Source organism: Thalassophryne amazonica, chromosome 15 (assembly GCF_902500255.1).
Source record: "Thalassophryne amazonica chromosome 15, fThaAma1.1, whole genome shotgun sequence".
NCBI classification, from domain to species: domain Eukaryota; kingdom Metazoa; phylum Chordata; class Actinopteri; order Batrachoidiformes; family Batrachoididae; genus Thalassophryne; species Thalassophryne amazonica.
This window is the reverse complement of record NC_047117.1, coordinates 46,058,879-46,130,967: the sequence shown is the minus strand read 5'-3', so window position 1 is coordinate 46,130,967 and position 72,089 is coordinate 46,058,879. Positions and strand designations below refer to the sequence as shown.

Genomic DNA, 72,089 nt, shown 5'->3' with positions numbered 1-72,089 from the left:
GCTTAGCTTAGCTTGTGCGGCGCAGGCGGACCGAGGACAATGCTGCAGCTGGGAGATGAAGTCACGCTGTACTCGGTGGTGTTCGTGGTTCCTCCTGGGGACCCGCAGCCCGTTGTGGACCACCGTGCTCACCGTTGCCCTCTACCTTTTCATGGTCACGTTCCGGTTCCCGCAGGTACTGGCCAGCCGAGCCCAGCGGGTTCTGCGTCCAGCCGGCAGCCGGGTGTCGGTGGTCGCTCACCGCGGCGGAGGGCACGACGCGCCGGAGAACACGATAGCAGCAATCCGGGAGGTAAGACCCGTAACCAAGTCCCGGAATGTGTGTCAGTAATTAGACCTTGTTTAGACTGACTTGTCACCATCATAGTGCAGTAGATAACTGAAACAATCATGCAAATGGTGATAAAAGCATCAAATTCGGCAGAAATACACCTTAGACATTCCTCTTTTGAAAGAACCGATTGGCCACTTGAATTTTCAATGGGTGGTCAGGTAGGGGTCAATTCAAGAATTACACAGGGGTCAAAATTAAAAGATGCTCCAATCATATTGAAAACTATACCACATTATTTGCTTGATCATAAAGATTCCAAAAAGGTATAGTTTGGACCATCTGTGACTGAATTCTATGGAGTTATGGGATTGATCCGGTTCCTTATTGATACCTCCTGTGAATTTTCTGTGTACTACAAGTAGGCTTTACAGGTTTTCTAAGTCAAAACATTTTATTGAGTCTTAAAGTAAATAAATATGAATGAATGAATTTATTTGGCACATACACACAAATCCGAAAGAACAAAACATACAAATAACATGAATATTATATAAACAAAGCCTGTGAGTCCAAAAGGGTGAGGGCAGAAGCAAAGCTAATCAACACCCACCCCTGCTAGTACAAGTCCAACAATTATAACAGTCATACTAACATAAACACAAATTCACAACACACTACATATCAACACACAGACATACACTTCAATATTCAGTTACACTTCAATTCATGTATAATTATTTATGTATATTATAAAGCGCCACATCACAACAAATTTGGCCCAAGTCACTTTACTCAAATAAGGACTAACCTTACCGACCCCCAGAGCAAGCACTAGGCAACTGTGGTGAGGAAAAACTCCCTCTTAGGAAGAAACCTCAAGCAGACCAGGCTCTAGGGGGTGACCCTCTGCTTGGGCCATGCCATATATACCTATATACGTACATATATACATCAACATACACATACATACTCATTAACATACATACGGTTTTTTTGGGGGGGATTAGAGACTGCACTCTACTGGTGGTTGGCTCTCACTGCGTTATTGTAGCACTTCCTGTTCCGGAGCACAGTGGTGTTTTGCTGTATCTGTTAGCTGTTTAATACGCGTAGTTAGATTGATCAAGATAACTAGATAACGATTTATTTCACAGTGTAATCTTCACGTGCCTTAACTAAAGCACCCTTTCTGCTGAATCACCTCTAAATTATTTTCACATTCTTCACTTTGTGTTTTTAGGAATCCGCTAGCTTAGCGCAGCTATTGGCTGTTAGCCGGTTTAGCATGGCAGTTTCTCCTGTCTCTCCCGCACTTGTATGCGCTGGTGTGAAATGTTTAGTTATTCCTTGGCCTCCTTTAGCAGTAACGGTACTTATAATAAGTGTAGCTTATTCGTAGCTTTGGAGGCCAGGCTGGGCGAATTGGAGACTCGGCTCCGCACCTTGGAAAATCCTACAGCTGGCCAGGCCCCTGTAGTTGGTAGGACCAAGGTAGCTTAGCCGCCGTTAGCTGTCCCCCAGCAGATCCCGAGCAGCCGGGAAAGCAGGCCGGCTGGGTGACTGTGAGGAAGCATAGTTCTAAACAGAAGCCCCCTGTACACCACCAACCCGTTCACATCTCTAATCGTTTTTCCACACTCGGCGACACCCCTGAGGAACAAACTCTGATTATTGGCAACTCTGTTTTGAGAAGTGTGAAGTTAGCGACACCAGCAACCATAGTCAAATGTCTTCCAGGGGCCAGAGCAGGCGACATTGAAGGAAATTTGAAACTGCTGGCTAAGGCTAAGCGTAAATTTGGTAAGATTGTAATTCATGTCGGCAGTAATGCACCCGGTACTCCAATCGGAGGTCACTAAAAAATATTGAATCGGTGTGTAACTTTGCAAAAACAATGTCGGACTCTGTAGTTTTTCTGGGCCCCTCCCCAATAGGACCGGGAGTGACATATTTAGCCGCATGTTCTCCTTGAATTGCTGGCTGTCTGAGTGGTGTCCAAAAAATGAGTTGGGCTTCATAGATAATTGGCAAAGCTTCTGGGGAATACCTGGTCTTGTTAGGAGAGATGGCATCCATCCCACTTTGGATGGAGCAGCTCTCATCTCTAGAAATCTGGCCAATTTTATTAAACCCTCCAAATCTTGACTATCCAGGGTTGGGACCAGGAAGCAGAGTTGTAGTCTTACACACCTCTCTGCAGCTTCTCTCCACCTGCCATCCCCCCAATACCCCATCCCCGTAGAGACGGTGCCTGCTCCCAGACCACCAATAACCATGGAGTCGACCAAAAAATTATGTTACTGTTTTATCAGGCAGTTCTTGAAAGCATTCTAAGATATGGCATAACCACTTGGTTTGGGAACCTTCCTGTGTCCCTAAGATCAAAATTAAACTACCTTGTTCTCACAGCAATGAAAATCATTGGTTTGAAACAGTATAACAATCCTCAGTCAATTTTTGATCAGTGCGTGATGAAGCAAGCGGACAGAATTCTTTCTGACTCCTCCCATGTTCTGCACACGCAATACGAGTTGCTACCATCGGGCCGGCGTTTCAGAGTCCTCCATTGCAGACTGAATAGATATAGGAACTCTTTTGTTCCTATATCAATCATAGCCCTTAACAAATATCATAATAAACACCGCTAACAATCAGGCACATTAGGAGGTTTTATTATTTGTATGTTTTTTTTTAATTTATTTTTATTCTTTATTATGTATTTATTTATTGTTATGAACTGTGTATGTCTTGTTCTGTATCTTGTATGGGTCATGATTTTTGAGAAGTCCAAGACAAATTTCCCCATGGGGACATTAAAAGTATATATCTATCTATCCTAACCAGCAAAAATCTGTTTAAGCATAAAAATTCAAAAGAAAAAGTAATATAGCACCTTCAACTGCACCACAGACTAAAACAGTTAAATGTGGTCTATTAAACATTAGGTCTCTCTCTTCTAAGTCCCTGTTAGTAAATGATATAATTTGATCAACATATTGATTTATTCTGCTTTACAGAAACCTGGTTACAGCAGGATGAATATGTTAGTTAAATGAGTGAGCAACCCCGAGTCACACTAACTGCCAGAATGCTCAAAGGACGGGCCGAGGAGGAGTAGCAGCAATCTTCCACTCCAGCTTATTAATTAATCAAAGACCCAGACAGAGCTTTAATTCATTTGAAAGCATGACTCTTAGTCTTGTCCATCCAAATTGGAAGTCTCAAAAACCAGTTTTGTCATTATCTACCACCGTCCACCTGTTCGTTACTGTGAGTTTCTTTGTGATTTTTCAGACCTTTTGTCTGACTTAGTGCTTAGCTCAGATAAGATAATTATAGTGGGTGATTTTAACATCCACATAGATGCTGAGAATGACAGCCTCAACACTGCATTTAATCTATTATTAGACTCAGTTGGCTTTGCTCAAAATGTAAATGAGCCCACCCACCACCTTAGCCACACTTTAGATCTTGTTCTGACATATGGCATAGAAATTGAAGACTTAACAGTATTCCCTGAAACCCCTTTTTGTCTGATCATTTCTTAATAACATTTACATTTACTATAATGGACTACCCAGCAGTGGGGAATAAGTTTCATTGCAGTAGAAGTCTTTCTGAAAGCGCTGTAACTAGGTTTAAGGATATGATTCCTTCTTTGTTCTTCATGCCATATACCAACACAGTGCAGAGTAGCTACCTAAACTCTGTGAGTGAGATAGAGTATCTCGTCAATAGCTTTACATCCTCATTGAGCACAACTTTGGATGCTGTAGCTCCTCTGAAAAAGAGAACCTTAAATCAGAAGTGCCTGACTCCGTGGTATAACCCACAAACTCGCAGCTTAAAGCAGATAACCCGTAAGATGGAGAGGAAATCGCGTCTCACTAATTTAGAAGATCTTCATTTAGCCTGGAAAAAGTCTGTTGCTCTATAAAAAAAAAGCCCTCTGTAAAGCTAGGACATCTTACTATTCATCACTAATTGAAAAATAAGAACAACCCCAGGTTTCTTTCAGCACTGTAGCCAGGCTGACAAAGAGTCAGAGTTCTATTGAGCCGAGTATTCCTTTAACTTTAACTAGTAATGACTTCATGACTTTCTTTGCAAATAAAATTTTAACTATTAGAGAAAAATTATTCATAACATCCCAAAGACATATCTTTATGTTCGACTGCTTTCAGTAATGCTGGTATTTGGTTAGACTCTTTCTCTCCGATTGTTCTGAGTTATTTTCATTACTACTTCCTCCAAACCATCAACATGTCTATTAGACCCCATTCCTGTCAGGTTGCTCAAGGAAGCCCCCATTAATTAATGCTTCGATCTTAAATATGATCAATCTATCTTTATTTGTTGGCTATGTACCACAGGCTTTTAAGGTGGCAGTAATTAAACCATTATTTTAAAAGCCATCACTTGACCCAGCTATCTTAGCTAATTATAGGCCAATCTCCAACCTTCCTTTTCTCTCAGAAATTCTTGAAAGGGTAGTTTTAAACAGCTAACTGATCATCTGCAGAGGAATGGTCTATTTGAAGAGTTTCAGTCAGGTTTCAGAATTCATCATAGTACAGAACAGCATATCTGTGGTCAGGTGACACACTGTCTGTGGTCGTGACCTCGGCTGCTTACAAGGGAATCAAAGCACTTTGTTCCCCCGACCCTAGACCCACTGCAGTTATGGCAGAGGTGGTTCAGTCCTGACAGATACCTCTGCTGTACTGTCTCATTGGGCCACCAACTTCGAGCAGTTGTATAAGGCTGATCCTCCTGCTGTGAATCTAGACATTTCTGGCACCAGCGTTCCTATAGCTGATTCTCCAGTCAGTTCTGAACCACCAAATCTAGGTGAGACAGCAAAGGTCGTGAAACAGCTGAGGGCAGGGAAACGTCCAAGGATGTGTACACTCTAACACATTCAACATCCAAATCAATTTTTGGATGTTGAATTCAACTTTACAACTCAACTCAACTTGTAAAGTTGAGTTCAACATCCAAAACTGTAAGCGCTCTTTATGTTAAAGACAGGTAGCAAGTGGACTAACTAAACGCAGCTGCAATGTTTTACAGTATGGCACTAGAACAAAGTTCCTCCAGGCAGGTGGAGATGCTGTTCTCCTGGCATTGCTAACATTTTTGTTTCAACCTTGGAGACAGGTATGGTCCCTACTGATTCCTACTGTGACTTTGCCAGAAAGAGTGTCAGCATCGATTAATAATCTCTGGTCCCCTCCCCTCCTGGGGTAATGATGAGGCGTTTAGCAGGCTGACATCGTTGAATAGGTGGCTGGTGCAATTTTGTAGACAGCAAGGCTTTAGTTTTTTGATAATTGGCCTTCGTTCTAGGGCTGTCGTGGCTTGCTGATGCTGGACGGCCTTCACCCTACTGAGGAAGGTGCTGCCATCTTGTCTGCAAACATAGATAGAGCTCTACAGGGAGGGTAACATTAGGATTTTATAGCAGGCCTGAGCAGGTGATTAGAGACCCTGCAAGGTTTATGACAAACGTGGGTGTGGAATCCATTAGCTTAGCATGAAAATTAGCGCCGAAAATCCATAATAGTGATAGTGCAGTTTATCTGCCAGGGAGGAAATTCAACAAATTGAGACTGTGGCCTGCTTCCGTAGACGTGTCCATAAAAACCATAGAGAGATATGTTTTGCAAACTTAATACCCATTACTACATGGATGATGTTGAAATTGAGGATGGCCCTTTTGGCTGTTCCAGCAATATCAAAGGTTTGGTGTCTACTACCTACAAATTGCGTGGAATGTCTCAAACCTAAACCTACTTCCAGGAATCTTATACATGCCACTCTGGAATCACCCCTAAACCCAAACAGTCCAAACGTCAACCCTACTGAGGTCCTTAGTCTGGGTCTCATTAACACACGATCACTGTCCTCAAAATCATGGTTGATTAATGATCTAATTATGGATCATCATTTAGATATGATTGGGTTATGTGAAACCTGGTTTAAACCTACAGCTGTCCTCCCCTTAAATGAGGCCTGCCCACCGGCGTACACATTTAGTCACGTCCCTCGTGATGCGAAGCAAGGCGGGGGTATTGCTCTTATTTATGAATCTAGGTTTAACTTATTAGCTGTTGGGGGTCGCAAATATAACTCATCTGAACATCTGATTCTCCGCTCTGCCCACGATGCTACGTATTGTCAAGGTCAGAAGAATAAAAATCAGCCGTATTACTTGTCACTGTATAGGCCCCTTGGCCCATACTCTGGATTCTAAGATGAATTTGGTGCATTCATCTCTAACTTGTCAATGAGTGCAGATAACATTCTGATTATGGTGAGTTTAACATTCATATAAATAAGCCTTCTGATCCCTTCTGCAAATCATTTATGGAAATTGTGGACGCATTAGGATTTCAGCAATGCATTCAGGACTCGACGCACATTAGTGGAAATACCCTGGATTTGGTTCTCACACGTGGTATTGCTGTCACGAATATTGACATCATGCCTCTTGCTTCGGTGGTCTCTGATCACTCACTTATTAGGTTTACAGTTTCACTGCTGTTTAGTGGAACAACCATATATATCACTACAGCGATGCATCAACTCCTCAATAAGCCTGAACTTGAAGCTAGACTGCCTGATATCTTAGCTTCACGTTTGGCAAATGCCCAATCAGTAGACAGTCTTGTGGATACTTTAAACTCATTGCTCAAAACTACACTCGATATGATTGCGCCACCTTTGTTAAAACCACGCCCCCCCAAAACACAGTCACCTTGGTTCAATGATTACTTGCGTGACCTCAAGCATAAGGCTAGAGGTCTAGAACAGAAATGGTGCAGTTCAAAATTAGAAGTATTCCCCTTGCGTAGCGTGATGCTATCTTAGACTATAAGCATGCACTACTGGCCACAAAGCGGACCTATTACTCTAATTTGATGAACAAAAACAAGCATAACTCAAAGTTCTTGTTCGACACGGTGGCAACACTTATACATGGACAACCACCTGCAATTTCCTGGATTACTTTGAGAAGAAATAGAAGACATTAAGTTGAGCATATCCCAGCATGCCTTAACCCAGCCACTACACCCTGCTATTGAGGTGGGTGCCATTACTGAGGTATTACCTAGATTTACAGAATTTGATAGTATCTCACTAGATGTGCTGACAAAACTCGTAACATCTACAAAAAGCACAACCTGCTTATTTGATCCTATACCAACAAAACTGTTTAAGGATCTGTGGCCCACTTTTGGGCCGACTGTGCTGGAAATTATTAATCTCTCATTAACCTCTGGATCTGTTCCTAAATATTTCAAATCTGCAGTGATTAAACCATTACTTAAAAAGTCTAATCTTGATCCTAGTGTATTGAAAAACTATAGGTCGATATCAAATCTACCATTTTGCTCTAAAATTCTGGAAAAAGTGGTTTCACAGCAGCTCGTGGACCACCTTAGTGAGAATAATCTTTTTGAGCCACTGCAGTCTGCTTTTAGAAAATGTCATTCCACAGAGACAGCTCTCACTAAAGTGGTGAATGATTTTCTGCTTTCAGTGGATTCAGACACCACTATACAGTTCTGGTGCTGTTAGATCTCAGTGCTGCATTTGATACTATGGATCATCATATTCTATTCGATAGGCTGGAGAATCATTTGGGATTACTGGGAGTGCCCTTGCATGTTTGACGTCATACCTAACCAGTCGTTCTCTGTGTTTTGTACAACCCCAATTCCAATGAAGTTGGGACGTTGTGTAAAATGTAAATGTAAATAAAAACAGAATACAATGATTTGCAAATACTCTTCAATATCAATAATAATCCTCTTCCTATATTCAATTGAATACACCACAAAGACAAGATATTTAATGTTCAAACTGATAAACTTTATTGTTTTGTGCAAATAGTTGCTCATTTTGAAATGGATACCTGGAACATGTTTCAAAAAAGCTGGGACAGTGGTATGTTTACCTTTGTGTTACATCACCTTTCCTTCTAAGAACACTCAATAAGCATTTGGGAACTGAGGACACTAATTGTGAGTGTCTGATTGGGTATAAAAGGAGCATCCCCAAAAGGCTCAGCCATTAACAAGCAAAGATGGGCGAGGATCACCACTTTGTGAATAACTGCAATGAAAAAATAGTCAACAGTGTAAGAACAATGTTTATCACGTTCATTGCAAGGAATTTAAGGATTCCATCATCTACAGTCCATAATATAATCAGAAAATTCAGAGAATCTGGAGAACTTTCTACACATAAGCAGCAAGGCCAAAAACCAACATTGAATGCCCGTGACTTTTGATCCCTCAGGCGGCACTGCATAAAAACCGACATCATTGTGTAAAGGATCTTACCACGTGGGCTCAGGAACACTTCAGAAAACCACTGTCAGTTAACAGTTAACCGTTGTCTCTACAAGTGCAAGTTAAAACTCCACCGTGTAAAGCGAACATCACCGGCTGACAGCTACCAAGGTAGTAGTCTGCCCACTGGTGCCTGCATCAGGGCCAGCCCAGAAGGAGACACCTGGCTCCTCAGCAGAGCCATCTCTGGGCTCCAGGTGGGCGCGGGGCAACCTGATCTATGTGTTTTGTTTTCCAGGTCAGTGGGCTGGTGCTGCGGTGTACCACAGGTGGCTGAGGTGATCTGCCCAGCTCCCGAAGACGTCACCGACAGATCACCAGTCCCGGCCCCAGATGACGTTGCAGAGGAGCAATCGCCTCCACTCCTGAAGACGTCACTGAGGGGTTGCTAGTCCTGGCACCTGATGGCGTCACTGTGTGGCCGACCGCTTCAGTCCTGGCAGATGTCACTGCTCCACTGAAGTCTGCAAACTCCGGTGCATGTGGTGCTTGTGCTCTGAGAGAGCCATTTGCCACAGCACCAGAGGTGGCGTCCGCCTTGCGTCTTGAAGACGTCACTACAGGGCTCTCCACTCCCACTTGCAAAGACATTGCAGAAGGCCTGTCCGCCCTCGCTGTCCATCCCCACCTCTGATACGCTGACAAACTCCTTTGGGCCTTTGGCCGCCCTGCTGACTCTGTTGTGAACTCCGGGGACCATGCGACCGCACTCTAGCTTCCACGAGGACTCCTACCGGCCAAACAGCCAATCGCCTGTTTTCTGGGTGGTTCTCTCTGGTTTGTCGGCTTCCTATCGTAACACACCAGGCAGGGAAAAAAGAGGGAGGCCAAATAGGAGGTCTATGGATGTGGTGAGGGAGGACATGCAGGTCGTTGGTGTAACAGAGGAAGACAGAAGACAGGGTGAGATGGAAACGACTGATCTGCTGTGGTGACCCCAAACGGGAGCGGCTGAGAGAGGAAGATTATGGCTGACAAAATAACGCATACATTTGCCTTAATTAATTACAGCACCATTTTGTTTAGATGTCACTGACTTGGTCTGTAGATAAAGTGTTTTTGAAGGCAAAACTGGGTTAGATGTCTGTTCCTTTGAATACTTTTTTTTTGCACGGATTAGAAAGCAACATCAGACCAGAAGTATTTAATTTTTTTTAAATCGCAGCAAGAAAATCATGCAATACAGTGCAGCCACAGCGCACAGGTCAGTTTATGTGGTTAAAATAGCCTTGTTAATGTTTTCTCCTGCTGAACGAGACATGAAGGTAAAGCACACATTAAATACTTTTCATACCAAAGTTAACTTGCTTTAATAACTGTCACTGTTTATCTCAAATGTGGTGTCTGTTCATTTACCAACACGTTTGACTTTAACAATCGTTAACAGCCACACCGAGCAGACATGCTTAAAACTGTTTAAAAATGTTTGTTTCGTGATGCTTTTATCCAGATTTTAATGTTCAATGGAATATTACAATAAAATGGTCTTGGAGCCAATAGGATAACTGTTTAAAGTTGTCATATTGTGCAAAATCACCTTTTACATAACATCTTCAAAGCTCCACAATTCTATGAGTGTGTTTACAGATGTTGAATATTAATTACAGACACACACATACACACAAATCTATACAGCGCTTTTCCCATCTGAAATTCACTAAGAGCCCTTGGGCAAGGTCCTTAATACCCAGTTGCTCCCAGTTTGGATAAGTGGGTTAATTTTTTGTAGGGACACTTCACTTTAACATTTTGATTGTGAAGGTTCCAGGATGTAACTTTCTTCCACTGCTTTCTACCTATAATTTATGTAGCTAGAGGAAAAATCTTCCATTGTGCTGCCATCTAATGAAAGTATTGCTGTATGAGTTAATCAGCTAACAACAAATTGATATGATTGTCTTGCTTAATGTACAAGGTCTGTTAGTAAAACTATCTGACCTTTTTATTTTTGCAAAACTATATGGATTTGAATCACGTGTGATTGCATCAGCCAAGCCTTGACATTCGTGCACATGTGTGAGTTTTTTTCACGCCTGTCAGTTGCATCATTCACCTGTGAGCATGCTTTGAGTGAGCAGTGGTCCAGCCCCCTCGTCAGATTGTTATTGTGAGGAAAATGTCTGAAGGATTTGGAGCTTTGCTGCATCAAATTTTTCTAGAAACTGAAAGACAGCCAGGTGGGAAACATTCGGAAGATTCAGACAGCTTTCAGGGACGATTCTGTGGGGATCACACAGATTAAGGAAGTGTTACAACCAGTTTAAAGACGGCGCACAATGATGGAGGGCGCGCCGCGCTCTGAGCGGCGATCGACAGGCTGAAATGACCAGATCATTTCCAAACTGAACGCTGTGTTGATCCAGGACGTCATCTCACTACTACAGAAATGGCAGAAGAGGTGGAACATACCACTTTTTAGGCACATTCCACTGTTTACAGGAGTTTTTGTCATGGAAAGAGGAGCGGAGGAATTCGCCACGGAGCCGCTAATGGCACAGGACAAAGCACCTCCGTGTTTGTCTCACAGGACATGTTGTAACATGCCCAGCTCTTGCACCATTCGGAAGATTCAGATGGCTTTTGGTGGCTTTTCAGTTGTGTGACTATCCGAGAAATTGTGGACGAGCTGGACATGCCACAACATGTCCTGTGAGGCTTCATCACGGCGTTGCTTTTTGTCCCACGCCATGAGCGGCTCCTTCCCGACGCGCAAATTCCTCCGCACGTCTTTTCTTGACAAAAACTCCTGTAACAGTGGAATGTGCCGAAAAAGTGGTATGCCCACCTCTTCTGCCATTTCTGTAGTAGTCAGATGACGTTCCGCATCAACACAGCGTTCAGTTTGGAAATGATCTGGTCGTTTCAGCCTGTCGATCGCCGCTCGGAGCGCAGCGCACCCTCCACCATTGTGCGTGGTCTTTAAACCGGTTGTAACACTCCTTAATCTGTGTGATCCCCATAGAATCGTCCCTGAAAGCCGTCTGAATCTTCCGAATGGTTTCCACCTGGCTGTCTCTCAGAGTTTCTGGAAAAATTTGATGCAGCAAAGCTCCAAATCGTTCAGACATTTTCCTCACAATAAAAACCCGACGAGGGGGGTGGACCACTGCTCACTCAAAGCGTGCTCACAGGCGAATGACGCAACCGACAGGCGTGAAAAAACTCACGCATGTGCATGAAGGTTCAAGCTTGGCTGATGCAAGTGCACATGATTCAAATCCATATAGTTTTTTGCAAAAAATAAAAAGGTCGGATAGTTTTCTAACAGACCTCGTATTTACTGAATGGGTTGCCTTAACCATTATCCCAAAAAATTACCCGTCCTGAGAATTTTTTTCAGGAGCCACAACTGGGCAGAACAGTGCATAGTTATTCACCATTTCATTATTATTATTTATTTTTTAAATACAGTGGAAACTTGGTTTCAGAACTTAATTGGTTCCTAAATGTTGTTCTTAACCAAAACCAATTTTCCCATAAAAAACAATGTAAAATGGATTAATCTGTTCCTGGCCCCAAAAATAACACTGTGTTTTTACCTTTTAACAGCATTCCATGCATAAAAGGCAGAAAAAAATACAAAGAATATGCAGAGTATTAGTATTAGTATCTTATACAAACACGGTACAATAATTATAATAAATAGAAAATTAATTTTACTTTATGTATAGTATGTATAGAAGAGACTTCATTGTGTACGTGAAGGGGGTTGGGTATTACTGTCCGTTAGGACGTTCCACCACACAACAAGCCAGATTATTCCAGGTGTTTTTCATAAAATACTCCAAACTACACTGATCAGAGGTCTCTGTTGCAGTGAAACTCTGGTCAGATTTAATGTTGTAACTTCACCCATTTGCTCCACTTAATTACTGGGATTACTGGATTTAATGTCTACAACAAAGTAAACCGTTAGGAGAACCACTGTGCAGCCTCCAAAAACATGATTTCATAAACACCCAAACACAAAACAAAAATAACCCTTAACCTTCTTCTTTTGAGTTTATTGGCAGATTGCAACCCAACACAGTGCATTACCGCCACATACTGTGGTGGAAGTGTTCCTGCACCAAGACTGTTCAAAAAGTGATGCATTTTTCATTCCAAAATATGCTCGTGAAATAATTCTGTTCATAAAGAGAGCCCTTCTAAAACTGAGGTTCCACATTACTGTGGATGGAACAATGGTTGAGTATTTAAAATAGGAGATTGTTTTTGTTGGGGTTTTTTAATTACATTTGCCAGTACATCAGTAGGTTCATGGGTGTGTCCTGGTACGCAGCCATGATGTCCCACAGAGTTCTATGTGCATCTGTTTGTGTCGTAGACATTGTGAAAAAAAAAAAGTGTGTCACAATAAATGTGCTTTGGTGCTCAGCGAATAATAGCACAGAACCAATAACGCACAGATATTTATTGCTAAAGAAACAAGCATAAAATAAACTTCAATGCTTTAAATAGATCCAACATTTACAATTATTTTGTTTTAATTATTTGTGATGAGGAGGTGGCAGCCTCTCTGCTGCTGGAACAGCAGTCTATCAAGACCAATAAGTTAACGCCCACAGTTTCAAATGTGCAAAACACATCCTTCTGACTAAGATAAACCATGTTGCACGTGCAAAGCTCACCTATTTGCGTGTTTCCTCCTACAATTTTGTGCACTCAGGTGGACAAACCCCAAATTGCATATTCATGAAGCAAATGAGGTTAAATGGCTAATACACACTAATTTCCACATTTGAAAGGCACAATGCACTTTTTTGAGAGTGCTGTGGTGTTTGCATACATTTTAACAAACACAAACCTTTAGTAAACCAGGCCCACAATGTGTTGCTGCATATAAAATATGGTAAATTCCCTATAGTTGTATGCTTTGGTCACTTTCTCCCACAGATAGGCCATCATGTACAAAATTCACCAGTACTGTAATAGTGAAGAAATCATTTTCAGCAACAACTACATCTATATTGTGCTGACTTACATAAAATTTCAATGTAAATGTGACCACTTTTTTATAGATGTAACAAGACTAACAAAACAAAAACAGACCAAACTTTCTGTTTTCTAGTTTGTCTTTCAAAATGCGGCACATTTCAATCTACCAGTGATCTACAATTTATAGGTTTGGACCGAAAAGTTTGGAACAGTTTATAAATGTCTGTAAAATTATCTGCAGGCGAAGTGTTGTGTGGGCCGCTGAAGAGGAGGTACTGCTGGCCCACCACCACCAGAGGGCGCTGCCATCTCACAGGAGCAGCCGGGGTGACAGCTGTCACCTACGACAGCTGTTACCAATCATCTGATCCGCAGCGGTATATCTGCAAGACGTCATCTCCACTTCTCTGCCGAGATATCGCTCTACCAAGGAGGTAACGATCTCAGCTGACTGTGTTGATTCTCTGACAGGAATATCTATTGCTTGTGTGTGTTGGACAGCAGATATTCTGTTTCTTTTTTCGACGAGGTGGAGGTGGCATTCCCACCATACGTGTTGCTGGGTGCACACGCACCCACATCTAACTGTTTTTGTTCCTCGCCAGCAGTACCAGATCCGACAAGCGGAGGCAGTGGCCACCTGGGTGTTCGGGACTTGGCGGCTCCAGTATTCCCGGGGTTCGGTGGCGGAGGAAATCGTGTGGTTCCGGTTCTGCTTTAGACGGACGTCTCTTATCTTTGAGCCTGCTCACACGTCACCCTTGTAATTGACTGACTGTTAAATTTCACATTCGCCGTGTTGGTTGTGTTTTTTCACAACAGTAAAGTGTTGTTATTTGACTTCCTTCATTGTCCGTTCATTTGCGCCCCTGTTGTGGGTCCGTGTTCCTACACTTTCACAACACGAAGAATGATTTAAGAAAAATTGGACATGGTATTGACACAAGTGTGAAAATGATTGGAGAAAAAATAAAAAACAACTGTAATGTCACTCCACTGTCAACAACAGGTTAAGGTGCAATACAGGAAGATGTAGACAGTTCTCCTATCATTTCTGTGTTTGCATCACAGCATTTTTAAAAGCCCTTGTAATTAAGAAATAAATAAAAAGACAATATAATTTTATAATCTTTAAGGTTAGGACCTGGGTATACAGAAGCTGTTGATTAATCATATTATATATAATGTGTAATGTTATCCCTGCGACCCTCAATTGGACTAAGCAGTTGAAGGTAGGTGTGTGTGTGTGTGTGTGTGTAATATGTTAAATTACACTGTTAACACAAAATTCTTAAGTTACTAAAAGAGGTTTAGTGTACATTTGGTAGTCAAACAAAAACATACCACAACTTCATAAATAAGGAGACACTTTAGGTTCCACTAGTTTACCTCTATTTGAGTTGCTCAGTTTGTTTTTTATTTAATGTACTTGGGGCGGTTTTGTGTACATTTTGAACACATTGCTTGGACTGTTGTGACACCTAGTGGTGGAAACCCATACTGCAGTACACAATTTGAAAAATCATTCTGACAATCCAAGAATCAGTTGGAACTTTTTATTCAGTGATGGAATGGAAATAACATAAAATGTAACATTCATATGCCTCTCTCAAATTATTATTGTTAACTACAGATGCACCAATTAATCTATTAATTAATTAAATGCCAAGTCTTTTGGTAATCTATATATAATTTTGAATTTTTTTTGTTTTGTTTTTTATATCAAAAGTCTCTGGTTTCAGCTTCTTCAGTGTGAATATGTTCTGTTTTCTTTATTCCTTTCTGATAGTAAACTGAATATGTTTGACTTCTCAACAAAAGAATGCATTTCAACACATCTCATCTTTGGCTTATTTGATGAGAACTTCCTGGACTCATCAAAAGTAACCCTTCTACTGGCATTAGCTGGACTTGATGTGGTTGACTGAATATACTGTGGCTCATGAGTTTCTGATGAAGAAAATGAACAATCCCCCTGTGAAGATGGAACATGGACAATAGCTAACATCCTTAGCATATTCAAGGATGTACTCCAAACTATGCCAACTGTTCTCAGTCTACACCCTTTCCTAATTTTAAGAGCTTCCATGGCAATGTGTGAAAACTAATTTTCCATGCTCTGAAAACATGTTTTCAGAGCATCAGCGCAGTACGCAGTAAGGTTCTGTTATTAACCTACAAAATTATTCATGGACTAGCGCCTCCCTACTTTAGCTGACATAATTAAACACTCTGTAGAGAATTTCAAGTCCAGACTTAAGACGCACTTATTTTCCCTTTCGTATGGCTAGCATACTGACATAGTACGTTACTATGCTTTCTACCCTTTTAAATTAATTTTATTAATAACAGAGCGGGTCATGGCCTCAACTTTATCTAAAGTCTGGGTCTTTTACTGAAGCTTAGAGTTAGTGGCCAGCGAACACCTTAGTACTTAGTGCTGACAGATTATACTTGTATTTGTTGTGTTTCTGCTGCCTAATTCTGTTTTTTCTCTCCATCTGAAGTGCGGCTCCATCCAGACATGGGAATGGGTGCTTTCTTCTGCAGGCCTCCCGTCCTGTGCACCTGCATGGACTCCTAAAGTTTCCCAGGACTTTCTGTGTGTTCGTATTGTCAGTTGTGTCTGTAGCATGGCCCAAGCAGAGGGTCACCCCTTTGAGTCTGGTCTGCTTGAGGTTTCTTCCTCAAATTATCAGAGGGAGTTTTTCCTTACCACTGTCGCCTGTGTGCTTGCTCTAGGGGTTGATAAGGTTAGACCTTACTTGTGTGAAGCACCCTGAGGCAACTTTGTTGTGATTTGGCCCTATATAAATTAAATAAATTGAAATTATGATTGAATTGAATTATGCTTCATAGACGCAAAGCCCAGGTGATCCAGCTTGCTTTTGAAAAGGACCTCAGTCACAAGTGTAAGTCAGAGTGGAAGGATGCGTTGATGAGCTTCAGCTTGGCGAAACGGCGCCTGTCGCTGTATCAACACAGGAGGACTGGAGAGAACTGCCTCTACGCAAAGTAGGTTCAAAGTTTGTGTGTGTGCGGTTGTGTGTGTCATGGAAATAATTGCTTTAAAATGCATCCACCGATGCTTTTTCAGAGATGCATCTGCTTGTGTTACATCTAATATGTTGTAGACCTATTGTTGTGTTTGCAGCAGCACAAATACTTGTGGGTCATTCTGGTACAGAATGGAAGCTGGTTTGCATTGGAACGGCAACTTTTTACATTAGCTACAGGAACAACGTTCTGGTGTTACAGCTCATTCGCTCTCAATGCAGAAGTTCTTAAGTAGTGTGAGCGCCCTCTAGTGTCACACTTCAGATACCACACTTATCGCTGGTTTAAGTGGTTTGTGGATATTAACAACATTGTTCCTATGTAATTCATTGCTATAAATTATATACACCTGGTCTGGTCACATTTGTTGTTATGTTTAATGTGATGATTAGGGTGTGTCAATGCTGCGTGAATACAGTGTAGGATTATCAAAAAATATGTAGCATATGTAGGCTACTGTATGCTAAAATTGTGCCCCCTGTGGATTTCATATGTCCCCCCCAAGACTGCTCCAACTGTCACCATCACTAAATGAAACATCTCAACTTAAACTTGTCAGATTTCAATGTGATACTGATGTTCCTGGTGTGGCAGCATCACATTTAAAATAGAAAAAAATTTTACCAGATCATGGTTATTTGTCAGCCACAGCCACTAATCCTTGTCCCTCACTTTAGAGTTCATCATCTTCTTCAGTGTCCATGATATCCCTGTTATTTTTGAAGCGCATTAGGCTGACAAACCATAGTTATTGTGGGTGAATCACTCAAAAAAAAAAAAAAAACGGCACCTTCTGTGCCCACCATTGCTGTCATCTCTACCGGAAACTCTTGCATGCCAATTTTTGCAACAAAAATTATGGTGCATTGTGTGAAAACTGTGGTGCATTTATGTAAATGCAAAGCCACTAGATGTTTGCATTTTCACAACTGCTACCTTCGAATACAGACTCACCCGAAACATCTTTGGAAGTGTTGATAAATTTATCCAGAGATCCTTGCAGTGGCTTATGAAATTCTTATTTCTGTTAAATTTTACTCCTCTTTTCAACACCTGAAAGGTGTTTGTGAGTGAGCTTTCTCTCTTGTACCAGCAGCAATGATCCTTTTCAGTCTTTGACATGACCAGAAAAACTTTCTCACAATATGCTAATATTTTTAGATGCACTTTGAAGTGTGCCAGTTATCAAAGCCCATAAGAATTTGGACAAACTCTAGGAAACATATCACCACTTTTACAGCCAATTTTCTTTTGCCAAGTTATGGGATGGATACAACCAATTCCTTGAAATAGCCATTCAAAATAAATACTCTCTCTCTATATATATCTATATCTATATATATATATATATATATATATATATATATATATATATATATATACTCAACAATATAAACGCAACACTTTGGTTTTGCTCCCATTTTGTATGAGATGAACTCAAAGATCTAAAACTTTTTCCACATAGACAATATCACCATTTCCCTCAAATATTGTTCTCAAACCAGTCTAAATCTGTGATAGTGTGCACTTCTCCTTTGCTGAGATAATCGATCCCACGTCACAGGTGTGCCATATCAAGATGCTGATTAGACACCATGATTAGTGCACAGGTGTGCCTTAGACTGCCCACAATAAAAGGCCACTCTGAAAGGTGCAGTTTTATCACACAGCACAATGCCACAGATGTCGCAAGATTTGAGGGAGCGTGCAATTGGCATGCTGACAGCAGAAATGTCAACCAGAGCTGTTGCTTGTCTATTGAATGTTCATTTCTCTACCATAAGCCGTCTCCAAAGGCGTTTCAGAGAATTTGGCAGTACATCCAACCAGCCTCACAACCGCAGACCACGTGTAACCACACCAGCCCAGGACCTCCACATCCAGCATATTCACCTCCAAGATCGTCTGAGACCAGCCACTCGGACAGCTACTGAATCAATTGGTTTGCATAACCAAAGAATTTCTGCACAAACTGTCAGAAACTGTCTCAGGGAAGCTCATCTGCATGCTCGTCGTCCTCATCGGGGTCTCGACCTGACTACAGTTCGTCGTCGTAACTGACTTGAGTGGGTAAATGCTCACATTCGCTGGCGTTTGGCACATTGGAGAGGTGTTCTCTTCACGGATGAATCCCGGTTCACACTGTCCAGGGCAGATGGCAGACAGCGTGTGTGGCGTCATGTAGGTGAGCGGTTTTCTGATGTCAATGTTGTGGGTCGAGTGGCCCATGGTGGCGGTGGGGTTATGGTATGGGCAGGCGTCTGTTATGGACGAAGAACACAAGTGCATTTTATTGATGGCATTTTGAATGCACAGAGATACCGTGACGAGATCCTGAGGCCCATTGTTGTGCCATACATCCAAGAACATCACCTCATGTTGCAGCAGGATAATGCACGGCCCCATGTTGCAAGGATCTGTACACAATTCTTGGAAGCTGAAAATGTCCCAGTTCTTGCATGGCCGGCATACTCATCGGACATGTCACCCATTGAGCATGTTTGGGATGCTCTGGACCGCCGTATACGACAGCGTGTACCAGTTCCTGCCAATATCCAGCAACTTCGCACAGCCATTGAAGAGGAGTGGACCAAAACAGGCCACAATTGACAACCTGATCAACTCTATGCGAAGGAGATGTGTTGCACTGCATGAGGCAAATGGTGGTCACACCAGATACTGACTGGTATCCCCCCCTATAAAACAAAACTACACCTTTCAGAGTGGCCTTTTATTGTGGGCAGTCTAAGGCACACCTGTGCACTAATCATGGTGTCTAATCAGCATCCTGATATGGCACACCTGTGAGGTGGGATGGATTATCTCAGCAAAGGAGAAGTGCTCACTATCACAGATTTAGACTGGTTTGTGAACAATATTTGAGGGAAATGGTGATATTGTGTATGTAGAAAAAGTTTTAGATCTTTGAGTTCATCTCATACAAAATGGGAGCAAAACCAAAAGTGTTGCGTTTATATTTTTGTTGAGTATATATATATATATATATATATATATATATATACAGCATTGAGCCACAGAGTTTATGTTGTTCTGTTACACTGAATTTAACTGATTTATTTATTTTTCTAAAATAAATAAAAGTAACCGAGGTCCGTAGACATTCTCAGCCATCCAGGTCATTGTTCAGGCCCAGAAATACTCCCGTTTTCAAATTCCACTGAACTAACTATTCATTGCCCATTTTTCACATCACACAGCTAACAGGAATCATAGATACTGTAAGTAATTCCAGTCACATGTTGTCGATGACTACAACCTCCACCAACACTGTGACATTAAACTCATCTCAGCATTCAGTATTGTTTTTCCATATACAAATATGTGGAATTTGAAGTATTTCCCACCACATATTCATAAAGTTTGACTGCCAAACACTTTTTCAAAACCCTGTTTGTCCACCACATGGCCAAAGTAAGTGGAAAAAAACAACGTCTTTGCACTGCTGTATCTCTTCAGCTTCAATATCTTCTCCCCTACGTTGTCCCCCGTATCCGCAATGGTCATAATATCTGACACTGGCAGATATACATCATGTCGTTTGCCCCAGAATGTGAGGAGAGACACTTTTAGCGTCGTCTGTGATGGATCCAAGTACATCATTCCGATGACTCTCCTAATTAAGTTACTGGCAGTGTACAACATTATACCAGCGAAACCTGCGATTCCTGTTGCATAGCTCACAAGGAAGGAGGACACTTCTCCCTGGAGGTAAAGAAAGTACACTGGCGGTAAGATGACGACAGTCACAGCAGTCTGGAGGAGTTTAAGCCTCGACACACCTCTGAGGACCTTGATGTATGGCAGTCTGTAAATCATGGTATACTTCTTTGCAGACAAATCCGAGTACCTGCCCAGCGCAGTGATTCGAAGAGAAAAGTGTCCATGGAAGCTCTGTGGGATGACTGAATGTCCAGACAACCTCTGGCTTGTGGGTACACGTGCCCCTCTGGTACAGGACAGTATCTGGGAAGGTAGCCCAGATTTGACCACTGATCGTAGCTGTGGAGAAACAATACAATATTAAGTTCAGTTTGACACAAACAACATCCAAACAGGGTTGACAAATTGGAATTGACACATTGGAAAATTGACTCGAAGGCAATTATTTATAATGTATATATTGTAATGGATGGTTAAACAGCTGCATTTTCATTCCTTCTGAGTTAGATAATGTATCTGTAAAATTGTTTATTATAGATGTAACATCTCATCATAATCATTCAAATGCCCTGCGCGCAGTGACACACAGTGTTTTCAAATAGACTGTGCAACATTCACAATTAGTTCATGGAATTAATACGTGCCAGAAGTTTTGAACATTTCAAAATTTTCTTTGCGCAGTTTACGATAAGTTTACTCACTGGCATTGCATACCAGTGCAGGAATCAAATTCGTGCAAGTGTCAAGGAACCTAAACAAGGGCAGCACGGTGGCTTAGTGATTAGCCCTGTTACCCCACAGCAAGAAGGTCATGGGATTGATTTCCACCTGTGGCCTTTCTGTGTGGAGTTTGCATGTGCTCCCTGTATTTGTAAGAGTTCCTTCTCTGTGCTCTGGTTTCCTCCCACATGCAAAGACATGCAGGTTAGGTGGACTGGAAACTTTAAATTGACCGTAGGAGTGTGTGAATGTGTTTATCTATATGTGGCCCTGTGACGGGCTGGCATCCTTGTCCAGGGTGTACCACACCTCACCACCCTGTGACTGCTGGCATAGGCTCCAGGCCTCTGTGACCCTTAATTGTAAAGTGGGTACAGAAAATGGATGGATGATCACTAACAGTTTAACTCATCCCCATAGCAAAATCATTTTTTGCTTTCATTTCGCTTCAAAACCGTGTACAAATCAGTTATCAGATGATAAAAATGGACACTCACCATGACAAACATGGGATCAACAGGTTATATCTCTAAAAAAAACAAATCAAAGAATCGAGAACCAGGTCTGTCGCAGTCAGTGTTTCAGGGTTTAGCTCACGGTTTAGCCGCTATGCTAATACAAGTTGACACTTTGACCCGGATCGGTTTTGTAACGGCGTTTCGCAGATATGAGGAAGTCGTCGTTGCCTTTGCTGTGCTTGTTCTGTTTTCGAGTCACCACTGACAGTCAGAACTGGAGGTTCTGATTTTACGTGCAAAAAGTGCTGGAATAAATTTGACTTTGTTATGCAGACGTGCAGCTAACACTAGCTTAGCTTAGCTTAGCTTAGCTTAGCTTAGCTTAGCTTAGCTTGGCGGCTGCAGGCGGACCGAGGACAATGCTGCAGCTGGGAGATGAAGTCACGCTGTACTCGGTGGTGTTCGTGGTTCTCCTCCTGGGGACCCGCAGCCCGTTGTGGACCACCGTGCTCACCGTTGCCCTCTACCTTTTCATGGTCACGTTCCGGTTCCCGCAGGTACTGGCCAGCCGAGCCCAGCGGGTTCTGCGTCCAGCCGGCAGCCGGGTGTCGGTGGTCGCTCACCGCGGCGGAGGGCACGACGCGCCGGAGAACACGATAGCAGCAATCCGGGAGGTAAGACCCGTAACCAAGTCCCGGAATGTGTGTCAGTAATTAGACCTTGTTTAGACTGACTTGTCACCATCATAGTGCAGTAGATAACTGAAACAATCATGCAAATGGTGATAAAAGCATCAAATTCGGCAGAAATACACCTTAGACATTCCTCTTTTGAAAGAACCGATTGGCCACTTGAATTTTCAATGGGTGGTCAGGTAGGGGTCAATTCAAGAATTACACAGGGGTCAAAATTAAAAGATGCTCCAATCATATTGAAAACTATACCACATTATTTGCTTGATCATAAAGATTCCAAAAAGGTATAGTTTGGACCATCTGTGACTGAATTCTATGGAGTTATGGGATTGATCCGGTTCCTTATTGATACCTCCTGTGAATTTTCTGTGTACTACAAGTAGGCTTTACAGGTTTTCTAAGTCAAAAACATTTTATTGAGTCTTAAAGTAAATAAATATGAATGAATGAATTTATTTGGCACATACACACAAATCCGAAAGAACAAAAACATACAAATAACATGAATATTATATAAACAAAGCCTGTGAGTCCAAAAGGGTGAGGGCAGAAGCAAAGCTAATCAACACCCACCCCTGCTAGTACAAGTCCAACAATTATAACAGTCATACTAACATAAACACAAATTCACAACACACTACATATCAACACACAGACATACACTTCAATATTCAGTTACACTTCAATTCATGTATAATTATATTATGTATATATATAAAGCGCCACATCACAACAAATTTGGCCCAAGTCACTTTACTCAAATAAGGACTAACCTTACCGACCCCCAGAGCAAGCACTAGGCAACTGTGGTGAGGAAAAACTCCCTCTTAGGAAGAAACCTCAAGCAGACCAGGCTCTAGGGGGTGACCCTCTGCTTGGGCCATGCCATATATACCTATATACGTACATATATACATCAACATACACATACATACTCATTAACATACATACGGTTTTTTTGGGGGGGATTAGAGACTGCACTCTACTGGTGGTTGGCTCTCACTGCGTTATTGTAGCACTTCCTGTTCCGGAGCACAGTGGTGTTTTGCTGTATCTGTTAGCTGTTTAATACGCGTAGTTAGATTGATCAAGATAACTAGATAACGATTTATTTCACAGTGTAATCTTCACGTGCCTTAACTAAAGCACCCTTTCTGCTGAATCACCTCTAAATTATTTTCACATTCTTCACTTTGTGTTTTTAGGAATCCGCTAGCTTAGCGCAGCTATTGGCTCTTAGCCGGTTTAGCATGGCAGTTTCTCCTGTCTCTCCCGCACTTGTATGCGCTGGTGTGAAATGTTTAGTTATTCCTTGGCCTCCTTTAGCAGTAACGGTACTTATAATAAGTGTAGCTTATTCGTAGCTTTGGAGGCCAGGCTGGGCGAATTGGAGACTCGGCTCCGCACCTTGGAAAATCCTACAGCTGGCCAGGCCCCTGTAGTTGGTAGGACCAAGGTAGCTTAGCCGCCGTTAGCTGTCCCCCAGCAGATCCCGAGCAGCCGGGAAAGCAGGCCGGCTGGGTGACTGTGAGGAAGAAGCATAGTTCTAAACAGAAGCCCCCTGTACACCACCAACCCGTTCACATCTCTAATCGTTTTTCCACACTCGGCGACACACCCGCTGAGGAACAAACTCTGATTATTGGCAACTCTGTTTTGAGAAGTGTGAAGTTAGCGACACCAGCAACCATAGTCAAATGTCTTCCAGGGGCCAGAGCAGGCGACATTGAAGGAAATTTGAAACTGCTGGCTAAGGCTAAGCGTAAATTTGGTAAGATTGTAATTCATGTCGGCAGTAATGACACCCGGTTACTCCAATCGGAGGTCACTAAAATTAATATTGAATCGGTGTGTAACTTTGCAAAAACAATGTCGGACTCTGTAGTTTTTTCTGGGCCCCTCCCCAATAGGACCGGGAGTGACATATTTAGCCGCATGTTCTCCTTGAATTGCTGGCTGTCTGAGTGGTGTCCAAAAAATGAGTTGGGCTTCATAGATAATTGGCAAAGCTTCTGGGGAATACCTGGTCTTGTTAGGAGAGATGGCATCCATCCCACTTTGGATGGAGCAGCTCTCATCTCTAGAAATCTGGCCAATTTTATTAAACCCTCCAAATCTTGACTATCCAGGGTTGGGACCAGGAAGCAGAGTTGTAGTCTTACACACCTCTCTGCAGCTTCTCTCCACCTGCCATCCCCCCAATACCCCATCCCCGTAGAGACGGTGCCTGCTCCCAGACCACCAATAACCATGGAGTCGACCAAAAAATTATGTTACTGTTTTATCAGGCAGTTCTTGAAAGCATTCTAAGATATGGCATAACCACTTGGTTTGGGAACCTTCCTGTGTCCCTAAGATCAAAATTAAACTACCTTGTTCTCACAGCAATGAAAATCATTGGTTTGAAACAGTATAACAATCCTCAGTCAATTTTTGATCAGTGCGTGATGAAGCAAGCGGACAGAATTCTTTCTGACTCCTCCCATGTTCTGCACACGCAATACGAGTTGCTACCATCGGGCCGGCGTTTCAGAGTCCTCCATTGCAGACTGAATAGATATAGGAACTCTTTTGTTCCTATATCAATCATAGCCCTTAACAAATATCATAATAAACACCGCTAACAATCAGGCACATTAGGAGGTTTTATTATTTGTATGTTTTTTTTTAATTTATTTTTATTCTTTATTATGTATTTATTTATTTATTGTTATGAACTGTGTATGTCTTGTTCTGTATCTTTGTATGGGTCATGATTTTTGAGAAGTCCAAGACAAATTTCCCCATGGGGACATTAAAAGTATATATCTATCTATCTATCTAACCAGCAAAAATCTGTTTAAGCATAAAAATTCAAAAAGAAAAAGTAATATAGCACCTTCAACTGCACCACAGACTAAAACAGTTAAATGTGGTCTATTAAACATTAGGTCTCTCTCTTCTAAGTCCCTGTTAGTAAATGATATAATAATTGATCAACATATTGATTTATTCTGCTTTACAGAAACCTGGTTACAGCAGGATGAATATGTTAGTTTAAATGAGTGAGCAACCCCGAGTCACACTAACTGCCAGAATGCTCAAAGGACGGGCCGAGGAGGAGTAGCAGCAATCTTCCACTCCAGCTTATTAATTAATCAAAGACCCAGACAGAGCTTTAATTCATTTGAAAGCATGACTCTTAGTCTTGTCCATCCAAATTGGAAGTCTCAAAAACCAGTTTTGTCATTATCTACCGTCCACCTGTTCGTTACTGTGAGTTTCTTTGTGATTTTTCAGACCTTTTGTCTGACTTAGTGCTTAGCTCAGATAAGATAATTATAGTGGGTGATTTTAACATCCACATAGATGCTGAGAATGACAGCCTCAACACTGCATTTAATCTATTATTAGACTCAGTTGGCTTTGCTCAAAATGTAAATGAGCCCACCCACCACCTTAGCCACACTTTAGATCTTGTTCTGACATATGGCATAGAAATTGAAGACTTAACAGTATTCCCTGAAAACCCCTTTTTGTCTGATCATTTCTTAATAACATTTACATTTACTATAATGGACTACCCAGCAGTGGGGAATAAGTTTCATTGCAGTAGAAGTCTTTCTGAAAGCGCTGTAACTAGGTTTAAGGATATGATTCCTTCTTTATGTTCTTCAATGCCATATACCAACACAGTGCAGAGTAGCTACCTAAACTCTGTGAGTGAGATAGAGTATCTCGTCAATAGCTTTACATCCTCATTGAGCACAACTTTGGATGCTGTAGCTCCTCTGAAAAAGAGAACCTTAAATCAGAAGTGCCTGACTCCGTGGTATAACCCACAAACTCGCAGCTTAAAGCAGATAACCCGTAAGATGGAGAGGAAATCGCGTCTCACTAATTTAGAAGATCTTCATTTAGCCTGGAAAAAGTCTGTTGCTCTATAAAAAAAAAGCCCTCTGTAAAGCTAGGACATCTTACTATTCATCACTAATTGAAGAAAATAAGAACAACCCCAGGTTTCTTTTCAGCACTGTAGCCAGGCTGACAAAGAGTCAGAGTTCTATTGAGCCGAGTATTCCTTTAACTTTAACTAGTAATGACTTCATGACTTTCTTTGCAAATAAAATTTTAACTATTAGAGAAAAAATTATTCATAACATCCCAAAGACATATCTTTATGTTCGACTGCTTTCAGTAATGCTGGTATTTGGTTAGACTCTTTCTCTCCGATTGTTCTGAGTTATTTTCATTACGTACTTCCTCCAAACCATCAACATGTCTATTAGACCCCATTCCTGTCAGGTTGCTCAAGGAAGCCCAGCCATTAATTAATGCTTCGATCTTAAATATGATCAATCTATCTTTATTTGTTGGCTATGTACCACAGGCTTTTAAGGTGGCAGTAATTAAACCATTATTTTAAAAGCCATCACTTGACCCAGCTATCTTAGCTAATTATAGGCCAATCTCCAACCTTCCTTTTCTCTCAGAAATTCTTGAAAGGGTAGTTGTAAAACAGCTAACTGATCATCTGCAGAGGAATGGTCTATTTGAAGAGTTTCAGTCAGGTTTCAGAATTCATCATAGTACAGAAACAGCATTAGTGAAGGTTACAAATGATCTTCTTATGGCCTCAGACAGTGGACTCATCTCTGTGCTTGTCCTGTTAGACCTCAGTGCAGCTTTTGATACTGTTGAACATAAAATTTTATTACAGAGATTGGAGCATGCCATAGGTATTAAAGGCACTGCGCTGCAGTGGTTTGAATCATATTTATCTAATAGATTACAATTTGTTCATGTAAATGGGGAGTCTTCTTCAGGGACTATGGTTAATTATGGAGTTCCACAAGGTTCTGTGCTAGGACCGATTTTATTCACTTTATACATGCTTCCCTTAGGCAGTATTATTAGAAAGCATTGCTTAAATTTTCATTGTTACGCAGATGATACCCAGCTTTATCTATCCATGAAGCCAGAGGACACACACAAATTAGTTAACCTGCAGGAATGTCTTTCAGACATAAAGACATGGGTGACATCTAATTTCCTGCTTTTAAATTCAGATAAAACTGAAGTTATTGTACTTGGCCCCACAAATCTTAGAAACATGGTGTCTAACCAGATCCTTACTCTGGATGGCATTACCCTGACCTCCAGTAATACTGTGAGAAATCTTGGAGTCATTTTTGATCAGCATATGTCCTTCAATGCACATATTAAGCAAATATGTAGGACTGCTTTTTTGCATTTGCGCAATATCTCTAAAATTAGAAAGGTCTTGTCTCAGAGTGATGCTGAAAAGCTAATTCATGCATTTATTTCTTCTAGGCTGGACTACTGTAATTCATTATTATCAGGTTGTCCTAAAAGTTCCCTAAAAAGCCTTCAGTTAATTCAAAATGCTGCAGCTAGAGTATTGACAGGGACTAGAAGGAGAGAGCATATTTCACCTATATTGGCTTCTCTTCATTAGCTCCCTTTTAATTCCAGAATAGAATTTTAAATTCTTCTTCTTACTTATAAGGTTTTGAATAATCAGGTCCCATCTTATCTTAGGGACCTCATAGTACCATATCACCCCAATAGAGTGCTTCGCTCTCAGACTGCAGGCTTACTTGTAGTTCCTAGGGTTTGTAAGAGTAGAATGGGAGGCAGAGCCTTCATTTTCAGGCTCCTCTCCTGTGGAACCAGCTCCCAATTCGGATTAGGGAGACAAACACCCTGTCTACTTTTAAGATTAAGCTTAAAACTTTCCTTTTTGAAAAAGCTTATAGTTAGGGCTGGATCAGGTGACCCTGAACCATCCCTTAGTTATGCTGCTATAGACTTAGACTGCTGGGGGGTTTCCCATGATGCACCCAGTGTATCTTTTTATTCACCTCATTTTGCTCTGTATGCACCACTCTGCTTTTAGTCATTGGTGATTTATCTCTGCTCTCTTCCACAGCATGTTTTTTTCCTGATTCTCTCCCCTCAGCCCCAACCAGTCCCAGCAGAAGACTGCCCCTCCCTGAGCCTGGTTTTGCTGGAGGTTTCTTCCTGTTAAAAGGGAGTTTTCCTTCCCACTGTCGCCAAGTGCTTGCTCACAGGGGGTCGTTTTGACCGTTGGGGTTTTTCTGTAATTATTGTATGGCCTTGCCTTACAATATAAAGCGCCTTGGGGCAACTGTTTGTTGTGATTTGGCGCTATATAAATAAAATACATTTATACACACTCACATATATACCTATATACATACAAACTAACACACAAATATATATGTATGTATATATGTATATATGTATGTATATATGTATGTATGTATGTGTGTATATGTATGTATGTGTGTATATGTATGTATGTGTGTATGTATATATATGTATGTATGTGTGTATGTATATATATGTATGTGTGTGTATGTATATATATGTATGTGTGTATGTATATATATGTATGTGTGTGTGTGTACGTGCGCGTGTGTGTGTGTACGCGCGTGTGTGTGTGTACGCGCGTGTGTGTGTGTATGCGCGTGTGTGTATGCGTGTGTGTGTGTATGCGCGTGTGTGTGTGTGTGTGTGTATATGTGTGTGTATACACACACACATATACCTACACATACATATACATACGAGGTCTATTAGAAAAGTATCCGACCTTATTATTTTTTTTCAAAAACCATATGGATTTGAATCATGTGTGATTACGTCAGACAAGCTTGAACCCTCGTGCGCATGCGTGAGTTTTTCCACGCCTGTCGGTTGTGTCATTCGCCTGTGAGCAGGCTTTGAGTGAGGAGGGGTCCACCCCCTCGGCGGATTTTCATTGTCAGGAAATGGCGGAATGGTTTGTGCTTTTTTCCATCAGAATTTTTTCAGAAACTGTTAGAGACTGGCAGCTGGAGACCATTCGAAAAATTGATCTGGCATTCGGTGAAAATTTTACGGGCTTCACAGAGAATAAGGACTGTTACTACAGCTTTAAGGACGCTCGGCGCGCCCCGCTCCGTGCTACCATTGAGAGCCACAAACCACCGGATCATTTCTAAACGGATGGCTCTGTGGATCTGAGACCGTTGTGTGCACTTTCTCTGGTTATCACAAGAGCTTGACATCAGCCATTTTCCGGCAGATTTCACTTTTAATAAGAGATTTTGTCATGGAAAGCCGAGCGGAGGCTTTGTGCGTCACGACCGATTTGCTGATGGAGTGAGACAAAGGAACACCTCCGTTTTGGTCTCACATGACTGTAACAGTGGAATGTGCCATTCATTTCCAAACTAGACACCGTGTTTTATCCGGAACGTCGTCTGACTAGCACAGGAATTGTGAAAAGACGTGAACATCAGCACTTTTTCGGCACATTGAGACAGACATGCGGAGGAATTCCGCGCGTCGCAGCGGTGCCGCATGGCGCAAAGCAGTGCCGTGATGAAGCCTCACAGGACATGGTCTGGCATGTCCAGGCACATCCACAATTTCTCGGATAATCACTCGATGGAAAAACCACCGACAGCTGTCTGAACGCCATCTCAAAGCCGTCCTTTGAGGTGTTCCTTTGTCTCGCTCCATCAGCAAATCGGTCGTGATGCGCGAAGCCTCCGCTCGGCTTTCCATGACAAAATCTCTTGTTAAAAGTGAAATCTGCGGGACTTCCGGGATGGGCGGCGCCGTGTAAAGACACGTTTTGTCGGGCTCCGCAGGGGAACTCCTTGTTTTTGACTATTACCCTTTGAAATAACGCAACATAACTATACTTTAGTGGAGTGACTTATACTAGTCTTTTATCTGCCCACCTCTGCGATGCCGCCTAAAAAAATCGCCTAACACCACCAGGAAAGCACAAGACATGAGAGCTACAGCTAGCACTAGCCCGGCTGATGCTAGTGCAACTTGTGCAGAGCCACCAGCGACTTCTGAGACTAACAAACAAGTTTTGGAAGCAATCCAAGCGCTGAAGCAACAACTGCTGGATAAGATAGAAGAAAAAGCCAATGAGACTCAGACGGAGGTGCGTAACGCCATCGGGCGAATTAATCAGAGGCTAGATGAGGCCGAGAGCCGCACAACACAGCTGGAACTAAATGTCGGGGCTCAGTCGGACTCTATTGCTACTTTGGAGAAAGACATGGCTCAAGTGAAGGAGTTCACCGCAGTCAAATCTAAATGTGAGGAGCTAGAGGCACGTTCATGCCGCTGCAATGTCCGGATTACTGGGATAAGAGAGGGCAGAGAGGATGGGCAACTCCCCTCCAGGTACGTGGCGGACATGCTGAAAGCTGCGCTTGGTCTGGAGAAGCCTCCGTGTTTGGACAGAGCGCACCGTACCCTCCGCACCAAACCACAAGACGACCAGCCACCACGAGCTTTTGTTGTAAAGTGTCATTACTTTACTGAAAAAGAGGCACTTTTGAAGAAGGCAGTTGAGGCGCGGGGGATAACAACTACTGAGGGAGACCGCATCCGCATCCTGCCTGATTACACGCAGGCTGTGAGTAAACAACGCACAGAGTTTACGGAGGTGAGAAACATGCTCCGGGGCTGCGCTGAAGTTCGCTATGGGCTGAGATATCCGGCGACGCTGAGAGTTTCCACGGCGCATGGGAAAGAACACACGTTCAAAGATCCCATGCGTGCTAAGGATTTTGTCCTGAGAGAAATAATGAAGGGATAAACCCGGAGGACATTATGCTCGTACTTCCCGTGCCAGTCACGTTTGGAGCAGTGTTTGGATCAGCTGAACTGTCAGATGAAGACTTCTACTGGAACCAGGTAAAGCATTAAGGAGGACTTTTACCATTTTATGTTCGTTTTATCAATCAATCAATCAACTTTTTTCTTATATAGCGCCAAATCACAACAAACAGTTGCCCCAAGGCGCTCCATATTGTAAGGCAAGGCCATACAATAATTATGAAAAACCCAAACGGTCAAAACGACCCCCTATGAGCAAGCACTTGGCCACAGTGGGAAGGAAAAACTCCCTTTTAACAGGAAGAAACCTCCAGCAGTCCTTTTACTGGACTGATTTAAGTTTAAGAGTGGGCAGAAGGAACGCTTTGATTTTGTTATTTTAAGTGAGTGTGTATGTATATACGTGTGTGTGCAGGTGTGCGGGCACATGTATATATAGACATATATTATCTTGTTTGCATTATTTACTACAAGGTGGGTTGCATTATAATCAATATGTTAAATATTGTTTCCTGTGGGGGCCACCATGGTAAGCAGTGGAGACCAGGAAGCACATAAGTCCCCTTTTGGGACCAGGTTTTCTTTTTCTTATTTTTTCTTGTTTTTCGAGATGTTCTCCCCGTGCTTTGTGTGTGTTTTTGTTTATCCACTTTTATGGGCTGTTACTCTTTCATCCACTTTACTACCATCCTTATTATATTTTATGAATGGCAGGTAGCCCCACTACACTGGTGAGCTGGAATGTTCGTGGTTTAAATAGTCCCATTAAGCGCAATAAAATATTTTCCCATTTAAATAAATTACGCAGCCAGATAGTTTATCTACAAGAAACCAAATTGGCCAATAAAGACCACTCAAGACTTCTCAGGGGTGGTTTTACACAGTGTTTTCATTCAGATTTCAAGAGTAAGAGTAGAGGAACAGCTATTTTAATACACAGGGAGGTGCAGTATACAGAGACTAGGACAAGAAGGGATAAGAATGGTCGCTTAGGGGACTTTGTACAACAGGCCAGTCGTCCTTGCCAATGTTTATGGCCCTAACTGGAATAATGCAAATTTTTTTACAACTCTATTCTCCAATTTGCCTGACTTAGATTCTCATGGCTTAATACTGGCGGGCAATCTGAATTGTGTTTTGAATTCGGCTCTGGACTGGTCTAGCTCCAAAGTGTCAATGTTAAGTAAATCAGCCCTGTGTGGCAACAATTTCGTCAAAGCTTATGGGTTGGTGGACCCATGGCAGTTTAAAAATCCTACATCCAAACAATTCTCCTTTTTTTTTCTCCTGTACACCAAAGTTACTCGAGAATTGATTATTTTTTGATTGATCAGAAGCTGCTGCCTCTGGCCACCTGTACAGATTATGACAGTATAGTCATTTCAGACCACGCACCAGTAATTCTACAGCTGAATTTTCCAGAAAATATCACTTGTTCCCTTCCGTGGCAGCTAAATATCAGGCATCTATCTGATGAAAGGTTTGTGGAATTTATCAGTAGTCAAATTGACCTTTTCCTGGAATTGAATCTGACCCATGGGATAAGTTATTCTACTATTTGGGAAACTTTGAAAGCCTATTTGAGAGGGCAGGTGATATCTTATACGGCAGCAGAGAAAAAGAAGCGGATGAAGCGAGCGTCGGAAATACTAGTTGACATAAAGGAACTGGATCAGCAGCATTCAGCATCGCCCTCTGTTGAATTATATCAGAAGAGAGTCTTGCTTCAGACCGAATATGACTCTATTATGAATTTTAAAGCAATTGATCTCCATCTGAGGTCCCGGCTCACCTATTATGAGCATGGCGACCGCGCCAACAAGTTATTATCCCACCAAATTAAACAAACAACCACAGCAGGCTCTATTTCTGCAATAAAAAATGAACACGGACATGTATTAACAGACCAACAGGACATAAATAACAAGTTCCGACTGTTCTATGAGAAGCTGTATGCTTCTGAAGCTACTGATCCAACTCAAGTTGAAAATTTTTTGAGCAACCTACCTTTTCCCACCTTAGAAGATAATGACAAAAATGTATTGGAATCTGACATCACTCAGTCAGAAATAAGCAGTGCCATTACAAAGATTAAATCCGGTAAGGCCCCTGGCCCAGATGGATATCCAGTTGAATTTTTTAAATTATTTGCAACCAAACTGGTCCCACTGTTATCAAAAGTTTTCAAAGAGATTTATGACAGGAAGGCTCTGCCTGCAACAATGACACACGCTACAATCTCATTACTGCTAAAAAAAAAAAGCAAAAGATCCATTGCTGTGTGAATCCTACTGCCCAATTAGTCTCCTGAATTGCGACTATAAGATTTTAGCAAAAGTACTGGCTGGCAGACTTGACAAAGTTCTTCCAAAGTTGATACACCCAGACCAAACAGGGTTCATTTCAGGGAGACAGATATCTAGTAACTTGCGTCGGGTATACAATGTGATCTATCAGCGTAATGACTTTGAGCCTGAAATAGTAATTTCTTTAGATGCGCAAAAAGCATTTGATTGAGTGGAATATAACTTTTTGTTTGCAACACTTGAAAAATTTGGATTCGGCCCTACTTTTTTGCTCCTGGATTAGCATTTTGTATGCAATGCCACAAGCAGCAATATGCACAAACAAGGTTTTATCTAGTTTTTTTCCCTCTATCTCGTGGGGCCAGACAAGGTTGTCCGCTTAGCCCCTTATTATTCAATATTGCTATCGAACGTTTGGCAGTACGACTGAGAGATGATGTACAGCTAGTTGGAATACAGAGAGGAGGACAAACTGTATGCTGACGATCTCCTCCTCTTTCCTTCAGATCCGTTCACTACTATTCCCTGTGCTCTTAAAATCTTCAGTTCATTTGGTCAGGTGTCAGGTTACAAGTTGAATTTATCTAAAAGCGTCCTTTTTACAATAAATAAGAAAGCGCAGCAGCTGGATTTCCAGAGTTTCCCCTTTAAGGTGTGTAAAAACCACTTTAATTACCTGGGGGTCAGCGTTACTTACAACTACGAGTCGTTGTTTACCAAAAACTTTACAGGCGCGCTGGATAAAGCTAAACAGGATATGGATAAATGGTCCAAACTCCTGCTGTTGTTAGTTGGAAGGGTCAACCTAGTAAAAATGGTAATTCTGCCAGACTTCTTTATTTATTCCAGACTGTACTGGTTTTCATTCCCAAAGCTTATTTTAAAGAATTTAATAGATACTTGTCCGGGTTTCTTTGGAATAGAAATATACCCCGAATTAGGAGAGAGTTTTTAGAAAGACCGAGAGACGATGGTGGGCTTGCTTTACCAAATTTTCTTTATTACTGTTGGGCCATGAACATTCAGAAACTGTTATTCTGGCTTGCAGATGCTTCAGATATGGAGGTTCCAGTCTGGGTCTCTATGGAGAAGCGTTCTTGTAACCCAGCTTCACTTGGCTCTTTATTGTGTAGTTCGCTGCCTCTGAGTAAACATCACTGGACAAATAATTTGATAGTCAAGGGCTCATTGAGAATTTGGTTCCAATTTCGTACTCATTTTGGATTTAGAGGTGCCATAGCTGCAACTCCTATTCAGTCTAATGTTAACTTCCCCCCTTCTCTGATTGACCCATCTTTTCAGTTGTGGCATAGGAAGGGTCTGTCCTGTGTAAAGAATCTTTTTAAGGATGGCGAATTGGCCTCATTTGAACAGTTGAAAAAGGACTTTGACTTATTACAATCAGACTTTTTTTTAGATATTTACAGATTCGCAGTTTTGTAAAAACAACTTTCTCCTTGACTCTTCCACAAAAAAACTGGTTGGATGAATGTTTAGAGTTGGATCCATGTGATAAAGGTCTAGTGTCAATTTTGTATAGTAAAATTCAAGGTGCGGCATCCCCAACAGAGCATCTGAGGAACAAAGGGGAGGAGGAATTAGGTGAACAATTCACCGATCGGGCTTGGCAATCGGCAATCACCAGAATCCACACCTCATCGATTTGTGTCAGACATAGTTTAATACTGTTCAAGATATTACACAGACTACACATATCTCCAAGTAAACTCTCCAAATTATATCCAGGTTCTGACTCATCCTGTGTAAGGTGTGGATATGGCCCGGCAAGTCTTAGTCATATGTTTTTGTTGTGTCCTAAACTTCAGAATTTCTGGCAAGAACTATTTGGAACATTCTCCTCTCTATGTAATTAGCCTGTCGGTCTGAATTGCATGATGGCTCTGTTTGGGGTTGCTCCACCGAATGTAACTGACAGCCCAGCAGGCTAGTGCGATTGCTTTTATAACTTTACTCGCAAGACGCCTGATTCTGCTCAGTTGGAAAAAAGCAACTCCGCCCTCTCACAAACTCCTGCTGGAAGATGTTATGTCTCATTTAAAACTGGAGCATTTAAGGTACACCATGAACTTATAATAAAATCTGGCAACCTTTTGTAATTTTTTTTAAAAGCTCAGTTTAGAGTTTAGCCCCTAACCTTACAATCTGATTGGTTTTGCTTTAATTATTATTGTGATGTTTCTTTGTTGTTTTGATTATTTGTATTATCATTATTTATTTATTTGTCTGCCCTAATGTGGTCTGAATTTGTTCTCCCTAATGTCTCTTTGTTTTTTTTTGTACTTGAAAGCACCAGTGTTTGTTTCTACTGTTCTCTTGTTCTTGTATGCTGTTTAAATTTTGATACAATAAAAAGAATTTAATAATAAAAGTGAAATCTGCCGGAAAATGGCTGATGTCCAGCTCTTGTCATAACCAGAGAAAGTGCACACGACGGTCTCGGATCCACAGAGCCATCCATTTAGAAATGATCCGGTGGTTTGTGGCTTTCGATGGCGGCACGGAGCGCGGCGCGCTGAGCGTCCTTAAAGCTGTAGTAACAGTCCTTATTCTCTGTGAAGCCCGTAAAATTTTCACCGAAAGCCAGATAAATTTTTCGAATGGTTTACAGCTGCCAGTCTCTAACAGTTTCTGAAAAAATTCTGATGGGGAAAAAAAGCCCAAATCATTCCGCCATTTCCTGACAATGAAAATCAGCCGAGGGGGCAGGACCACTCCTCACTCAAAGCCTGCTCACAGGCGAATGACGCAACCGACAGGTGTGGAAAAACTCATGCATGCGCACGAGAGTTCAAGCTTTCTTGACGCAATCACACGTGATTCAAATCCATATGGTTTTTGAAAAAATAATAAGGTCAGATACTTTTCTAATAGACCTCGTATATACACACACACACATTTTACATACACACATGCACCTACATAAATATACTTACACCTACATACATTCAAATATACACATACATACCCATTTCTAATTTAAACAGTCCCTATAAATCAAATCATATTATCTTTATGATACCTAGACATGATGTTCTTTTTGAGTAGTTTCTTGAATCGTACTAAGTACCACACATTCTAATCTCTGACCATTCGTTCCATTTCTTCACCCCAACCACAGACACACAAAAACCCTTTACATTTGTTCTTACTAATGGTTTTATACAAAGTGCACAACCTCTTAAACTATAACTGGGTTCCCTCAATCTGAACAGATTCTGGACACGTCTCAGAAAGGCTTGGTTTTTTGCACGAAACAAAGTTTGAATTGTGATATAATCGACCCAATCTCTGAATTTTACTAAATTTAAGGACACAAATAGGGAATGAGTTGGATCACAATGATGTTTATTGCAGATAACTCGTATGGCTCATTTTTGCAAAAGAAATATTGGATTGATGTTTGATTTGTAAGTGTTTCCCCACGACTCAACACAATGTGCCATATATGGTACCATCATGGAATGATATAAAGTAAGTAACCCTTCTTGTGGCAGTGCATCTTTGGCTTTATACAGAATGGCAATAGTTTTTGACAATTTCGATTTGACATAATTTATATGTGATTTCCAGCTAAGTTTGTTATCAATTACAACACCTAAAAATTTGTTCTCTTTTACTAGCTCAATTTCCTTGTTGTTTATGGTTACATTTTTACATTTGGATGCCTGTTTATTTCCAAATATAATACATTTGGTTTTCCCAAGGTGGAGTGACAACTTATTAGCATCAAACCAAGCCTTAAACTTTTCCAGTTCTTTCTCCACCATGTCCAGAAGCTGTTCAAGATTATCACCACTGCAAAACACAGTGGTGTCATCCACAAAAAGGACACGTCAGTGCTCTCCACACCCAATTTATATCATTTATATACAATATAAACAACAAAGGACCCAACACTGAACTCTGCGGCACCCCACATGTGACTTCCCTGAGCTCAGAGTTTGTATTATTAAATTGAACATACTGAAATCTGCCATGTAAATAACTAGTTATCCATTCATATGCCAGACCTCTGATACCATATTTCTGCAGTTTAGTTAATAATATTCCATGGTTAATCGTGTCAAACGCTTTCTGCAAATAAAATAAAAAAACACCTACTGTGTATTGTTTATTGTCAATTGCAGTTGCTATATTTTCCACAAAGTCCATCAAAGCCTGTGATGTAGTTCGAAACTTTCTGAATCCGTGTTGTTCTTCACTTATGTCCTGCTTCAGTAAATAATCATTCAATCTTTTAGCAAATATTTCATCCAAAATTTTGGAAAATTGTGGCAGGAGTGATATGGGTCTATAATTAGAAAAGGTGTGTTTGTCACCAGTTTTAAACAGTGGTATTACTTTGGCTATTTTCATTTGAGAGGGAAATTTACCAGTACTAAGAGTCATATTGCAAATGTAACTGAACGGTTTTACAATCAACATTTTTTTTAATAAAGCCATATCCAAATTATTGAAATCAGTCCATTTCTTACTTTTTGAACCATGAACCAGATCAAGTATTTCCCTTTCATCGGTACCACCAATAAACATTGAAACAGACTTGTTAAATGTTGAATTATTTACCCAGAAGTTATTAGTCAATGAATCAATTACGAAGTATTCGTTAAAGTGGTCAGCAATGGACTTGTTGTTATTAATATGAAAAAATGAAGGATAATCTCTAGTAGTTCTATTCTTATTTATTATTTCATTTCAAATGTTCCATGTATTTTTGATGTTATTTCTACTTTTGACAAGTAACTCACTGTAATATCTTTTCTTACTGAGTCTCATGATGTTGGTTAACTTATTCTTATATGTTTTATATTTACTTTCAGCTTCCTTAGTTTGTAGATTTATGAATTGTTTATACAGTAAGTTTTTCTTTTTACATGCCCTCTGAAGTCCCTTAGTTATCCATGGTTTATTGCTGTATTGACTTTTGTATACTTTGTCAACAAGAGGACAGTGTTTGTCATATAGCCTGGAAATAATGGAAATAAAAGCATCATATGACCTGTCAACATCAACAACAAAAACATCTGACCAGTTCTGACTTGATAAATCTTCCCTTAAATTTTCAGTTGATTCAGGTGTTACTTTTCTACTCATGATTTTAGTATTACTTTGACACTTATAACAGCCCTCCAATGCAAAAACTGAGAAAACAGGCAAATGATCAGTAATATCACTGACCAGTAGTCCTGCACTAAGATTACCGGATACAGCGTTGCTTAAAATATTGTTGATAAGAGTTGTTGAGTCCATAGTTATTCTGCTAGGATGAATGATGGTTGGAAACAGTCCCAAACAGTACAAGGTGTATATAAATGAGGTGATTTGTGGATGATTGTGAGGATTTAAAAAATCTATATTGAAATCTCCACAGACAAATAAGGGTTTATTTCTGTTAATTTTGTTATGAAATTTGAATATGAAATTGGTCACTGGATGTCGGGTTTAGAATACTGTATCTTTGATAAGAGGAAGAGACAACCAGGCAATAAAACAAGTGAGAGATGGAATTCAATTTTAAGCTCGCGAGGAGTGCAGTCAGGCTGTACACCAAAGCTACACTAAAGTCTGGCCTGCGCTCCCGCTCTTTTTATTTAGGACTTCCCTACATACATGGGCGGTACAGCTCCTAAGGGGAAGAGTGATAGCGCGTGAGCTGTTGCCGCAGAACCGCTAATTGCACAATACATTCAGGACGTTCAGAACCTTTTTAATCTTGGGCTCGATTAAGATGTGTTTAAGACATCTAACGATTAATCACACTTCTTCTGACACAAGGACTAATGTATCATAATCACACTGTGGTTGGAACATTCAATTCTCTATTCTTTATCTCACTGCTCCGCTTACGGCTGCATCCTGCCTGGGTCATCTTCACATGTCCTGAAAAAGAGCTTAGCGTGCACACAGAGATACCACAACTTGCAGAAACACGTCATGTCACATATCTTAAGTAACCTTCACCCATCACATCAGTACAATACACTTTATCAGAGCAGAGAGAACTACATTCTACCAGAGCAGAGAACACAAAACATGCATGATAAAAATAAAAGTGTATCTACAGAATAACTCCAACACTGGATCCTTGATCTCTGGACAGAAATAGAAATAACCAAAATCTGTAGTTTTTGTCAAAATAATTTCCTTTCAGACATTAATGGCATGAAAGTCTCTCCATACGTCTGAGCTGAACTCAGACGGCTGCTGGAGTCTGCAAGTCTGCAGCCATACAGTCTTGGGTGCGCTGCACATCAGCGCAGGACATCTTATTTTGGGAGGAAAAAAATATTTTGATCGATTGCAGTGTATTGTTTGTATTACAACATTTGGAAAGAGGTGTCATTTGATTTAAGACGATTCGCTTTGAAGTTCGGAACGGACTCTAATCTCAGTAGAGAGCAGCGCAGCATTTGGAGTAACGGAACGGAGGACGATTCTTGTTTCTTTCTCGCAGTAAGACAGGAGTCCCAGTTTGTCACTTTAATCCTCACAAACGTAACTCACGATTGACATATTTTAATGGCTTTGAGAGGGGTAAAGAAGCGGAGTTGCCGCTTCTAAAGAGGAGCGAAGCAATGAACCAACGAAGCAGCGGATCAAAGCACTGCTTCCGTTCAAGGTTCAAAGCAGAGCCGCGCTGCAGAAATGGTTGATTACAGACCCGCTGCAGGGTCTGTAATCAGCGCAGAGAAACGATCATTTTCCTGACAAACACCCTCAAAAATAACTCTCAAATCAACAGTCACAACAATCCAGACCAAACAACCATTTGTGGTTTTGTATTCTGAACCATACTGGGGGGTTAATGGCATTTATACTACAGAAATAGTGAGTAATTCAAACTTGAAATTAAATAATCTAATATCATTGGTCTACAGACAAAATGTTTCCAAAATAAATTTTGTCAAACTTTGTTTGTTTCCAATTCATGTTTTTGGAAGTGGAAGGAAGCCAGAACCTGCACAAACATGTAGAAGACATGGAAACGCAACACAGAAAGGACTAGGTGGGAAGCAATTCCAGGACCTTCTCGCTGTGAGGTAACAGTGCTAACAACTAAGCCACTGTGATGACCAGCTCAAAACGTCTCTCGAAAAAGTAAAACCAAAATAACTGACGCCCACAGTGAGGTTAAACTAAGAGTTTTCACAGATAATTATCTTTGAATGTTAGGATGACAGACTAACTGTCTTTAAAACAGGTGTTTCCTGCTTTAGGCTCATAAGAATGGTGCAACAGGTGTGGAACTGGACTTGGAGTTCTCAGCAGATGGTATCCCAATACTGATGCATGATGAGACTGTGGACCGAACCACTAATGGGTCGGGTTCACTCACCCAGTTGAGTGTCTCCGATTTAAGGAAACTGGATGCAGCTGCTAAACATCGGCTCAGGTAAGAAGAAAAATATATTTTGGATGCAACGTGCAATAAAATTAATTGGAAGCATAAGCAAATTAGAGCACATGAGCATGGCTTTCAGGTTGGTTTTGAGTATGTGGGGGTAGACTAAAGCAGCACGTCTCCTTAAAGCCAACCAAAGGACATTTGTTGAGGTAATTCCACATCCCTGGTAGGGTTGGCAGTAATACAGTAATGCCATATACCAGGGTATTTCAAAACAGCAAATGTATCCTTTTCAATATGATCATTAAAAAATGTGCTGTACACTGTTTACAATAAATGTCTGAAGAGTGTGTGTCAATGTGCAGCAGCAGCACCGCTGCCTGTCTTTGAAGATGCAATAAAAGTAATGACAGAACTCTGTGTGTGACACAATTTATCAATCTCAGGCATATATGAATTGAATCAAGCGCAGTAATCATTAATTGAGTGCAGAAATTCCACCCTTCCCCCCACACCCACTACAGACTGCTCTGATGATAAACTGCACATGCAGCTCAAGTCAGTTTTCACCCCACACCAATGAAATCCTTCCCTGCTGACGCAGAATCAGAAAGCATCTGTCTTGTATTTTAATTTTAGCTGAAACCGCGGCTCTGGTCCATTCAGATGTGCCGTGAGCGGCACACAGCTAAAAGACAGAGATGATCTATAGACAGTCATTTTGTGATGTCTGGGAGTTCAGTCTGGGAGTCTGGTAAAGGCTTGGGGATTCTTAAGTTCCCCGATTGTGGACTAAGGGGCTTAAGAAGGGCTTATGTAACACCCCAATATCACATTTAATTCACATCTCGAGTACCTTCCACGAATATTTGCTTAAATATAGCCCGTGATCCACTGACTAAGGATCTATAACTCTTAAGTTCATAAGTTGTGGACTAAGGTACTTAAGAAAGGGCCAAAGTGCATAACCTACCTAATTGGCATATTTCTAATTTAGTTAACATCTCAAGTACCTCAGTGAAACTTTGCTCAAGTGCAGTCTTAGACCCCCTCAGCAAGAATCTGTGATTCTTAAGATCATCAGTTGTGGACTTGGGTACTTAAGAAAGGGCTAAAGAGGCTAATCAGGTCCAAAGGGCATCTATGCAATATGCTCTTTGGACCAACTCCAGAATCAGTGTTCCTTTTTAATTGTCCATTTTGTCGAAGATAGAAAACAAAGGAAGAACCAGAGACACTTTTAAGGGGCTTCAAGCACAGCAAGTCACAAGAAATACAATCTTGCTCCTGGATTTCACAGTGGTTAACATAGGTATTACTATGAACAAAAACAAGAACTAAGATAGAAATATCAATTTAATTAACATCTTTAGTACATCAGTGAAACTTTGCTCAAATGCAGTCTTGGACCCTCTCACACAAAAACGTCTTACTGCATTACTGATGTGAAAATAAATGTATAAAGCGACAAAGGTTGCCTCTGACCCAGAATATGTGAGCAGAGAATGATGAGTATTTCTTCTCATTACTCATGTAGCTGTTCTCTCCCCCTGCAGCCAAGCAGAAAAGTTGGGACAGTATGGAAAATGCAAATACATAAACAAACAGTGACTCTTACTTTTATTTCATTGCAGACCATATGAACCCAACATATTTCATATTTTGTATGGTCAGCTTTATGTAATTTTTTAATACACATCGATGCCGTGTGATAGAATGGTGTCCTGTCCAGGGTGTACCCCACCTCACTCCCTGTGACTGCTGGGATAGACTTCAAACCCCCATGACCCTTAATTGGAGTAAGCAGGTATAGAAAATGGATGGATGGAATAGACATCTATTATTACATTTAAGGCATGTAGCACATTCGAACACTGTAGCATTTACCACTTTGTAATGTTGCCATTGCTTCTCACAATGCTTAAAAGATGTTTTGGCATTGAGGACAGAAGTGATGAAGCATAATTTTGTCCCATTCTTCCTGTAAAATCATCTTAAGGTGTGCAATAGTACAGGGTCGCTGTCGTTGCATTTTTTTTGTTTGTTTCAAAATTCTTCACATATTCTTTATTTGGGGCAGGACTGCAGGCAGGGCAGTCCAGTACCTGCTTCTTCCACAGCCATGCCTTTGTAATTTCAATATACTTGTCTGTATGAATGCTGCCATCAATGTTGAGGGAGAAACATGCAAACCTCTTCCAATCTTTGTTTGAGTAACATTGTTTTTAAAGCATTTTAAAACTTTTCTTGTGCATTTGTTGATGAACTGGAGATCCTCTGCCCATCTTTACTCCTCATAAACTCATGATTACAATCACCTGTTCCAACTTATTTGTTTTTAATGCTTTGCAGGCCTGAAATCTAGGAATGGATGTATATTAACAAATGAAATAAAATGACATTGACTACACAAAACATAAAAAAAATCTTTGTGTCCCAAAGATGAATAAAAAGTCTGCGGATCACACAGGTTTCTCTTATTGTGTCCCTGTTCTGTGGAATGATCTCCCTGCGTCAATAAAGCATTCAGATTCTGTAGAGACTTTCAAGTCCAGACTTAAGACGCACTTATTTTCCCTTTCTTATGGCTAGCATACTGGCATAGTATGTTACTATGCTTTTTACTCTTTTAATTAATTTTATCATGAAACAGAGCGGGCTGCGGCCTCAACTTTATTTGAATTCTGGGTCTTTTAGTGAAGCTTAGGCCTAGTGGCCTCTCTGTCTGTCTGTCTCTCTCTCTCTCTGTCTGTGTTTGAGGTGTTCCATGCAGAGATGGGTGTGGTGTCTGTTTCTGCAGCCTTCCTGTCCTGTGCACCAGCAACATTTCCTGTATATTCATTTTGTGAATTGTTTTTGTAAATTGTGTTGGTAGCATGTCCCACAGAATGGGTCACCCCTTTGAGTCTCGTTTGCTTGAGGTTTCTTCCTCAAATCATCAGAGGGCGTTTTTCCTTACCACTGTTGCCTGTGTGCTTGCTCTGGGGATTGGTAAGGTTAGACCTTACATGTGTGAAGTACCTTGAGGCAACTTTGTTGTGATTTGGTGCTATATAAATGAAAATAAATTGAATCTTTGGTTCATACTGTCTGCAGTGATATAGAACAGCAGTTCTCAAGCCTGGTCCTGAAGTACCATTTAACCTAAACTGTGTCCATCTGTCCCTGCTCTGCCACAAGCTGATTAGCTCATTCAGGTGTGCTCAGCCAGTCGAGTAACAGACACCTGAATGAGCTAATCAGCTTGTGGCAAAGCAGGGACAAATGGAAAATATGTAGGTTTGGTGCTACTGGAGGACAGGGTTGAGAACCATTGATACAGAAGTCATAGTAAATGTATAAATCACTGCTACTACTTTTTCTGATTTGGGATTGAATTTGATGTAATTGTATGAATCACTACTACTACTTTTTCCTGATTTGGGATTGTACTTTCTCCATAATCATTGTGATTTACTATGATTCTCCAGAGACACGTTTGCCGGAGAGAAGGTCCCAACTCTGAAGGAGGCAGTGGAGGAATGCATCAGGCTGCAGCTCACCATCTACTTTGATGTCAAAGGCCATCCAGATGAGGTGCAACAACCAAAACATCATTCAGTTACAGTGACCAAACTAGTATCCATCCATAGTGATGATGATGATACAATAATAATAATTTTATTTACAAGGGTTGGCTGAAAAGTTCTGCCTCCAACACAGTTTTTTCAATAACAAGCAAGATATCGAAGTGAAACTGGTTCGAGAACAGTTCTTTAATTGTTGACTATTGTTATATAATACAGTTTTCACCTGCAGTTCCAGGCACACACAGAATTGCATTGTGCATGACACGCATGCACAGTAATTGGTTTAAAAAAATGGGGACATGCATGGGCATGTATTTGAGCAACATGCTGTTATTGACTTTCTCACAGCAGAGGGTTGTACACCTGTGGACATTCAACAATGAATGTGTGCTGTATATGGTAATGCCTACATGGATGTCAGGATGGTCAGGAGGTAAGCAAGGAATTTGTAGGGTAAAAATCCAGCCACAATGACATGACCAGGCCTGTAGGGGGCACACCATGCTAGTCATAGATGCACAACATCTTGTGTGGGTAGACAAGCTGATTCGTGCCAGTCGCTGTGTCAAGCAGAAAGACATCGCAAAGTGTCATCGCAAAGGATTTCAAAAGAGGAGGTCCATCACATTGCCCATGATTTACTTGGTTATAGAAAAGTGTGCACACAATGGCTCCCACGGATACTGATGTTTGAAATGAAACTGAACCGAAAATAGGATGGGCACAGGAAGGTGATGCTTTTCTTTGCTGGATTGTTACTGGTGGTGAGTCCTGGGTACATCATTGACTCAGAAAACAGGTAGCAGTCATTGGAATGCAGACATAAGGACTCACCTTGCCTGAAAAAACTCAAAACAGGAAAAGTCTTGATGACCATTTTTGGGACTGCAATGGCATAGTCCTCAGAATGTTTGGAACACGACAACACTGTCAACTCTGACTGATATCTGGACACTTTGCAGAAGCTGCGTGCCCTTTTGAAGCCAGTTTGTCTTAGAAAAGATGAAATTCTTCAGCTTGACAATGTTTGTCCACACGAGTCTGTGCGGACGAACATTGCTGCAGATCAAATTTTACAAACACTTTCCACACCTGCTGTACAGTCTGGATCTCGCACCCTCTGACTTTTCTTTTTTCCCAAGCTGAAAGAACACCTAAAGGAACACTAATGATGCAAACAGGGGTTTTTCACTGGTGCTGTGGCAAACGCCCAATTTCTTCATTGACTCCATACAAAAACTTATGCAGTGTTGGGGGAAGTGTGTGGAAAGGGAAGGTGAGAATGTGGAAAAATAATGGCACTGCTTGATGGAGAACATTCCATGCTTTAAGCAAGTGGTTCATGTGAATATCTTGCTTGCTGTTCAAATAATCAACCAGGTGCCAGAACCTGCAGCCGACCCTTGTACAGTGGGGCAAAAAGTATTTAGTCAGTCCCTGATTGTGCAAGTTCTCCTACTTAGAAAGATGAGAGGTCTATAATTTTCAACATAGATACACTTCAACTGTGAGAGACAAAATGAGAAAAAAAAATCCAGGAAATCACATTGTAGGATTTTTAAAGAATTTATTTGTAAATTATGGTGGAAAATAAGTATTTGGTCAATAATAAAAGTTCAGCTCAATACTTTGTAACATAATCTTTGTTGGCAATGACAGAGGTCAAACGTTTCCTGTAGGTCTTCACCAGGTTTGCACACACTGTAGCTGGTATTTTGTTCCATTCCTCCATGCAGATCTCCTCTAGAGCAGTGATGTTTTGGGGCTGTCGCTGGGCAATACAGATTTTCAACTCCCTCAACACATTTTCTATGGGGTTGAGGTCTGGAGACTGGCTTGGCCACTCCAAGACCTTGAAATGCTTTTTACGGAGCCACTCCTTTGTTGCCCGAGCGGTGTGTTTGGGATCATTGTCATGCTGGAAGACGCAGCCATGTTGCATCTTCAATGCTCTCACTGATGGAAGGAGGTTTTGGCTTAAAATCTCACAATACATGGCCCTGTTCTTTCTTCCCTTAACACGGATCAGTCGTCCTGTCCCCTTTGCAGACAAACAGCCCCAAAGCATGATGTTTCCACCCCCATGCTTCACAGTAGATATGGTGGTCTTGGGATGCAACTCAGCAGTCTTCTTCCTTCAAACATGATGAGTTGAGTTTTCACCAAAATGTTCTATTTTGGTTTCATCTGACCACATGATATTCTCCCAATCCTCTTCTGGATCATCCATTTGCTCTCTGGAAAACTTCAGACGGGTCTGGACATGTAGTGGCTTAAGCAGGGGGACATGCTTGGCACTGCAGAATTTGAGTCCCTCTCTGCATAGTGTGTAGCCTTTGTTACTTTGGTCCCAGTTCTCTGCAGGTCATTCATCAGGTCCCTCCATGTAGTTCTGGGATTTTTGTTCACCGTTCTCATGATCATTTTGACCCCACGTGATGAGATCTTGTGTGGAGCCCCAGATCGAGGGAGATTATCAGTGGTCTTGTATGTCTTCCATTTTCTTACAGTTGCTCCCACAGTTGATTTATTCACACCAACCTGCTTGACTATTATAGATTCACTCTTCCCAGCCTGGTGCACATCTACAATTTTCTTCCTGGTATCCTTCGACAGCTCTTCAGTCTTGGCCATGGTTGAGTTTGAAATCTGACTGTTTGAGGCTGTGGATAGGTGTCTTTTATACAGATAACGAGTACCAACAGATGCCATTAATACAGGTAAGGAGAGCTTCTTAAGGAAGAAGTTACATCCCTAAATTTCCTAAATCCTAATTCCTAAATCCTAATTCCTAAATTCCTTGCAATTGAATGTTAAGAAACGTTGTTAAACTGGACTATTTTTTTCATGCAGTTGTTCACAAAGTGGTGATCCTCGCCCCATCTTTGCTTGTGAACAGCCGAGCCTTTTGGGCAAGCTCCTTTTATACCCAATCATGACACACACAATTAGTGTGCTCGGTTCCCAAACGCTTATTGAGTGTTAGAAGGAAAGGTGGTGTAACACAGTGGGAAACATACCACTGTCCCAGCTTTTTTTGAAACATGTTGCAGGCATCCATTTCAAAATGAGCAAATATTTGAACAAAAACAAAAAAGTTTATCAGTTTGAACATTAAATATCTTGTCTTTGTGGTGTATTCAATTGAATATAGGTTGAAGAGGATTTGTAAATCATTGTATTCTGTTTTTATTTACATTTCACATAACGTCCCAACTTCATTGGAATTGGGGTTGTAACAGTTTAAACCCACATCCAGTGCTCCTGACCTTACTTTCTTTCCGGTATGTGTCTTGTACATACAGTAGAGTTCAGAATAATAGTAGTGCTATGTGACTAAAGATTAATCCTGGTTTTGAGTATATTTCTTATTGTTACATGGGAAACAAGGTACTAGTAGAGTCTCACAAATCCAACAAGACCAAGCATTCATGATATGCACACTCTTAAGGCTATGAAATTGGGCTATTAGTAAAAAAAAAAAAAAAAAGCAGAAAAGGGGGTGTTCACAATAATAGTAGCATTGACGCTACAAACTCAAAACTATTATGTTCAAACTGCTTTTTTCAGCAATCCTGTGAATCACTAAACTAGTATTTAGTTGTATAACCAGAGTTTTTCATGATTTCTTCACATCTGCGAGGCATTAATTTTGTTGGTTTGGAACAAAGATTTTGCTTGTTTACTAGTGTGCTTGGGGTCATTGTCTTGTTGAAACACCCATTTCAAGGGCATGTCCTCTTCAGCATAAGGCAGCATGACCTCTTCAAGTATTTTGACATATCCAAACTGATCCATGATACCTGGTTTGCGATATATAGGCCCAACACCATAGTAGGAGAAACATGCCCATATCATGATGCTTGCACCACCATGCTTCACTGTCTTCACTGTGAACTGTGGCTTGAATTCAGAGTTTGGGGGTCGTCTCACAAACTGTCTGCGGCCCTTGGACCCAAAAAGAACAATTTTCTCTTTAGGCCAGTTGATGTGTTCTTTGGCAAATTGTAACCTCTTCTGCACGTCTTTTATTTAACAGAGGGACTTTGTGGGGGATTCTTGCAAATAAATTAGCTTCACACAGGCGTCTTCTAACTGTCACAGCACTTACAGATAACTCCAGACTGTCTTTGATCATCCTGGAGCTGATCAATGGTTGATCATTTGCCATTCTGGTTATTCTTCTATCCATTTTGATGGTTGCTTTCCATTTTCTTCCACACGTCTGTTTTTTTTTTTTTTTTTTTTTTTCCATTTTAAAGCATTGGAGATCATTGTAGATGAACAGCCTATAATTTTTTGCACCTGCGTATAAGTTTTCCCCTCTCCAATCAACTTTTTAATCAAACTATGCTGTTCTTCTGAACAATGTCTTGAACATCCCATTTTCCTCAGGCTTTCAAAGAGAAAAGCATGTTCAACAGGTGCTGGCTTCATCCTTAAATAGGGGACACCTGATTCACACCTGTTTGTTCCACAAAATTGATGAACTCACTGACTGAATTCCACAATGCTATTATTGTGAACACCCCCTTTTCTACTTTTTTTTTTTTTACTAATAGCCCAATTTCATAGCCTTAAGAGTGTGCATATCATGAATGCTTGGTCTTATTGGATTTGTGAGACTCTACTGGTACCTTGTTTCCCATGTAACAATAAGAAATATACTCAAAACCTGGATTAATCTTTTTAGTCACATAGCACTACTATTATTCTGAACACTACTGTACAACACCAATATTCATTCATTGCTAAATGATTTCAGAATGCCTATTCTACTTTGTTCTGAGATTTGCTACAAACCAGCCCTCATCTTGTACAAAACCAAAGTTTTTCCTGCTCACACAGAAGTCTTTGATACAATTTATGTTTCAGTACATGCAGTTGTAATATATAATGTGTTAAGTAAAGTTGCTGTTTAATTTGACCTGTAACTTTTTGTGTCAGCTACCTGCAAGAGGCAGCGATATTCTTATTGCATTACAGCTCCACAGTGGTGTGTTTACTCTGCTGTAACTGACAAGTGGTCAGACCGGAACAGATAAACATTAACCTTCAAAACTTATGTTCCATTACAGGCAGCTGCAGCCTTGAAAGACCTGTTTAAAAAGCATCCAGTTTTGTATAACAGCAGCATCGTGTGCTCCTTTGAGCCCAAAGTCATCTACAGGGTGAGAAACACTTTCAGCTGTCTAAGGATTTTATAAGTCAGTATTTTCAACAACAGTATACTCCAAATGAAACCAGATTACCTGTGTAGCTGAGTGCCAAACTGATGTCGAAGACATTTTGACCATATTAAAATAGTATTGTGATTGACCTTGTGATACAGCTTCCTGATGAAGTGGTATAGAGGAGGATTTTTTTTTTTTTCACCAAAACATCAAATCTAGGCTTACATCTCAGATGTACCTTCTGGCAAAATGTAGCTGAACTTTCAGGTATTTTTAAGAAAATCCTCCTCTATGCCACTTCCTCATGAAGCTGTATAACTGGTGATACAAAATGCAAAATATGCACTATGCACAATTTCTCCAATCACAGCCACAGAAGCTTATAACGTCTTCTGGGTTGTATGGTTGCCTTTGTGACTTTCCTCACTCTTCTCCTTCTTGCACAGTCACTCCATTTTTGAGAAGTCTACACCATCCAGATTTACCATAGAGTGCCATATTGTTTGTATTTCTTCAAAATTGTTGTAAATAAAGTCCAAGACATATTTCGTGACTTGGAAATGTTCATGTATCCCCTGACTTGTCTAAAGAAAACTGGCAATAAAACTGATTATTTACAGGTATTCTACCAAAGCACTTACTTATGCAAACCATTATCTTGGCTTTTATATTTTTGTTTAATTTATATGAAGTTGTAGAGATTTGCTTTCAGTTTGAGTTTAAGGAAGATCATTTTAGAAATTTTCATTTTTTTTGTATTTTTTGAATTTGAAACTTGAATTTCATAAATTAAAATGTGTGAAATACCAAGTGTTCCAATACTTTCGGAGGGCACTGAATGTAACTACAACTTTATTTTTTTCCAAAAACATATTGAGGGGTGCAGACTGTTGGCGAGTTTCCCAAATTGCCAACCATCTTATATGTGTGTGACTGGTGTTTAAGACATTATCTATGAAATAAGTCCTTTCTTACTGAAATTACATAATTTGAGACAGCCATGATAAGAGTTAGTTTTTGCAGTGTAAAAACACACTGGTAATGATGGGATAAATATTTTCACCTGCATGCCTGTCATTATTCGTAATCTTTCTGTTTCAATCTCACCCAGATGAGACAGATTGACCCTGAAGTGGTTACAGCTTTGACCCACAGGCCGTGGAGCATAAGCCATTATGGAGATGGTGTCCCGCGTTTTTCGTCACGATGGAAACACTTTTGGACGGTGCTAATGGATGTAGTGTTGGACTGGGCGCATCATCACGTGCTGTGGAAGCTCTGTGGCATCTCTGCCTTCCTGATACAAAAAAACTTTGTCTCACAGTAAGTTTCAAGAACTGACACAAAATTTCAGGGGTTGGGCAAATCTGATTTTGAGAGGCTAACCACTGGACCAACACAGAAATCTTTTTTGTTTTCTCCCATTGATATATTGCTACAGTTTTGTTCTGCCATATGGTATTGATGCATGGTACGTCAGTATTTGACAGTTACGGTCTTTTCCGTTGGCTCAGGGTGCCAGTAGGTTTTAAATTTTATTGGCCAACCTCAAGATTTCACTGGCTAATCTGCAAAAGGTTGGTGGTAATTATTATTATTATTTTAAAGTATCAAAGACCTGAACACTTGTCAATTATGTTCAACTGCTCAGTGCTTTGCATGTGAAGTGGCACCATCTTAATGCATTTAGGCATATAGACATCAGGGCTGTGAAAACTCCGCGGATCCGCGGGATTCCGCGGATTTCATCATGGGCGGGGGGGGGCGGTGTTGTACTCTTTAATCGTGATCGTTACCGAGTTTTTAAAATGCTTATCACAAAGCGTTCTTTTTTTTTTTCTTTTTTTTTTTTTTTTAAACGACATCATGCAAGTTTTATAAGTCCGCGGACACTGATCTATGTGTTATAGATACAAATCAGTTTCCTCGGATCCGCGGAGGAGAAATGCCACTCAAAGCCTGGCTGTAAAGCGGGACTGGTTGGTTGCTGCGGTGACACTGTGTGGCTCCTGTGCGAAACTTGGATAAACGTAGCATGTGGACATCGCAAATAGGGCTGTCACTAACGATTATTTTCATTGTGGATTAGTTGGCGATTATTTTTTCGATTAATCGACTAATCAAATGATTACTTTTCTTGCTAAAAATGCATCAAGCTGCTGTGCACATTAGAATTGACCTTTTAAGTCCACTTAATGGACCTTAATCAAAATACTTATGATAATTTCAGATAAACAAAACACACATTTAACTTAAAAGTGTAAAATAAAACGTTTGAGGAATGGAAAGAGGAGGACAGCTGATGAGAAGAACAGCAAAAGCAACGGCGTAAAGATTTAACATTGGACGAACTGGACAAGATTGAAGACGGGAAGGAAGAAGAGAACAGTTCTATCCTTGCGGGCGGCCGAGCGCTCCACATCAAAACAGCGAGCGTAGTTTCTGGACCTGTTTGCCAGAGTTTGTCACAGCGCAGCACAGCGGGGGGGGGGGGGGGGGGGGGGGGGTGAGAGTGGCCTGCTGCGGCGCGAGCCCGCAGACTGTAAGCGCATCAGAGACAAAACATAAAATAGTCCCAAATACTCACACATTTTTATCAAGTTCTGTTAACTTAAATATTTGTGTGTTAGCTCACTGTGTGGGACCATGGTATAAGCAGATTAAACAACTCAAAACCGTGCATTATACTTCGCATCGTGGTGTTTCAGACTCCGCGTTGTGCATTCAATCCTTACATATATCAATACACTATAACTGTTGGGTAGCTAAACATGCTAGATTTCCTTGTGTTGTTTGGGGTGGATTCGGCTGCCCCGGGATGTTTGCATTTCAGGTGCTCGTGTATGACTGTAGTGCTGCCATGATATGCTAGCATGACTTTGCACAGTCTGCATGTAAGTGACTTGGCAGCTTTGTTTTCTGTGAAATACTCCCATGCTTTGGATTGTTTCGGTCTTGCTCTAAATTTCTCTGTTAACTCCGCTTTGGCTTCTTGCTGTTGCTGCTCCGCCATTGTTTATCCGAGTGTGTTGTAGCAGAGTCGGCGTAGGAAAAAAAAAAATCACTTGGCTACTGTATCCGCTTCTCCCTTGAGGAAACACCACCCCCCACCCCCCCCAAGTTTCTGTTGCAGTTAGCGCTTCCACAAAACACGTCGCCGGACCAAAATGATACAGTTTTTGAATGGTAAAACATGATTGGGCGATTTGTCGACAATGAAAATACGTGTCGACAAATTTTTTTCATTGTCGACATTATCGATAATGTCGACTAATCGTGACAGCCCTAATCACAAACTTTTAGAACTTTCAAGTTTTTAAAAGAAGAATTTTGCAGCATGTCTGTGTCACGGAGCAACATCAGACAGAGCGAAGATGGCGAGAAAGACAGTTTGAAAAAGTCTGATAAGGACAAGAATCTGTGGAATTGTTGCTGGCTTCATGAACACACCTGAAAGATGAACGGGAAAAGCAAACTGGTAAGAATTTTTTTTTCTCTCTCTGGAAAATAAACATTGTGCTTTTCAAACAGGATTTTGAACAGATGCAGAAAAGATTCTTTTTTTTTCTTTCATTAAAAAAAGACATTGTGGCTTTGAATGAATTTAGGCTACATGAATTTACACAACAATGTAAATTAGTTTTTATTAATGCAGACTTTTTTCATGGGAAAAAAAGGCACTGGCTTTGAGTGGATTTACAGGAATTTACACAAGAATGTGTGGCTTTTTTACTATAAGGTATGTTATTGATATTTTACCCTGATTTTTAAAATATTCTACAAGCTTTAGCTGCGTTTTTGAAATGCTGTAACAGTCTTTTCAGTCTTCATGAATTTCATGTAATTTTAATTGTTCTGAGTTAATGCATAATTTGGTTTACAATTAAAAGGAAAATCATTCCAGGTCCTACTTCCACATCATATTCTGTTATTTCGACATGATCATTGACGGTTCAAATGAAAGGTTGAATCTAGGATCATTTAAATATCTGCTAATTTTGAGATTTGTTATTCTAGGAGATGTTGAAAATGTATCAGTAGATGAAAATTTAATTTGGTTTCTGGGGCCCCACAAGGCCCCAGACCCCAGCTCCTGGGGAGCTGCACCCCCCAGACCCCCTGCAAATTTTCCTCAGATTTTACAATTTTCATTTCACAGCCCTGAGACATGATAAAGAGGTTCTGCTGAAGTTCAACCTAAGCGTCAGGATTGAGAAGAAAAGTGATTTAAGTGACTTTGAATATGCTTGGTTCCAGTGAGCAGTTGTTCTTGTAGAGAAAATGTCTTGTTGACACCAGAGGTCAGAGAACATTGGCCACACTGGACTGAGGTGATGCACTGGAACCAGGAATGCAAATAGCCAATTCTTATAACCAAGTTATGCAGAAAGGCCTCTCTGAAATATATTATATGGAATTACACATGGCTGTTTTGGACTTATAGGTGAATTGTTTTTGGAAAACTGCTTTTAATGCTGGCACACTAAAAGTTTATGGTTTGTCGATATTATATAACACTTTGTAATGGCAGCAAAGCTGTTGGACTTTATAAACAGTTTGTATCATTTTATCTGGACACAGTTTGAGTGCTGGTATTGGGCTGGATTTGGGAGTGGGGTTGTTGGACAGGATTTATATGGCTATTTTGCTAGTTTTGTCACAGACATCTGGCAACTTTGCCAGTGTACAGTACACAGTGTACCGCACAGTGTTTCACGGCATAGAGGTGGAGTTTTGTTTTAACTGATGCTAACATGATAGTGATGTGTTGAAAATAACTTTTTAAATAAAACCAGTAATCTTAGTCCAGTTAAAACATTGAATCTGCCAAACTGTTAACTCTCAACTCAACCTTTATTTCTAAAGCACATTTAAAACAACAGCAGTCGACCAAAGTGCTGTACATAATTTAAAAATGGGCACTAAGTTACCCCCAATTGTAAATAAATTAATTAAAAATAACAATAAAATTACAACAGGCAGTAAAACAGATAAAAGACAAAGTAAAATAAAGAGTAAAAAGTAGTAGGAAATAATTTAATTTTATTTACATAGCGCCAAATCACAACAAAACTGCCTCAGGTGCAACATATAAGTAAGGTCTAAACTTACCAACCCCTATAGCAAGCGCACAGCCAACAGTGGTAAGGAAAAACTTTCTCCGATGATACTGAGGAAGAAACCAAAAGCAGACTAGATTCAAAGGGGTGACCCTGTGCTTGGGCCATGCTACCGAAAGACTACACATAAGGTAAATTTGTCAGCATTAAGCAACAGGAAAAACAGAAGAAATACTAAGGTGAAATAGATGTAATTGCTCATTTAGGAAATGCCAGAGAAAAGAAATAGGTTTTTAAAGAGGCTTTAAAATTCTCTAGGGACAGGGATGATCTAATATTAAAGGAGAGACTTTTCAGCAAAGGAGAAGTGCTCACTATCACAGATTTAGACTGGTTTGTGAACAATATTTGAGGGAAATGGTGATACTGTGTATGTGGAAAAAGTTTTAGATCTTTGAGTTCATCTCATACAAAATGGGAGCAAAACCAAAAGTGTTGCGTTTATATTTTTGTTGAGTGTATTTACCATGCATTTTTCTCCCATCTGTTTCACACTATTGCACGGCACCATTAACTTATTGTAAAAATGCATCCATGATGCAACAAAGCTAAATCCAGCAGCCACGGTGTTCGCAGGGACAACTTTACTGGCTCTGAAAGCTCTGTCAGATGAAAATTTGGGAAGTTTGGTGTCATGTTTTTTTCGCCAGATTTATGAAAGACGTGTTTCCACACACCCTGCTGAGCTCCTCAGGTTTTAGCTCTGCTCAGCTGTGTCGGCAGCTGCCTGCTGGCCAGCATGAACTGCTGGGTCCAGCTGCCCTCAGATTCCTGCTCCAAGAAGAAATTCTTCTCTTATTTTAAATAAAATTTCAAAAAAATAAATAAAATGACATCGATCTATTTAGGGGCAGCTCAGTGGATCAGTGGTTAGTACTGTTGCCTCACAGCAAGAAAGTCATGGGATCAACCACCTGTGGCCTTTCTGTGGGGAGTTTAGATGTTATCCTCGTGTTTGTGTGAGTTCCCTCCGTGTGTACCAGCTTCCTCTCACAAAAATGTGCAGATTAGGTGAATTGGAAACTTTAAAATTGTCTGTTGGTGTTTGTGCAGGTGTGAATGTGTTTGTTTGTCTGTATGTGGCCCTGTGACAGACCGGAGTTCTGTCCAGGGTGTACCCCACCTCACGCCCTGTGACTGCTAGGATAGGCTCCAGCTCCCCGTGACCTTTAACTGGAGTAAGCCATTGAAAATGAGTGAGTGAATGGGGCTTTATGTTGCATTCATAAATTAAAATTTAAACAAAAACAGCAGCTTAAGTGATAGAGAAAGCAAAAACAATACTCAGCTTCTTTACTTAGAGTTTTCCCTGACTGTGTGACCCTTAACTGGTGTAGGCGGTTATCCAACTTATTCCTGGGGGTGCTGCTGTAGAAGCGATTATAGATGCAACTTCCTGTGAGACACTGGAAGTAGCTGTGAGCCATTGTTTACTAGCGGATTTCGTTTCCTGGACCTGTTTATTTGAAAGTTTATTGTTTTCTTTTCTAATCGATGATCAGCTCCCATAGAATTTAAAAATGTCCTTGCGCATATCGAGAATATGTTGTGCCATTCACAGTTGTACTAATAACCAGGCGAAGTTAAATCTGCGGCTACAACAGAGATGTTTTTAACATGTAGCCGAACTGAGAGATGAGAAACCCAGAAGGATGTGGCTGAAAAAACTCAACTTGAAAAGACCAGCTAAAATGTTGTGTGCTTTTTTCACTTTAACAAAAAGCCCACAGAGGAACCCCTGATTTTGTGGTTGGGATATGGCAGACCACCAGAGAAGCTAACTAGGATTGACAGCAGTCTCACGAGAATAACAGGTATGATTTCATGTGTCTGGAAGACAATTCACTGTAGTATTAATCATTAGCAACAACATGTATTATCCTTTTCTGAACAAATGAACCAAATTTGGTATGAACCAAAAAATGCCATTGTTTCAGTACAAACATAACAAAATATTCAACAATGCAGTATTTTAATCTTAATCTAAATTTAATGTTGTAGCTGTTATTATGTATCAGCTTTTTTCTTGGTTTCTGGAGCACAGAGGTGATGCTGTTATCAGTGGGAAGTAGTGGGTTGATGGAAGGTTAATGGTGTAATTAAAGTGTTGTAATGAAAATGCTAATGCACCACTTCTTGATAATCATGTCCTGTATTGCTGCCCTCAGATGAACAAGATGAGATGGATCAGGATGAGGAAGTCATCATGTGATGCCCAGCGATGGAAAATCACACCTGTTCAAAAGGACCTACTATCACGTGTGAAATGCATCCACCACCACCAGGACTGCCACACCCTGTAGCTGACTGCGTCTTAGACAGTGATGCAGACTCCCGTCTGTATGCAGGATTCCACTCACAAACACTTCATCAGCAATACCAGTTGTGGCCCAAATTCTAATGACTTTGATGAAACTAAGACAAACACTTGCCATGGCAGACAGATTAAAATATCACAAGGCCAGGACAGTGGGGATGTGAGTAGACATTATGTGTGAACACATGAATGATCTCATTGTGTGGTTGCCTCATAAAATAATCAAAGTAACATTGCCAAAAGCATGTTGCTAACACAACCTGTGTAATTGACTACACAGAGACAGATTTACAAAAACAAAACCTGGATTCAAGAAGTGAGTCATACAGTCACTGTTGTGTAAATAACACAGTTGAGTACTTAGTGGCTGTTTCTCCCTGTGGAATAATCATCTTTATTTCTTTCACTTATGGTGGAAAAAGTAGTGACATGTACAGAACACAAATTTTTTTTTTTGTGCATTTTGTTTTTGGGTTTTGGAACATATATTTTAAATGTATTGAAAACACTTTTCCTTGTAACAATTAAAAAAAAACAACTGAAAGTGTCTTATTTCCATCCTTTATTTTCCTTCCTAAGGTACTCTTTTGTTGTCTGTAACACACATTACACATTAAGTGATTACTGTATTTTTAAGAGATTCAGATATTTGGGCCAGAGCAGAACCTTCTTTGTAACAAATTCATCCACTAATGTTGGAAATGTGAAAAGTAGAAATTCTGGAGGTGTTTGATGTGCATATCTGTAAATACTTTGTCAAATGAAATGTCCAAGTCCAGGTGCTCAGTTGGTGTCCAGATAAACAACTGCAGACACATCGCTGTCAAATGGATCTGGAGAGATGTAAAGTAAAATGTAAAAATATGGCTTAATATTTTAATGAAGGCTCACATTTATTCTGTCACATTAGTTCATACATTATAATTAACAAAAGTTACCCACCTGGAGATCTGCCTTGATCTGTGATGCATGAACACCCTGCTGTTTGTATTTTACCTGATGCTGAAACTAAAACCCAGGCTTGTGATCAGGGACTGTAAAGCTTTTGCTGACCTCTACGTCTGCCTTAAGGTAAATAAGTTGTTTCCCAAGACCTCTTTTAACAGAACGGGGCCGACCTTATTGCTGTGCAGGTCCTGATACGCCTCAGAGCTTGTCAGATTCTTTGCCTCCCCATCCGAAGCGAGAGTTAAGAAAGTAGCTAAAAATGCTACCGTATGTTATCTTAGGCCACTTCTTCATGCCATTCTCCCACCTCTCTCTATTTATAGACAGCGGGATTGTAATGTTGTCTCATTTGAGCTGTGATAGCTGCTGTTTACGTCTCTAACCCTCGTAGAAAGTGGATAAGCGCAAACAGTTAACATGTAAACAAACGACGGTTCCGAATTCATATCGGAAGTCTCACCCATAATTCACCCAAAGACTCATGGGGTCTCGGAATAAGGTGGATAGGAAATGGATGGATGGATGGCTCTATTTAGGTGTTGTATGGTCAAATACAATACCATCTTTATTTCTAAAGCACTTAACTACAACCAAAGCTGACCCAAAGTGCTGTACGCTAAAACATACAGTTAAAACATTAAGATATATATTTAAACAAGTTAATAAATAAATATAAAATCTAAAAAAAACTAAGTCTGACTGCGGTGAAAGGCCAAAGATAAAAAACATAGGTTTTAAGACGACGTCTAAAAGTGGCCAATGAAGGTGCCTCTCTTACACCCAAAGGCAAACTCTTCCACAATTTAGGTGCAACAACAGAAAAGGCCCTGTCCTCTCTGAGCTTCCTTTTAGATCTCGGTACCTCCAGGAACAGCTGGTCAGCTGACCAGAGAGACCGACAAGGTGTATATAAGGGTGGAGAAGCCCAGAGAGCTACAGTGGGGCTAAGGGCCCTGTCCCACTGGCGTTTAGGAGGATTTGCCTATGGATTGCACACAAAATTGGCCCATTTTCGCTAAACATCCGCAATATCCGTGTAACATGCCTGTATGAGTCGGCCGTCATCGGAACATGCCCTTGATCATCCGCAGAGGCACGCATGTCCGCAGCCAGGATTTTTGAGCTGTTCAAAAATCTGAATGCGGATGAAATCCACCTTACATACTCCATATATACTCAATTCATACACAATACATACTCACTCTATGCGCTGTATATCTGCCATTAACCACTGATATCCGCAACTGACAGGGATTTGCGGCTTGACAGCGGACTGGGACAGTGTGTAAAACAGATATATATCGTGCCCATCATGTCCACATCACAAACTAAAATATCTTGTAGGGAATGCATACAGATTGGCCACGAATAAAGCATTTTTATTACATCTGCTTTGCACCTGATTTGCGAACAATCTGTGAATGCATAACAAACACGACAGGTAAACCCAAGGTATTATATGAGGCAGAAAGCGACATACCTGCCAGTCGGTGCCGGTCCGCCTGTGTAGATCCACAAAGACGTAATAGCTGCTGCAATCCAGGACTTTTATTTAACACCAACAAAAGGAAGAGTTGCTGTTTACCCACAACTCACGCTGAAAAAAAAACACTGATTCACACCCCGAGCGGCTTCCCCCCTCCCGCTCCCCAAACTCATGAACAGTTGACCCTTGCATGACAACAAGAACATTAACTCTGTGATCAACTTGTCCAAGTCCAGCAAATGCTCCAGAGGCTGCACTGCTGGTGTGAATAGTGATGCCGATGGCCCGAGTGCGCTTATTTTATGACCGCAATGCAGAGGCCGTGCACACGCAACACATGCGTGATGCATTCATAATACACCCGTAATACTGCCCTGATAATCTCAATGTGTCGGATCAGTTTCCTCACTACATGCGTTATATAACCGTGATTGTTCATCATATATTCACTATATATTATTAATATATCCGTAATTCATACTGGGACATTTGTCATTTTTGGCCATTTTTGTTGCGGACGACAACAAACGACCGTAATTTGTATACTCAATTCATGCGCAATTAATCCTATCCCCAGTGGGACAGGGCCCTAAGCCATGAAGAGACTTAAAAACAAAGATGAGAATTTTAAAATTAATGCTTAAATATACAGGTAACCAATGAAGAGAGGGCAAGACAGGGGTAATGTGCTCTCTCCTTTGAGTTCCTGTCAAGTCATGCAGCAGCAATCTGAACCAGCTGCAAATGTAAAACCAGCAACTGACTGACTCCCACATAAAGTGAGTTACAATAGTCCTAGTGAGATTAAATAAAAGCAGCGATCACCATCTCAAAATGCTGTCTAGAAAGAAAATGTTTTACTGTAGCCAAACGCCTTAAATGACAAAAGCCTGATTTTGCTACAGCTGCAATTTGGCTGTCCATTTTAAAATCTCTATCCACCTTAAAACCAGCATCAGCAATCACAGGCTTAAAATATACAACCCCAATTCCAATGAAGTTGGGACGTTGTGTGAAATGTAAATAAAAACAGAATACAGTGATTTGCAAATCCTCTTCAACCTATATTCAATTGAATACACCAAGATATTTAATGTTAAATAGACAAGATATTTCATGTTCAATCTGATAAACGTTTTTGTGCAAATATTTGCTCATTTTGAAATGGATGCCTGCAACACATTTCAAAAAAGCTGGGACAGTGGCAACTAAAGACTGGGAAAGTTGATGAATGCTCAAAGAACACCTGTTTGGAACATTCCACGGGTGAACATGTTAATTGGAAACAGGTGAGTGTCATGATTGTTTATAAAAGGAGCATCCCCAAAAGGCTCAGCCGTTCACAAGCAAAGATGGGGTGAGGATCACCACTTTGTGAACAGCTGCGTGAAAAAATAGTCCTGCAGTTTAAGAACAATGTTTCTCAACGTTCAGTTACAAGGAATTTAGGGATTCTATCATCTACAGTCCATAATATAATCAGAAGATTCAGAGAATCTGGAGAACTTTCTACATGTAAGTGGCAAGGCCGAAAGCCAACATTGAATGCCCGTGACCTTCGATCCCTCAGGCGGCACTGCATTAAAACTGACATCATTGTGTAAAGCATCTTACTGCGTGGGCTCAGGAACACTTCAGAAAACCATTGTCAGTTAACACACTTTGTCGCTGCATCTACAAGTGCAAGTTAAAACTCTACCATGCAAAGCGAAAGCCATACATCAACAACATCCAGAAATGCCACCGCCTTCTCTGGGCCTGAGCTCATTTGAAATGGACAAACACAAAGTGGAAAAGTGTGCTGTGGTCTGATGAGTCCACATTTTAAATTGTTTTTGGAAGTCATGGACGTCTTGTCCTCCGGACAAAAGAGGAAAAAGACCATCCAGATTGTTACCAGCACAAAGTTCAAAAGGGGGTGTTAGTGCCCATGGCATGGGCACTAACATTGCATGGCACCATCAATGCTGAAAGGTACATCCAGGTTTTGGAGCAACACATGCTGCCATCCAAGCATTGTTTTTTTTCCGGGACATCCCTGCTTATTTCAGCAAGACAATGCCAAGCCACATTCTGCACTGTTACAACAGCGTGGCTTCGTAGTAAAAGAGTGTGGGTACTAGACTGGCCTGCCTGCAGTCCAGACCTGTCACCCATTGAAAATGTGTGGCGCATTATGAATGAAGCGCAAAATACGACAACGGAGACTCCGGACTGTTGAACAACTGAAGTCGTACATCAAGCAAGAATGAGAAAGAAATCCACCTACAAAGCTTCAACAATTATTGTCCTCAGTTCCAAAACGCTTATTGAGTGTTGTTAAAAGGAAAGGTGATGTAACACAGTGGTAAACATACCACTGTCCCAGTTTTTTTGAAATGTGTTGCAGGCATCATTTCAAAATGAGCAAATATTTGCACAAAAACAATAAAGTTTATCAGTTTGAACATTAAATATCTTGTCTTTGTGGGGTTTTTTTTTTTTTTTTCAATTGAATATAGGTTGAAGAGGATTTGTAAATCATTGTATTCTGTTTTTTTGTTTGTTTTGTTTTACATTTTACACAAGGTCCCAACTTCATTGGACTTGGGATTGTAACTCCAAGGGTCCCAAATCAATAGAGGAAGACTCACACGGAGCACTAAGTCCATACACCGTCACCTTTATTTTGTTTTTGTTGAAATTTAAAATTTCAAAGCCAACCAAGCTTTAATATCATTTAAACATACCAGAAGCTGTTTCAAGGAAGAACATTGTTCTGCTTCAGGGGCAAGTAAATTTGGCAGTCATCTGCGTAACAGTGGAATGAAATCCCTTGTCTTCTAAGAATAGAGCCCAAAGGCAGTAAATACAGTGGGGGAAAAAATCAGCAACCCTAAAATAGAGCGCTGTGGAACGCCACATGCCGAAGGAACGGAAAATTATTCTGAATCAAGAATATTCACAGGAAAGGTTCAATCTGCCAAATAAGACCTAAACCATTCAAGCGCAGTACCACCAATGCCCACTGACTGATATAATTGAGATATTAAAATATTATGGCCGACACTGTCAAAGGCAGAAGTTAAATCAAGCAAAACCAAAATAATATAGTTACCAGAATTGCATGCAAGAAAAATGTCATTAAAGACCCTTATTAAGGCAGATTCTGTACTGTGAAGGGTTTTAAACCCTGACTGGAACTCCTTCAAGATACCATTCTAATCCAAAAACTGTTTCAGTTGATAAAATACAATTCTCTCCAAAACCTTAGAAAGAAAGCGCAATTTGGAGATAGGCCTATAATTTGCCAGCACAGTATGATCAAGGCCAGGTTTTTTAAACAAAGGTTGCACTACTGCATGTTTAAATTTAGCAGGAATCACCGCAGAATACAAACTACAATTCATTATTGCAATAACTGACTGCCCTATACTAGGTAGAATTTCTTTAAAAAATTGTGGAGGAGCAGGGTCATTGGGGGGGGGGGACCTGAAGATTTAATATGGGCAATCACATCTTCTAAAAATGAATGATTCACAGACTCAAACTGGGTAAAAAGAGTTATAATAGAAGCCCTGATAATACCAACCTTTTCAGTGAAAAAGAGCACAAAATTATTTCACATTTCTGGAGAAGCATCCAAACAGGCATTCTGTGCAACATTCAGTATAAAGTCAGTTGTTGTGAATAACACACGTGGGTTGTCACTATGGGAGGAAATAATATTTGCGAAATATTCCCTTCTTGCCTCCTTTACCAAGTTCTGATAATGGCGCTAACAATCTTTTAAAATTTCAAAAGATCCCTGCAATCTGTCCTTTTTCCACCTACATTCAGCTAGGCAACATTCTCTCCTGACAGCACGAGTTTTATCATTTAACCAAGGATCAGATCTAGTCTTAGGTCGCCAAGTCTTAAATGGAGCCACCAAATCCAGGATGGTTTGACACGAAGAATAAAACCAAGAAATGTGATCTTCTATATCACAAATAAAAAGTTCAGAAGGGATACAGACCTGCTGAGAAGCCGTAGAAAACTGAGAAGCAGTAGTGGGGTTAATAACCCGACAGCACCGAACAGGGGTGCAAGGTTTTACTGAAGTCTGTATCAAACCAACAGAAAATAAAACAGGCAAATTATCTGAAAAACCAAAGTCACCGATTTCCAAATTTGTCACAGACAGGCCGCAGGAAAGAACCAAATCCAATGTATGTCCATGCTCGTGTCGGGCCAGTTACAGACTGAACCAAATTAAGAGTCAACAAGACTTTAAAAAATCCCTCACCAACAGCCTATCAGGACAACACACATGTATATTAAAATCTCCAATAATAAGAACATGTTCATAATTATGTATGATCCCAGCTAAAAAATCAGAAAACTCATTTATAAAATTCTTATATTTGGGAGGCCGGTAAACAAGAGCACACAAAACCGTATTAATATGACCCATCTCAAACGCGGTAAATTCAAAGCTAGAAAACGAGGACTGAAACAAACACTGCTTACATTTATAGCCCTTTTTATACACAGCCACAAATTAAAGTTAACTATCAGTTCTGCTAAGAAAAGTCAAATATCCCAACAGAGTTGGCATGTTGTTCCTGTGTTTGCATGGATTCCCTCTGTGGGCTCTGACTTCCTCCAGTTTCCAAAGATATGCAGGTTAGATGAAGTGGACACTTTAAATTGTGAACCGTAATTGGATTAAGCTAGTATAGAAAATGAATGAATGTATATTTTTGACCCTGTGTTGATTACAGAAAAGACCAAATAAAGTAAAATTTCTGCACCCACTTTTGTGATGTCTATTAAAATGTATGTTGTACAGTAATTCCTTCCCAGAAAAAGAGCACTTCAAAGTAATATTATGTTATATTGCCTTTAATGTAAGTGATGAGTACAGACAGATGAGGATTTTTTTTTTTTTGGGGGGGGGGGGGGGGGGGGGGGGTACCAATATTAGAGAGTAAAAAAAAAATTTATATATTTGCCAATATATAAAATCGTTTTATCCCCAACTTTTACAAGATATCAGATAAAACATGCCCAACATTCTAATTATACAGAAATACAGCTGTCTGGGAGTGTATCCCACCATCTTGCATTATTTTGTTCAGGCAACAAATCAACATACACTGCCATCATTCAGCTTCATTCAGATGGCCAGTTGCTGTATCGCTCAGCATTTGCATTAAAAAGATTTCTCGTCTATTTTGGCCTGGCTGGCAGCATAGTGACCACTTGTATGTTGTCGCTGTAAAACACCAGCACCGACTGAAAATGGATGGCAACTTATAACTTTGCCTATGTCTCTTGTAGCTAATGTGGGCAAAGGGGAATGGGGTCCAAGCCATGCTTGACAGCACTGTAAACACTGCCAGTTGTACTGCCCTCTGCTGGACAAACTGTGTAATGATGCCATTTCCAACAACCAAAGCATTTTTTTCTGCATTATTCATTCAGTAAAATTAAACATTTTATATCTGTAAAAATCACGGCAATATGTTTGTGAAAGGCTCATATCAGCTGACATTATCGGCCAACCAGTATATTAGCTTGGCTCTAATGATGAAAGTATAAATGTTAGGACTGTAAGTGAGAGAAACTGTAACATTCTTTTTCTTTTCTTTTCTTTTTTATACCCACTTTCTCTAATGATGGATCACAGGGGGCTGGAGCTTATCCCAGGAGTCATGACAAGAGGCAGGGTATACCCTGGACAGGATGCCAGTCTATCGCAGGGCCACATATAGACAGACAAGTACATTCACACTTATACCAACAGTCAACTTAAAGTGTCCAATTCACCTAACCTGCATGTGTTTGGAAGTGAGAGCACCAAGAAGGAACCCATGCAAACACAGAGAGAACATGCAAACTCCACACAGAAAGGACCAGGCAGGAAGTGATCCTAGGACTTTCTTGCTGTGAGGCAACAATGCTAACCACTAAGACACGGTGCCACCTGAAACTAACATTGATTCAGTAATACATTTCTGTATAAAATGTTGTTTTCTTTTGAAAATATCTCAGCGCTAACTTCTGAGTGGTGGTTGGGGTGGGGGGGTCATTGTAGACATGAATTAATTGTAATTGTGTTGTCACTGCTTTTCTTTGTGCAGGGACTATATCCAGTACTGGTCTCAGAGAGGAGTGGAGGTGGTGTCCTGGACAGTCAACACAGCAGCGGAGAAGCAGTATTATCAGGATCTGCTCCAAGTCAGCTACATCACAGACAGCCTTGTGGAAGACTGTGAACCCCACTACTAACATCAAGCAATAAGAGTCAGTGGTCTTAAAGTGAGGATTCCTGAAAAAGGTTGCAGTTCCTTGACTGCCTGCTTGAGGCTGTTTCCAGAAAAGAACAGCTTCCCATAGAAGCCCATGTTAAAATGTCAAACTTTAGTCCAGAAATAAACATGTTTACAGCCTGGTTTAATAAAAACTGTTTGGGTCACTATAGCTAGTTTCTCTTTCTCCAACAACTGTACAGGGAGGATTATTTTTTTTCTAACGTCATCTTTTGTAACACAGACATGGTACGAGCGGGATTCAAACCCAGGTTGACATATTATAGCAGGGCAGCTCCTTGTCCACAGCAGGGCTGCCATGATTAGTCAACTAGTCACAATTACATTGACTGTCAAAATTGTTGCCAACTAATAATCAACATCATTTTTTTTAAGCTTTCTTTTTCTCTCAAAGCTACCGGTGTATCTTCTGCTGCCTTTCTGTCCTTGATGCACATGTGCAGCAGTGGTAATCTGGTCAGCCGTGAATTCACTGGAAACATTACGCCCAAATAATGTCATGGCTAGTTGGCAAGGCACTCAAAAGTTTGGGAGCATTTTAACCAAATTAAAGACAAAAATGTGCATTGCAAAATCTTAAAGGGAGAACTTGCTTTCCATGGCGGTACAATGACGATGCAGCAGCATCTGATAAGGAAGCATGTTGTAGCTGATTCAGATGTTGCTGAAGAGGGACAGTGGTCTCTGTAAACTAATCGGCTAGTTAGCCGCTAACATTGCCGTCGATAGTGAGCTACTTACTTGTATTGATAGCTGTAAATGTTAGCATTAACGGTGACAATTTCATTAGCCTTAGCACACGTGTTTGCTGTAATGTTACAGCAGCGTTGTCATGTGATAATGCTAATGTTTTACAACACTATTTTACAGTGCTAAAAGAATATGTGCCTCATCAGTGGACAGCTTTGTTACCAAGCCAACAACATACACACCTCAGCAAGCAAATATCCTGACTGAACCAATTTTAAACGTGTTGGTGATTGACATGAGGCCGATCTCACTTCACCACAATGATGGAAAAGAAATATGATACAACCTATGAGAAGCTCGCTCTCGCTCTCTCTCTCTCTCTCTCGTTGGCATGAATATATTAGAAGAATATTGCCAACAGTAACACATAGTGAATAATTAATTGAATGATATAATGAACAATAGCAACATTCAAAGGCAAATAACAGCTGCATGCTGGTGTGATCAGTCCCAATTTACATATGATCCGATTAGTCGATTGATCACAAAAAATAATCGGTGACCAGTTGATTATCAACATAATCATTTGTGGCAGCCCTAATCCACAGAGCTTCATGATTTACATCTTTGTATTATACAGAGCTGAAAAACGCCGGTTTCAATGAGTAAAAGTCCTACCCATGTATTTGTTCCATCCTCCCACTAAACCAACAGATTCTGATTAGTTCATTTCTACAGGCAGGTAGATAAACTAACCAGTGAAATAACCTGTTGTGGGTGTGCAGGTGGAAGCAATAGATGGTGCAACTTTTACTCACTGAAGATGGAGTTTCCACTTCTGTTATTATATCATTTAGGCAGACCCTGAAGAGCAAGCATAAAACAACAGTGGCAAGGAAATGCTTCCTTTAACTGAAAGAAACTTCTGGCATAAACAAACGCTGTGGAGTGGTCATCTGCCACGACTGGCTGGGTTGAGAGAGAGAGAGAGGAAGGAAGGAAAGAGGGAAGCAGAGAATGAGAGGGAACAATACATAGAAATACAACTGCATTCCCATGACCTTGACAGCCATATATGCACTTGTCTGAGGTCTTATGCAATGTACCTCTAAACTTTGGTGCTCAGAGCTTCAATGGATCTCAAGTTACCACACCATCACATGCAGGCAAGTCTGGCCATAAACAGGTAAAAAATATTACAAATCTCATTTCACTGGTGATGATCTTAAAATCAGCTGTGTTTAATCGAATATTGAGGAGGGTCACGTATGGGGGACTGTGGGTGGATGGTAAGCACTGACATGGATCATCGAGGTCTGAAGACTTCGGTGAATTTTGTGGGAAATTCAGACATTGCAGCAGCAAATGCACATGTAGGTACACAGAGAGTACAGATGTGCACAGAGACTTACCAGTGGAAAAATCCAGTATTGTATAAGAATGTATTGTGACGCCACAGCTATAGAAAAATACCACTAAACAAGTGCGGTTCACATCAAAAGTGGAAAACCTTGGTGTCACTGAGTTAAAGTCAGACAATCCTAAAATCACCTGGGGGTTTCACTGATGAGCTCATCTACCTGCCTGAAGAGTTGAACTAATTAGAAACAACTGGTTTAGTGGGTGGATGGAACAAATATGTGTTTGGCTTTTCAACCCGGTTTGACTATTCAGTGGCAGGCACCAGGTGGGAACGAGAGGCTCCATAACAAGGGTACAGGAGGGTGCCAGTTATTATTGTAGGGGATGGGTAGTCATTTTAAGAGTGCAAACAGGTGATTTAATAAGGAAGTGTAACGATCCAGGTCACGAATGCAGAGTAACACCAAACAAACTCACTTTTTATGGTGTAATTTAAGTAATTTGCTTCATTTCAAATAAAGTTACAGTTAACTCAGCAATTTTCATTGAATCAATACAACCAAACGGAGCAGACAACTCATAATGATGGATGGAACGGCTTGACACCACTCTCTGTTGTAAGAGAAGTCGGACTCAGCTCTGTAAGCAAAGTGAAATGAAGCAATGCTTCATAATAAGTTGGTCTCGGCTAATACACTCTTCAGATAGCAAGCTGCAAATCAGTTTCTACTATAACAGACAAACGTGACTGAGAGTAATTATACAGTGCCAGAAATCTCCCACGTGTTGGCCTATTATGTTACATGTACAAGAGCTGTCGTCAGTACATGTTGGCTTGTATCAAATAGTTCTCAATCTCAAGCTTTTAAGAATCTGGAAAGATTATTCGGTCACACGCTATCCTAAAGTCCCCATCACACATAGCAAGATTGTGCAAGAACCAGGCCAGCACAGCAAATATTGCCATAATCGGACACAATCAGGAGGGAAAGAGGCGTGGTCAGCAGTGTCAGAATGCAGCCAGACTCCCTCGTTCACACCTGCACAATGGCATCCAAAGCGTATGCAGACAACAGTTAGATGACACAGACTGCCGTCAGACAGCCATAAAAGGTGCTGAAGACTGCCCGATGTCCAAACGTCCAGGTGGCAAACATGGGAGCGGAGTGGGAGGCAGCACTGTGTTCCTCTTTTCATAGTCCCTGCCGGTGTAGCAGACCGAAGGGTCTACCCCTAAAAATCGGTCCCCCTTTTGCATCTGCGCATGTGTCATTTTGGACCACAACAGCACATCTGAGACGGAGTCTCTTCACTCAAAGCAATCAAATGGATAAATGAGATTATTAACCATCAGATGATAAAGGTAAAACCTCTTAAATCATTATAAAGTCAGTTCTAAGCAAAAACGAGGCTGTTTTAAGCAGAAATGAGGCAAAATTCCGCGATGCATTGAAATGTCCGATGCGCAGTGAACGTATCAGCAGCAGCCCGTTTAGCAGTGCTCTGATCTATCCACCACCTTTTATGATGAAATAATGCAGAATTTATGTGGAAATGATTGTTGTACAAAAGCTTCAAATATCTGTCGCTGAGATAGATGATGACTGGAGTGCAGTTTGACGCAGAAACGAGGTGTTAATATATGAACTGTGATGAGGGGGGCCAGTTTTTAGGGGGACCGTTCGGTCTGTCTCACCGGTACTGGAAATCAGAGTACAATCAACGTATGGACCGGACTCATGCCATATGTGTCAAAGCCGGCATGGTGCGGTCACTCACTCACTCACTCATGCAATCACACCTTCACTTGTCTTCCCAGCGCTACTGACCTCATGTGCATGTGCGTAGAGCAGGTGGTGGACTGATGACATGATTGCTGGGTGGGTGTGTGCGTGCGCGTGCATTCATAACGGGTGAATGAGCAGCTATGTGTGTGCACGGGGCACGCCTTGCACGTGTGTGCCATTGTCACTGCTGGCAGTGGGCCATGCTGTCCCATGTGTCAGACGCAGCCTTTCCAGGGAACTTTAATTTCTTTTTTTGTGTTTTGGCTCACTTCAGCAGCACAGCACAACTCTGTACGCCGCAATGGTTGAATTATCATGTGGGATTTATTTTTGCCATGGTTTTCAGTGGTGGGCACAGTTCCGCTAACCGCTACTTATCAAATCTAACGTTTTTGTTATTGGATTAGCTTTTCAGCGAACTTCAAAAACCATCAGCGGACCAATTAGCTTCCACTAAATTTAGTTTCGCTAATTTTTATTCCGCTAACATTTTATTTGCTGGCATAGTAAGTAAAGCCGAACGGTCAAAAAGATTTGTAAACCCTAAAATCACACGTTACTTTTCTGTTGTGTTCTGCAGCAGACAGACAGCCATGAGGAGCTGTCTGAGCTCAACCCGACCCCAGCAGAAAGGGCCTGGATACTACAATTAAAAAAAATAATAATCATTTTCCTTGACAGCATACAGAGCCCCTGACATGAGGCTGAAGTCATGAAAAGCAAAGGAGATTTGACTTACGGTTTATTTAAAAGCCAAGCTAATTCTGGATGGTTTATTTACAACCCCAATTCCATTGAAGTTGGGAAGTTTGTGTAAAATGTAAATAAAAACAGAATACAATGATTTACAAATCCTCTTCAACATATATTCATTTGAATACACCACAAAGACAAGATATTTAATGTTCAAACTGATAAACTTTATTGTTTTTGTGCATCATGAGAACGATGAGCAAAAATCCCAGAACTACACGGAGAGACCTGATGAATGACCTGCAGAGACCTGGGACCAAAGTAACAAAGGCTACACACTACACAGAGAGGGACTCAAATCCTGCAGTGCCAGGCGTGTCCCCCTGCTTAAGCCAGTACGTGTCCAAGCCCGTCTGATGTTTGCCAGAGAGCATATGGATGATCCAGAAGAGGATTGGGAGAATATCATGTGGCCAGATGAAACCAAAATAGAACATTTTGGTAAAAACCCAACTCGTTGTGTTTGGAGGAAGAACAATGCTGATTTGCATCCCAAGAATAGCATATCTACTATGAAGCATGGGGGTGGAAACATCATACTTTGGGGCTGTTTTTCTGCAAAGGATACAGGACGACTGATCTGTGTTAAGGGAAGAATGAACAGGGCCATGTATCGTGAGATTTTAAGCCAAAACCTCCTTCCATCAGTGAGAGCATTTGAAGATGCAATGTGGATGGGTCTGCCAGCGTGACAATGATCCCAAACACACCGCTCAGGCAACGAAGGAGTGGCTCCGTAAAAAGCATTTCAAGGTCCTGGAGTGGCCAAGCCAGTCTCCAGACATCAACCTCATAGAAAATTTGTTGAGGGAGTTGATAGTCCATGTTGCCCAGCGACAGCCCCAAAACATCTCTGCTCTAGAGGAGATCAGCATGGAGGAATGGGCCAAAATACCAGCTACAGTGTGTGCAAACCCAGTGAAGACTTACAGGATCTGTCATTGCCAACAGAGATTGTTACAAAGTGTTGAGTTGAACTTTTGTTATTGACCAAATACTTATTTTCCACCATAATTTACAAATAAATTCTTTAAAAATCCTACAGTGTGATTTCCTGGTTGTTGTTTTTTTTTTCCCCCTCATTTTGTCTCTTGAAGTGTACCTATGATGAAAATTACAGACCTCTCTCATCTTTCTAAGTAGGGGAACTTGCACAATCAGGGGCTGACTAAATACTTTTTTACCCCACTGTATGTTTACCACTGTGTTACATCACCTTTCCTTCTAACAGCACTCAATAAGCATTTGCGAACAGAGGAGTCTAATTGTTGAAGCTTTGTAGGTGGAATTCTTTCCCATTCTTGCTTGATGTACGACTTCAGTTGATCAACAGACCGGGGTCTCCGTTGTCGTATTTTGCGCTTCATAATGCGGCACATATTTTCAATGGGTGACAGGTCTGGACTGCTGGCAGACCAGTCTAGTACCCGCACTCTTTTACTACGAAGCCACGCTGTTGTAACACGTGCAGAATGTGGCTTGGCATTGTCTTGCTGAAATAAGCAGGGACATCCCTGAAAAAGATGTTGCTTGGATGGCAGCATGTGTTGCTCCAAAACCTGGATGTACCTTTCAGCACTGATGGTGCCATCACAGATGTGTAAGTTGCCCATGCTATGGGCACTAACACACCCCCATACATCACAGATGCTGGCTTTTGAACTTTGCATTGGTAACAATCTGGATGGTGTTTTTCCTCTTTTGTCCGGAGGACACGACGTCCATGATTTCCAAAAACAATTTAAAATGTGGACTCATCAGACCACAGCACACTTTTCCACTTTGCGTCTGTCCATTTCAAATGAGTTTGGGCCCAGAGAAGGCGGCAGGGTTTCTGCATGTTGTTGATGTATGGCTTTTGCTTTGCATGGTAGAATTTTAACTTGCACTTGTAAATGTAGCAAAGAACTGTAATTTGAAAATATGTAATTTTTTTTTCATTTGTAAAACAAAAAAGGCATCTGCAAAACTGAAAATTAAGTCTGACTGATACAGCACACCGAATGGCAACCATATGACAGTTGGATGCTATTTACACGAAAACTGCCATCCAGTAGATAGCAGTGTTCTATGCATT

General features: G+C 40.8%; 3 protein-coding genes across 6 annotated transcripts in view; 2 read left to right on the top strand and 1 right to left on the bottom strand.

The window, feature by feature from the left end:
* Positions 1 to 19,985: 19,985 nt before the first annotated feature.
* On the bottom strand, positions 19,986 to 31,393 carry tmem186 (transmembrane protein 186). 3 transcript variants are annotated; one of them, XM_034188249.1, is made up of 2 exons: positions 31,364 to 31,393; positions 19,986 to 20,649 (listed from the first exon to the last, which is right to left on the bottom strand). In XM_034188249.1, the coding sequence occupies exons 1-2, from the start codon at positions 31,364 to 31,366 to the stop codon at positions 20,002 to 20,004; spliced, it is 651 nt and encodes a 216-aa protein (XP_034044140.1). In that variant the 5' UTR covers positions 31,367 to 31,393; the 3' UTR covers positions 19,986 to 20,001. The 3 variants fall into 3 exon arrangements, 2 of the variants coding, with proteins under 2 accessions (XP_034044140.1, XP_034044139.1); XM_034188248.1 differs by lacking the exon at positions 31,364 to 31,393 and adding an exon at positions 21,528 to 21,635; XR_004565226.1 differs by lacking the exon at positions 31,364 to 31,393 and adding an exon at positions 21,900 to 22,121 and having other exon boundaries at positions 20,529 to 20,649.
* Positions 21,739 to 65,413, top strand: gde1 (glycerophosphodiester phosphodiesterase 1). Of its 2 annotated transcripts, XM_034188247.1 has the most exons (7): positions 21,777 to 21,853; positions 21,884 to 22,162; positions 40,383 to 40,558; positions 43,981 to 44,086; positions 49,158 to 49,250; positions 50,365 to 50,576; positions 65,232 to 65,413. In XM_034188247.1, the coding sequence occupies exons 2-7, from the start codon at positions 21,908 to 21,910 to the stop codon at positions 65,377 to 65,379; spliced, it is 990 nt and encodes a 329-aa protein (XP_034044138.1). In that variant the 5' UTR covers positions 21,777 to 21,853; positions 21,884 to 21,907; the 3' UTR covers positions 65,380 to 65,413. The 2 variants fall into 2 exon arrangements, with proteins under 2 accessions (XP_034044137.1, XP_034044138.1); XM_034188246.1 differs by having other exon boundaries at positions 21,739 to 22,162.
* A 1,965-nt stretch (positions 65,414 to 67,378) lies between these two features.
* The window catches only part of LOC117526586 (tudor domain-containing protein 7B-like), a 19,133-nt gene continuing 14,422 nt past the window's right edge, over positions 67,379 to 72,089 (top strand). Inside the window, exon 1 of the mRNA XM_034188644.1 lies at positions 67,379 to 67,399. Within this exon, the coding sequence (XP_034044535.1) occupies positions 67,379 to 67,399 (21 nt within the window). The remainder of the gene's footprint in view (positions 67,400 to 72,089) is intronic.

Excerpts from the sequence above, each read along its gene's own strand:
- gde1 (XM_034188246.1), top strand. The coding sequence starts at position 21,908 with ATGCTGCAGCTGGGAGATGAAGTCACGCTGTACTCGGTGGTGTTCGTG. Across the intron at positions 22,163-40,382 it reads CGATAGCAGCAATCCGGGAG|GCTCATAAGAATGGTGCAAC; the intron begins GTAAGACCCGTA and ends TTCCTGCTTTAG. Across the intron at positions 44,087-49,157 it reads TCAAAGGCCATCCAGATGAG|GCAGCTGCAGCCTTGAAAGA; the intron begins GTGCAACAACCA and ends GTTCCATTACAG.